Consider the following 72,089-nt stretch of genomic DNA (forward strand, 5'->3'; position numbering starts at 1 on the left):
AGATCTTTCAGATGCCCACTGATGATGGTTCTGGGCTACATTTTCTATTATGTCTTCGGCTTCATCTAACCTTTTGTTCATTAACGACCCTCCTGTTGCAGAATCGAGGGACACCTTCGTGTGATAATTAATGACATTATAGAATGTATGTAGCACCAACCACTTCTCAAGCCCATGATGGGAACACTGTTGGGGCATACTCTTGAATTTGTCCTATGCTTCAAATAACGACTCTAAGTTTCTCATGTGAGTTGTTTTGCTTGGTGGGTAAAATTTATCTAGAAATCGCTGCTCACACTATTCCCAGGATGCAATACTATTCATTGGCAAGGAATTAAGCCACTTCTTGACTCTGTCCCTCAGAGAAGATCCAAAGAGAAGTAGTCTCATCATTTCTGGTGGAACTCCATTCACCTTCATTGTACTACAGATCTTATAAAAGTGTTCCAAGTATTGGTTCGGGTCATCATGTGGTCCTCCTCCAAATTGACTTTGCTGAACCATGTGGATTACTGCAGGCTTTATTTCAAAGTTGTTAGCTTCAATTGGTGGTCTAGTGATGCTAGACCGAAGCCCGCGTGCATAGGGTGCTATGTAGTCTTTCAAATGTTTGTCAGCCATCTCAGATGCTTCTTATTATACTATCTGCTTTCAAATGTGCTATGTATTCTTCTCCTCAGGAAAGTTCTATCAATCTCTGGGTCGAACGACAAAAGTTCTCCTGTAAGATTAGCTCTTCGCATGCAAGAACAAGGTATTGAATATTCTATGTGCAATAAGAAAATGAAGGTTATTTTTTTTTCAAAACAGATAGTATAATGTAGAAATAAAATTACAGAAATTGAAAAAAAAACAAAAAGTAAAATGCAGAGAAAAACAAAGAAAATAAGATTTAGTATAACTCAATATGATTATCGCTAATGTATAAGCGTAGTTCCTGGCAACGACGCCAAAAACTTATTATGTACCGTAAGTGCACAGTTACGTCGTCAGTAATACAAAAGATATCGAACCTACAGGAACTGGTTATAAGCACTAGCTATCACTCACATAGAATTAGATAAACTATCAATGGTCGGTTGTTATCTATTGAGAAGGAAAGATGAAACCTAAAAGGAAGATAAAAGAGCTAGAGGTAAAGTTGTTATCTCGGTTTGGGGAGTATTCTAGGAGTTCTTTTTTGTTGTGGTATGTACTAATGTGTCACGATCTACTATTTTCCTATCTTCAATTAATGTGCCCTTATAGGAAGTTAGAGTCATGATCTATAAGTATTGAATAGAGATGATCCCTATAAAATCTAGTAACGGTTAACCCTTGTCACGAGGGCATCTCGGTCATAGATCACAGGAACACATGACTTGTTAATAACAATAAAGATAAAGATATGAGTTCAGCACGGTTTCCTACTTCCTTATGAAGGAGTTGCTTCTCCTTTCAAGGGAATATCCTAGACATCTGTGAACAGGTTACCCCTGTCACTAGGGCCCCTCAGGTATAAAGTACTCTCTCTACAAGATTTACAATTCCTACACAAACATTCAATCTACATGGTAATCAAACATGAGGAATTCTCATGCATGTCAAATAGAATAAATACAAGAGCAAGTCAATATCACATAATAGGTAAAAGGTATAAACATGAGTTGTTACATTGTACCCTTAACCATAACTACTCCCTAATCCTATAACAATGAATCTACTCCATAGACGAAAGAGGAGAACCTAAAGACATCATGATATACAACATTTAATTCCAAATTAAGAGAAGGAAGAGAAATGCTTATCCAATGACGTCGAGTGATCCTTGGATCCAACCCTTTGCTTCTGGAGTTGATGTGATTACGAAGACACCCTCGGATCGTCGAACGGATGTCCAAGATGGCATGGAAATGACACTAAGGTGATCTTTCTTCGAACGACCGCCTCCTCCCCTTGAGAAGAAGTTTAGAACCCCTTTTATAGGGTAAGGCACAGGCGCGACACGACCCGTGCCACGGCCGTGCGGGATCGCATGGCCAACTCCTTCTTGGCTGCGGGTTAAGTGACACGACTATGTGAGATCCACACAGTTGCGTTCTTCTCTAGATATGGATGCTTCACACGGCCGTGTAGGGTAACACGGTCGTGTTCTCCTTCTCCACTGGATGTGTTGCATGGTCGTATAGGATCACACGGCTAGTGTCAGTTAGCCTTCTGCTTTGCTCCCCGGTACGTCGATGATCACTATTTTTGCTCGAAAAGTTATCCCTGTCCATACAAATATACACAAAGAGTATATCTCTGAAATAGAAGAGTAATTATGATGTAAACATGATAAGGAGTGTAAGAATGCATAAATCCATCATGAATAAAATACGTGAATGTACGTCAAAACATACATAAAAGATTATAAGATCTACGCACATCATCAGTCTTGTAATGCCCCTTCTTGTTGCATCCGAAACAAGTCATGTTTTTGTTGTTAGAGTTGGAGGCGGAGTTGATCTTCTACAAGTCCTTGTTGGTGAAGTTTTTCTTTCTCCCAGTGAACATTTTTCTTACCAAGTTCATCAGGTGTTTTTCATCATCTGAGTCTGGGTCAGACTCGTCTTTAGGTTCTGGCTTGGATTTGGACTTGTCTTTTGATGATCCTGCAATAAAAGCAAAACCTTTCTCAGACTTGGCGTTAGTCAAATCCACGATGGAAGCCCACAGTGCATTTTGAGGAAATGCGTTTAAGGCATACCTTATCTGGTCCCGATTCTCTAATTAGTGGTCGATTGTGTGGAGTCCGTTGAGGATGTCCTTTATCCTTGCGTGCAGCTGACTAGCAGTCTTACCTTCCTATATTTTAACATTAAATAATTTATTTAAAAATAAATCTCTCTTTGTTACCTTGGCATCGCTAGTTCCCTCATGTAGTTCTATTAGCTTGTCCCAAAGTTCCTTTGTGTTTTCATGTGGGTCGACACAGTTCAACTCTTCTTTTGTTAGCTCGCACTGAATTGTGTTGAGAGCCTTGAAGTCGATCTACGCCTTTTTCTTCATTTCCGGATTCCAATGTTCCAGGTCCATTAGGATTCCGACGTTATTGACTGGATTCTTGTAACATCTGGTGATGTTGAACCACTGGTCGAAGTTGGTCTTCAGATATACTTCCATCCACTTCTTCTAGTACAAGAAGTTGTCACTGTTGAATAGGGGAGGACGAACAGTGTTGTACCCTTCAAGTTGTGTCATTTGACAGTTGTAGAAGCAAAACTGAAATAGGGTACCAAGACTTGGTCTTGAATTAGCAGTGTTTGAGATATATTTTAAACAATTCAAATGGAATGCGAAAAATAAAAAAAAAATCTAAAAATGATTCCCCCGGCTTGATTGGTGGTTGCACCAATTCAGAGCATAACCTGCTCTAATACCACTTGTTGGATCGATTACGCACATGAGAGGGGGGTGAATCACGTGATTTTCAAAAACTCATTTTTTCGTGTTTTGAAATCAAAGTAAAGTACGTAGCGGAAAAATTAAAAATGAAAATCCAATCACCAAAAAACGCAGGCGGTTTTACTTGCTTCAGAGCCTTCAGTGACTCCTACTCCAAGTCCCAAGTCCCGCGGACCTACGATGGGTAATCCACTAAAAGCTTCTTTCAGTACCTTCGGAAGAGGGAATCGAGTACAGAGAGAGTTCGGAGAAGTGTAATAGACTAAACATTATGTTTGCAGAATTTAAGTACAAATGGAAATCTCGTTATCGACACTTTAAGAATTTATGTGAAGGCACTCGTGTGTCAGAGTCAGTCTGCTGGTCATAATCAGAAGTCCTCAGAGCAGTCGTCAAACACAACAGCTTTGTAGCAGAGTCATAGCAGGAGCCCGGAGCAGTTGGAACCTCAAATGGATGCATAGTAGTTCGTATGTGTGTTGTTGTTGAATGCCTTCTCGAGATAGTCTTATAAAGGGCATGGAAAACGACTTCTATAGCCATGGAAGGCATCTCCAATGAGGCAAGTTTGATCCCAGATAGCCCGGTGCTTATCTACAACTTCGACCAACTTTATCCCGCGGAAGACACCTTCCATAGTCATAGAAGGCGCCTTCTATGAACAATACGAAGGTGCCTTCTATAAACAATACGAAGGCGCCTTCCATCAAGCTTGAAGGTGCTTTCGGACACTATTCATCCGAAGGTAATTTTCTTCTCTTAGCTCTACAAAATAATGTTAGTCCAAAATACCCTGCAAAATAAGTATTAGGATAATTTAATAATATAGAGTAGTAATTAGTTCCTATCCTCCCAGAACCAGGAACTTGTCAAGGTTTCAACTTAGGGATCCCAAATGGACCTAAACTAGACCGACACCTACTGTCCCTTCAACTGGGACTTGTCCTCATTTGGTCACTCTCTTCCAGTGACTTACCTTAACTTACCAGTTTGTCAGACATCTGGTCAGCCCATCGACCTATCTGGACCTCATTGCCAGCTATCCGGTCGGCTCGTTGACCTAGCTGGACTTCATACGAGCTATCCGGTCGGCCCATTGACCTAGCTGGATTTTGTACCAGCTATCTAGTCAGTTTGTCGACCTAGCTGGATTTCGTACGAGCTATCCAGTCGGTCTGTCGACCTAGTTGTATTTCGTACCAGTCATCCATTCGGCCCATCAACCTAGCTGAATTTCCTGCACACTCAATCAAGTGGTTAGATCACGATGGAACTTAACTTAACTTACTTGTCATTCATCAAAATTCGAGTTAGACCGTTAGTGTGAACCACACCAACAAATCTAATTGAATGTTAGTTCTTTATCATTGGCATTAGGAGATTCATTTAAACTTGCCAAAAAGTGACATTGTTTCTCCATCCCGGGACGCTACCCATGATTAATATCTTGTGTTGCGTAATAATTTTCATGACCTTGTGCCCATATTATACTTGTGTCATGTTGATCATCTTGATGACTTTGATGAACATGATGTTCACCATGACTTTGTTGAACATGATGTTCACCATGACTTTGTTGATTATTTTCATCATTTGAATCATCACTTTCATCACTATTGTCATTATCATCTCTTGATAAAACTTCTTTTCCTTTCAATTGTGTTGACTTTTCTACATTATTCTTCTTTCTTGAATGACTTTGAACTCTTATAGTTGTGTTGTGTTCTTCAGCATTTGATGCTCGAAGTGCTTGATCTAACCATGCCAAATCATCATCTTCTAAAACTAGCGGTTCATTATCTCTTGTTCATTCATTTAAGATGTCATCATCATGAAAATTGTGATTGAGGTCTATCCGATTATAAAAATCGTTATCTTCTTTTTTACACATCATGTTTTGTACCCCAAGCCATATATTGTAGTGAACATAAACTAATTTGTGCAACTTTTGGATAGTTAAGAGATTATGGAGCTTTGTGTGTATAAGAGATCATGTACAATTTCTTTCACATCCTGAAGGTGAGAATGTTTGACTTGGCACTTTTATTGTAATTTTTCGAAGGAGTGGGATATCTTCATCATAGTCGCTCCACCATTAAGCTGATACTAAAAAAAATCAATAACATATATATTTTTAATTATAAATATTTGTAAAACTTAAATTACAAACTTGGGAGACTTTTTTAATTGCCATTTTTACTAGTGGAGACCCAAATTCACCTATTTGGTCTATGAATAATTTAATCTAAAAATTATAAGAAAAGCAAAAAAATATTGTTAATGTTTGGAAAAAAATATATAAGAACATAAAAAAAATCCCTTACTGACGACTGAAGCTTGTACATTTAAGTTTGGCTCCAAACTCTTAATTACAACCTTTAATCCTATTTTAACTTCATCATTATAAAACACAAGTTCCAGAATATTGAAATAACGAATTTAGGAAATATGATGAAATATTAATATGATAATAAGAAATTAGAAATGATAAATTTCTAAATGATTTTGATAACATACTTTGTACTCTACAATTTAGACAAATAATTATATAGTTACTTGTAGTATGTAGATGTTGGTGTAATTGATTGTATCATCAAATATCAATAATATCCAATGTGCTTGCTAATCTCTAGTATTATCTTTTATTACCATTTTTGCTCTATTCATAGTTTCATAGATAATTGACGTTGTTGGTTTTTTTTTATCTTGGTCAACGAATTTCAAAACTTTTACTAATGGTTTGATTGCAGTACAAATATCACGAACCCTCTTCAAAAATCTTCCATCCATTGTGATACTTGCAATTTTTTGTTGCTTCTTTCCTTCTTTTGTTTGTGTTATTGTATGCTTCCCAATCACAGAAGTGTACATTCTTTTTAAATCTGAAGAATGTTGAACAAGACTTTCAATTAAAATAAATTCTGTCGCAAATCATATTATTTCCAGTCTCAATAATTCATGGTCATTTATAAATGTTTTCACCAGAATCACAACTTTATTGCTCTATATATGAAGCTCGTTATTTGCTTAACTTTCTTAGCACACTTTTTTTTTTTTTACTTTTGTTGTCTTGCCAATATCTTCTAGCATGAGATTGATACAATGTGTTGCACAAGGAGACTAAACAATTGTTGTCTTTCTATCATCAATTTTGCACCAACCTTATTTGCATCTTCATTGTTAGTGACCACATGCACAACATTTTCTTCCCCAATTTCCTCAATAATATTATTTAACAAAGAAAAAATAAAATAAACTATTTTGACTTTATTGTTGCAATCAAAGAAACTATAAAATATCATGATGCAGTCACAATATATCATAAAATTTATGATTGAATGATTATTGTACGTGCTCTAACCATCGCACATTATTGTGCATCCATACTTATTGTTTTGATTTTAAAGTGGTCAAATATCCATTTATCTCATCCACCTCCTCTTGTAAATAAATATCACCCAATTTGGCATCTTGTGGGACCTTTTATTCTTATTCCAACTTCAACAATGGTGTTTATCATCGATTGATAGTATGGACCACTATTTGCTGCATTAAATAAAATATCATTATATATAAACCATTTTGGTATTGGCTTACCAACATCTTTTACTTTTTCAATACCAAATCAGTTTTTGAGATTCTTATGTTTAGTGGGAAACATAAAATGGCCAATTCCTTTTGAAGGTAATCAAGAATCTTCTCTTACACTAGAGCTTTGAGACACCCCTTTTTTTTACATTGGGATCTAACCCAAATGAAGAACCAAAAAATCCTATAATTATAAAATTTAGAGTAGTTAAGTATATTAAATTGATAAGATATATACACACAAATTTAAAATATTATTAATATATTTTATCTTAACCATAGTGATTACACATCTCCTCTTCAATGGCTCTTATTTGCCATCAGGGCGTAGCATATACGGTGGACGCATGACATCTTTGGCGTAATGACCAAGCGTCAATTATGAGGAACTGACGACCTGGGGTTTACTCCACCATGCACCTAACGCTTGTACCCACATTTATCTCCCTTCATATCCGTGGGACTGACACTACGGGGTCGTTAATGTAGCGGATCTACATTTCAATGGCTCTTATTTTATGAATTTTTATGGTTTTTTTGTAATTCTAGATTTTCTATATTTTCGATATCATCTCCACCACTACTTCCACTTTATGATACAAGTATATTTTGTGTAATTGAACCTAAGGTTATTTATTTTTTTCTTGGCATTGAACTTTTACTTGCCTTAGAGTCTTGAAGATGTTTTCTTAACATTGATGATATTTCCTTAGTAGCTTTGTGACATGTTTCAACATTTCTCGTAACATGTACAATATGTTGTTTTAATCTCGTAATTCCTTCGATTATAACTTTTCCATAAAAATTACATCGTATTATTTTACGATTATCACCCATCATTTGACCAAACTGCCAACCAATAGTGGTTTGGTGTCATTCTAAACAAATAAATACTAATGAGTAATTTTGACTTAATGATAATAATAAAAATTATGATAATGAGAATGAAGCACATAAAAATAAATAATTCTTAATAACCTAATATATTAAACTAAAAAAATTAGAAAATGTACTATTTGTGAATATAATGGAAATAATAGAAGGAATTAATTAATATGAAGAAGTTGATAACCATGAGGCAAAAGATGCATATGCTCAAATTTATAGTAGATGCTCAATTAATAGAATCGGTAAAAGAAATAGAAAACTTGCCTTGCTTGTGAATATGATGGAAATGAAAGAATAAATCAATTAATCAAAAGAATGAGTCGATGACAATAGCCAAGATGTGAATACTCAAATTAATGATAGATGCTCAATTGATAGAACTAGAGGGTACTCATGCAGTCATGCATTATTAGCAAAGGCCTAGAAAAAAACGTTATGTGAATAATTTAGTATATTAAACTAAAAAATTAGAAAACTCACCTGTTTGCGAATATAATAAAAATGATAGAAAAAAATTGATTAATCAATTAAAGGAGTTGATGACCATAAGTAAAAAGATGCATTGCACAAATTTAAGGTAGATGCTTAATTAATAGAATTGGATGAAAAATTAGAAAACTTACTTTCTTTGCGAATATGATGGAAATGATAAAAAATCAATTAATTAAACAAAAAAATGATTAATTAGGTTGGGTAACGTCGAGTCTGGTTTGACCGGTCCGGTCCCACGAAAGTTTTCCACCGGCCACTAGGGTAAATCGAGAAGCGCTCGCAGCAGGCAGCCTAGGAGCCCAACAACCTTTAGTTGGATGCCTTTGCAGCGGGTAAATCGAGAACCGTGGGTGTCTGGGTGACAACCTGGATGCCCTCCCGCTGCACCATAGCCCCAGGGGCTAATTAAACAAAAGGAGCTTATAATAGTAGCCAAAAGATGAAAATGCTTAAATTAATGATAGATACTCAATTAATATAACTGGAAGGTACTCCTGCAGTCATGCATTTTTGGTAAAGGGGCTGAAAAAAACATGATGTGAATAACTTAGTATATTAAACTAAAGAATTAGAAAACTTACATGTTTGATAATATAATAGAAATGAAAGAAGAAATCAATTAATCAAATGAAGGAATTGATCACTGTAAGTAAAATGATACATATGCTTAAATTTAAGGTATGATACGGCGATAAAGGAGAACCCACCTATCACTGGTCAATTGACATGGTGTCTGTCTAGGTCAAGGCGGTCAACACCGGGGCTTACGAAAAGAGCCTCGGCCAAAGGTGGCTATCTGGTTATCCCGGTCGGCAAAATAGTGGCCGAGCGAATCACCCGGCAGGTTAGACGAATGGACATCATGGGTCGGTCGGACGAATGGACAAACCTGTAGACGGTTGTTTCGATCAGTAGGAAAATGAGTCACTCGGACCGCCCGTCCGACGCAAGGAATGACATTACACAGGAGGGGACAAGAAAACAAAAGAGAACACTTCGTCTATCATTAAACATGAAAAAGTCAAGATAAAGAAGAACACTCCATCTATCATTAATGCACGAAAGTCAAGATAAAGAAGCCTTCCTTTAGCAATTAATATCGTTAAATAAGGGCAGATGAACGATCACAAAGAAAGGTATAAAAGGGCACGCCAGGTATGAGGAAAGGCAAGATTTATCTATTTCTGGATTACTCATTCTCTTTTCTTGATTCTAACTTGAGCATCGGAGGACCAACGCCAGGGACCCATTCTCTACTTTGGTTTTTTTTTACAGGATTGAGGTCATCCTCCCGTCAGTAGTCACCCCATCCTTGGCTTTCCAACTTCCCTCATTCGGACAGGATCATTTTGGCGCCATCTATGGGAACATAGCTTGCATCAGAATAAGAAGATGGAAGACGCTGGATGACTCACAACAGTGACGTTGATGCAAGAGGATCTCGATGCACTAATACAAGCTCGAGTGACAAAGATATTGGAGCAACAGCAACAAGCATTGACCGATCGGCCAACGTACGAGCTTGCTGCCTTTGCAGTAGGTCGACAGGATGAAAGAGGAGATCGAGTGGATCAACTTTTCACTCAGAAGCCAAATAGGAGATCAATCGACTCCTATGGGGGCGCCCGTAATACACCAGTCCCCTTCAACCGAGCGCTATCATGGGCTCCCCTAGAAGAAAGGGGTAAAGCAGATAGAGACCGGAGATCTTCCTCAGATAAGGTGCCCGTACAGGATGCACGAAAGGGAAAAGTGCCGAGGGAAGACAACTCGCCCGAGTGAGTCAATCAATAATTTTCGGAGGGGATCCTAAATGACCCTCCGTTGACGATCGGGGAGTACAATGGAGCAACCGATCCAGATGATCATTTGGCCAAGTTTGACAACGCGCCCACCCTTCACCAGTACACCGACGGGGTGAAATGCCGAGTCTTCCTTACCATTCTATTTGGATCGACACAATGATGGCTCAAACAGTTGCGGAACATCTCAATCCATAGCTTCAAAGACTTCTGAGTGACATTCCTACATCACTTTGTTAGTAGTCTCCGCCACCAGTAGATGAGAGTGAATATGTTCTCACTGAAGCAAGGGCCCCGAGAGGCCCTGAGGGTCTATATCCAGCGCTTCAATCAGGTGATGATGGACATTCCAGCAATCTCCTCAGATGTGTTGGTGAACGCCTTCATCCAAGGGCTCACCGAGGGAGAGTTCTTCCGATCGCTCATTCGGCGGCCGCCCAAGGACTTTGGTCATCTCCAAAAGAAGGCCAATGAATACATTAATGTGGAAGAAGTCTAGGCGGCAAGGAAGAAGGAGACGACCACCGAGCCCGCTGGAGCATCTAAGCAGCGTCAACTGAGCAGTCATCAACCACCTAAAGGGCCTCGGTCGAGAGTCCCTTCACACCAGGAGACTATGCTACATGTCGTACAGCAAGTAGCGGTAGCTCGTCCAAGAGGCAAGAGGTGGGCACCGATATTTTGCACCTTCCACCAGTCAACAACCCACAACACCAGGGGCTGCTATGATCTGGTAGCTAGTAGGTCGGTTCCGTGTGGATTTCATCGTTGATCACCACTTCTAGACCGGCATCACCTAAGTCAATCTGCAGAACAAAGGAAAGAGGAAAGGACGACCAAGCCACGCCACCACCAACTACAAAGGGACTGAATCCCTGCCTGAGCCTCTTCTGAATGGACCATACCATCTACAAGGGAAGAAGAGAACCAGAGTAACGCCGCTCGGGGGGAGATAGGAATGATATTCGACGGGATGACCGGCGGAGATTCTAACCGAGCAAGGAAGTTGCATGCGTGGCGGCTCAAGATCCACGTGATTGGCTGCAGCAAGGAGAAAGTTCAGGGACCCGAGATTAACTTTGGTCCTAAGGATTTGGAGGGAGTGGATGCCCCCCATGATGATGTATTAATCATCTGAGCGGTAATTGCCAATTATACAGTCCATCGAACTTTTATTGACACAGGAAGCTTGGTAAATATTATATACAGGAAGACATTCGATCAATTGTAAATTGACCGGAGTGAACTGTTGCCAATGATGACTCTGCTCTATGGCTTCACGGGCAATGAAGTGTTGTCGATTGGCTAGATCAAGTTGGTCATCTCACTCAGAGAAGAACCCTTGAAGCGGACAAGGACCACAAATTTCATATTGGTAGATGCACCCTCGTCCTATGATGTCATTCTGGGCCGACCGACACTCAACGAGTTCCGAGCGGTGGTGTCCACCTACTGCTAGAAGATCAAATTCCCGGTGGACGGTAAGGTAGGAGAAGTCAAAGAAGACCAGTTAGCCTCTCGGCGATGCTACGTCGATATGGTCAAGTCTAAAGCAAGAGTCACTCGGAAAAACCCGCGTTTGGAGGTAAATGCCATCATTGAAACCCCCACCCCCACACTAGTTTATGAAGAAAAAGAAGAAGTTTAGATCCACCCTAATCGCCCAGAAGCAACTACCTTCATCATTGTCGATCTAGAGGGCGAGAAAAACGCGGAGCTAGTAGCCTGCCTCAGACAAAATCATGATGTGTTCGCTTGGGAGACACATGAGCTTTCCGACATTTCGCCAAGTGTGGCTTAGCATGAGCTACATGTCCGATCAGAAGCTCGACTAGTAAAGCAAAAGAAAAGAGACTTTAGCACGGAACAAAACTTGGTCATCGGAGCGGAGATAGAGAAATTGTTAGAGGCCGGCCACATACGAGAGGTACAATTTCTGAGATGGCTTACTAACATTGTACTGGTCCCTAAGTCGGGCAACAAATAGAGGGTCTTCATAGATTTCCGTGACCTGAATAAAGCGTGCCCGAAGGATTTCTATTCACTGCCCCGGATAGACTAGATGGTGGACTCTACGGCAGGCTGCGAATTGATCTGCATGCTTGACGCATATCAAGGTTATCACCAAGTGTCGCTCGCCCGAGAAGATCAAGAAAAAGTCAACTTTATCACGATCGACAGAACATTCTACTACAACGTCATGTCGTTCGGACTAAAGAACGTCAGCGTCACCTACCAGAGGCTCATGAATAGGGTGTTCCGACGGTAGATTAGCCACAACATAGAGGTATATGTCGACGACATATTAATAAAATCTCCAAGAGCTATTGATCTTTACACAGACATCAAGGAGACCTGCTAAACTCTGAGGGCTTATGGAATAAAGCTGAACCCGAACAAGTGCCTATTCGGCACCAAGAGCGATCGATTCTTGGGATATATCATCACTGAGCGGGGGATCGAGATGAATCCGAGCAAGGTCAAGACTCTACAAGATATGCCACCGTCACACAACTTAAAGGAAGCCCAACAGCTGACTGGGCTTATTACCGCTCTGTCTAGATTCATATCCAAATCATTCGATTGGAGCCTACCGTTCTTCAAGGTGTTGCGTCGAGCGACAAAATTCCAGTGGGATGCGGATTGCGACCGGATATTTGAAGAACTCAAAGACTATCTCAACTCCTTGCCTATATTAGCTAAGTCGAGCACAGGAGAGCCGCTCTGGATCTATCTATTATCCACCAAAAATACGGTCGGTTCGGAATTAGTTAAGAAGAATGGACAAGAGCAACAACACGTGTATTTTTTAAGTCATATATTGAAAGACATTGAATCCCACTACACTGGTCAGGAAAAGTTAGCTTACGCTTTGGTACTAGCCGCTCGAAGACTCCACCCGTACTTCCTCTCCCATCCAATCATCATTATGACTAACAGTACCTTGGGAAGAGTCCTGCTCAATCCAGAAGTATCCGGTAGGCTGATCAAGTGGACAACTGAACTAAGTAAGTTCGACATCCAATACTAGCCCTAAACAGCTATAAAAGCTTAGGCCTTAGCTAATTTTGTCACAGAAATCTAGAATGACGAGCTAGAAGCAACATAGAGAATATATGTTGATAGCTCTTCCACCCGATAAGGCAGCGAGATCGACATCCTGCTCATTTCCCCAAGGGAAGACCGAATGCAATTTTCTGTTCAGCTGGATTATCGCGCCACTAACAATGAGGCTGAGTATGCAACCTTGATAGTCAGCTTGCAAGCAGCGCAGCGTGTTGGAGCTACAAAGGTCCTCATTCACTCGGACTCCCAGTTGGCCACCCAGCAGCTGGCGGGGGCATTTGAGATTAGTAGCCCCCGACTCAGGTTATATGCAGAATCCTTCGAGAAGCTAAAGATAAATTTTCAAGAAGTCATTGTAAAAAGATCCCTCGATCGGACAATCAAGCAGTAGATGAACTGGCTAAATTAGCTAGTTCATTATCACCGGTCATGATCAGCCAGCCGATTGAACATGTTTCTTTGGTGGCACATATTGACCGGATGGAGGGAGTTGCCTTTCCAAACGACTGGAGAACACCATTAATCAAATTTCTCCGATTGGGTAATACGCCGGTAGACCAGGAGGCGGCGTGTCTATTAAAAAAGAGGGGCGGATGGTTCACCTTGGTTAGAGATCAGCTATACAAAAGAGCCTTCTCTATACCCTTGCTCAAGTGTGTTGAACTAGAGGACGCATCGTACATCTTGCAAGAAGTGCACCAAGACTCCTGTGGAAGCCATCTAGGCGGTCGTTCACTAGCTTGAAAGATTCTCCTGGCCGGATACTTCTGGTCAACTCTCCAAGAGGATGCTGCTCGGACGATAATCACTTGCTTATCCTACCAAAAGTACCACAATATTTCGCACCGATAGACCGAAGAGATGAAGTCATCCACGGTATCTTGCCCACTCGACTAGGGCATGGATATCGTGGGACCATTTCCATGGCGACTGGTCGGCGAAAGTTCTTGCTCGTTGCTATGGACTACTTTTCAAAATGGGTAGAGGTTGAACCCCTAACAAAGATAAGTGAGTAGATGATCATCAAGTTCATCTGGCAGAACATCCTCTGTTAGTTCGGCATCCCCCGTCGGTTTGTCTAGGATAACGGGAGGCAGTTCGCGGGTCAGAAGCTCAGGGAGTGGTGCGAAGGCTATGACATCCAGCAGGCCTTCACCTCAGTCGCCTACCCCCATAGCAACGGCCATACGGAGGTTACAAATTAGGAGATCCTCAGAGGCTTACGAACTCGGCTCGACCATGCAGGAGGTAGTTGGGTCGACGAGCTCTCAAGTGTTTTGTGGGCACTTCACATGACTCCAAAGGAGGTGACCAGCGTAAAACCATTCCAGCTAGTGTACGGAGGAGAAACGGTGGTTCCTGTAGAGGTTAGAGTATAATCCGATCGGGTGTGACTCTACGACGAGGGAAATGGTGAGCGAAGGTTAATGAAGCTCAACTTGGTGGATGAAGTGCGGGATAAAGCGACCATTCGGCTAATGACTTACAGACAGTGGATGAGGCAGGACTACAATAGGAGGGTAATCCCAAGGTCCTTCCAGGTAGGTGATCTGGTGTGGAAGAAAATCAAGCCGGTCGGTGATGTCACCAAACTCGAGGCACCATGGGTGGGACCTTATAAGGTCGTACAGAAACTCCGCTCAGGGGTCTATTACTTGGAAGACGAAAATAGGAGACAACTCGAGCGATCATGGAGAGCGAATCATCTCTAATCCTACAGGCCTGGGTGAGAGGTGCATGAGCAAATATAAATATACTTGTGTATATGTCTTCTGGATGCAGGGCCAATATGAATAAAAACCAAAACTTTCCAGACTCTTGGGTCGACTAGGCCAAGTTAAAAGTCGAGCGACGACTATAAACTCCTATATTCGTCAGCGGTCAAGCGACGACCTTAAACCCTTGTCTCTATCAACGGTCGAGCGGCGACCTTAAACCCTTGTCTCCATCAACGGTCAAGCGGTAACCTTAAACCCTTGTCTCCATCAGCAGTTGAGCAGCGACCTTAAACCCTTGTCTCCATTAGCGGTCGAGCGGAGACCTTAAACCCTTGTCTCCATCAGCGGTCGAGCGGAGACCTTAAACCCTTGTCTCCATCAGCGGTCAAGCAGTGACCTTAAACCCTTGTCTCGATAAGCAGTCGAGCGTTGATCTTAAACGCAGGCTCGACAAAGAACAGTATCAACTAAAAACGGCTGACCGAGAACACACACTACTTAAAAGCTCCAAGTTTTCAAAATATGGTGTCCGTTTAGTAATCAGGAGTACATAAATCTGCTATGACTGCTCATCACCGATCGGAGGGTTATAAAGCCACACTTAAAAGGTATAAACAACTTGTAGTCTCGCTCGGGTTTGCACGGAAATACGTGAACAACTAAAATGTAAGTCAAACCGAAAAATGTTGAATGGCAATGAGGGGATGAACGAACAAGAAAAGGTCGTCGAATGAGCGATCATTCATTAACACATTGAGGATTACAAATATGTATGAAGGGCAATACAAAATCATTCGCTCAAGCAAGATCACTCCAGATAAATCCAAGGCATCATCAGGCAGCGACTCAGTTAGCTTGTCCTGATTGATAACCTTACTTGTCAGAGTGGTAGGAAGGTAGTCGCCTTCCTTGAGTTGGCCGAGCGTTCCGTCGATCGCAAGGTCGAACAGACGAAGTGCCCGATCAGCAACCATTTCATTAAAAGCATTTGAGCGGATGTAGGATCGCTTTATGAGCTTAACCCTACTTGACTCAGCCTCCTGATAAATCTCTAAGGACGTTCGGGAGGCTTCCAACTTTGCCTTCAGTGCCGCCAGCTCCTCATCTTTTGCAGCGAGCTGGGTTTTCACGGTAGTTTGCTCGGCCGACTGTCTGTCCCGCTCTGCCTTCAGGGAGGCTCAGCTTCCTTCAAGTTCTGGGCCAACACCCGGAACTCTTTATTTTTTATCTGCAGATCTTCAATAGCATGAAGTTTCCTAATGTTGGCCGAATGGATTTTGGATTCAAAGGTGCTAGCCTATTTATTAAGCCGAGCTAATTGGGTGGCCTGCTCAGCATTTTTTCCCTTCTCCGCCTCCAGCTGCTCGACGCTCTTAGCTAGATCGGCTCTTAGTTGAGCAATATCAGCATTCATCTGCTCCAGCTATGCCTAAGAAGCATATGATTGGCCGTTCGGCTCTCTCAGCTACTTAACTTCTTGCTTCAAAAAGTAAGCCTTTGACACATGGTCAGGCTCTCCACCCAATAATGCGAAGAACCAGGAAATTATAAGAGTCAATCAGAGATAAATTAAGAACATACAAAAACTCACCCCAATGGACATCTGAGTATGGTTGTCCAGGAGCGCCCCAGGAGGCATGACCGCTTCACAAGTTCGGATGTCAGCCCATATCTGTGAGAGCGGCCCCTAAATGATTATTTGGTGCTCGGGAGCTCGGGATTCAGCGTCGTTCGACTCACGTCATTCCTCAGTCGGAAGATGGATAACCGCTGTTATGTGACGTCGGCCGCTCGGGGATGATTGGGCCGAGGTCACTTTGCTGGATGACTAAGACATTGACGCCTGCCGGATGCAAGACTTTTGAATCTTCGGTGGAGGCGGCATGAAAGCAACTGGCGTTGCGTAAATAGTTCCCTATGGTAGACCGGATAGGGATGGTGTCCGATCAGATGATGTAGGGGGAACGGTCGTCGTGGCAGGAGCTGGCATCGAGGTTTTAACCCGCTCGGCAAAAGGAAGGCGCGAGCTAGTTCTGGTGGGGGTCCGCACCATGAAGGAAGCGGATCGCGATGTAGTCTCCACCCGGCGCCTCTTGTGGCTTATCAATGGTTCCCTAGAAGAGGCTGAGTATGATGCCCCCTCAACCAGAATCACCGGCAGTCGTGCGGAGGGAGGATTCGATGCACTAATCGCTCCACTGATGGGCGTCCAGTTGGCTATCCCTTCGCTCACTAGAGCTGGCGCTCCCTCACTCTCTAAGCGGGTCTTCTTGTGAGCCGATCGACTGCAAACCACGGCTCTCCTACTCAGCCACGACCACAGTATTGATCTCTGCGTCACAAGTTTGGCTTTGCCAGCCAAACGTACCCTTAGCATTATGTGAGCTGCAAAAATGGAGAAACAATCAGTTAGATTCAATGAGAAGGATGACAAAGAGCATACCTAAGCTAGTCGGGAGCTTCGTGCGGATCGGGTTCAAGCCGAACACGTAGGGGACTCCCTCATGCAACAATTTGTGGATATGGTATTTTTACCGGACCAATTGTGAAACTGCATGGAGGTAGTCCGATCGGCTCTTGTATTTCTTGAGCTCTGGAGGGTTCGGCGCCTCTAATTGCCATCTGGTCGGGAAATCCGACCGCTTGGGAAAGCGAACGAAAAAGTAGTAGTCCTTCCAATGTGTGTTGGAGGACGACATCTTGTCAAAGAAAACTAGGCCCACTCGGGCTTGGAAGAGAAAAGTCCCCGGCTCGGACAGTTTGGGATAATAGAAATAGTAAAAGAACCGAGGAGTGAGGGGAATGAGGTGTAGGCAGAATAGAACGACGACCTCGCACAGCAGCCGAAAGGAGTTCAACACTAGTTGGTGGAGAAACATAAGGAAATATTTACAAACAGCAGAAAAGTAAAGGTGGATCGGAAATTGCGGACCAGCTGTAAATTGGTCCCTAAAAAATGTTATGAAACCGGGCGACGGTTTATTCGTACGTCTAAAGGCAGAGGGAAGACCAATTTGATAGTTAGGCGGAATTTCATATGCAGCTCTCAAACTCTCCGCATTGTCTGCGTCGAACCTAGACTCAATGGAGGTGTACCAGAGTCTAGGGACGACGACGGGAGGTTGAGATGAGCTTGCCATCGAGAGAACGAAAGAACAAGATCAAAGATGAACGATAAACAAACACTAAATTAAATTGATCGAAGAACCTTACAAGGAAGATCACACAAATATCGATCAAAGAAGCTTACAGGGAGACCACCGGAGTACAAGGAGACCACCAGCGAAGAAGCGGAATGCTACAGCGGCGAAGCTCGAAGATGAAGGCACGAAGAGGAGAAGATGACGACACACGCGAGGCTTATAAACCTCACGGCCGGTCGCTCAAAACCATCCGATCCAAGGTTTCGAAAACCTAGAAGAAGATCTGACCGTGGAATTCGAAAAAGCGCTAGTCACGTCAGTAGAGGATATCTGCCTGTCTTGTCAAGCGTGCGGCGGCAGAAAGAGGGGCATGTGGCATGCTGTTACCAGACAACATTTAATGAACTTAATTAAAAGGGATGGTTGCATGCTCGGCCATAATTGTCAAGGATTTGCACGAGCTTCGAGAAATATGGATGACATCGGCAATGATCGCACTCGCTTGAAGAAGCACATTTGGAGAATTCTCAAAGTATTGTCGTTCATCATCCCGCTCTGAGAACGAGTTACCGGACCGATCGTCCATTTGCCATGGTTAGACAATGACCAATCGACATTGGTTGATGCACCGATCATATACTAAGGATTGAACACTCCAATCAGACGTAGAAATCACCAAGAAAACCAGTTGTCTAATCAGTCAGACCTATAGCCTCCTTCGACTAGAGTTGAGGGGGAGGCTTGTGATGGGGCGATAAAGGAGAGCCCACATGTCATGAGTCAATTGACACGGTGTCAGTCAAAGTCAAGGCGGTCAATGTCGGGGCTTATGGAAAGAGCCTCGACCAAAGGTGACTGTTTGGTTATCTCAGTCAGCAAAGGAGTGGTCGAGCGGATCACCCCGTCCAGTCAAACGAATGGACATCATGGGTCAGTTGGACGAATGGACAAACCCGTAGCCGGTTGTTTCGGTCGGCAGGAAAACGAGCCACTCGGACCGCCCGTCTGGCGCAAAGAATGACATTACACTGGAGGAGATGAGAAAACAAAAGAGAACACTTCGTCTATCATTAAACATGAAGAAGCCAAGACAAAGAAGAACACTTCATTTATCATTAATGCATGGAAGTCAAGACAAAGAAACCTTCCTCTGACAATTAATATCATTAAATAACGGCAGATGAATGATCATAAAGAAAGCTATAAAAGGATATGCCAGGTATGAGGAAAAGTAAGATTTATCTATTTCTGGATTACTCATTCTCTCTTCATGATTCTAACTTGAGCATCGAATGACCAACATTAGGGACCCCTTCTCTGATTTAATTTTGTTTGGCAGGAGTGAGATCTTCCTCCCGTTAGTAGTCATCCTATTCTCGGCTTTTCAGCTTGAGGATCAAGGTATATAGATGTTTATTTAATAGAATTTGATGAAAAATTAAAAATTTTATTTTATTTATTAATATGATGGAGATGATAGAAAAAATAAATTATTTACTAACATGATGGAGATGATCGAAGAAATAAATTAATCAAACGAAGACGTTGATGACAATAGCCAAATATTACAAATGCACAAATAATGAGAGATGCTCAATCAATACAACTCGTGCACATGTAGTATTGGCTAAGGGATTAAAAATATGATGTGATATCGCTTTTTTTTTTCTATCAATACAGATAAAATATTAAAAGATCGAATGAAAAAGCTTATCCATTAATCAAGAGGTTTGTAAAAAAATGGAATGGAAGGCTCTTTATTCAATCAATCAAGCATCTGTTGAAAACAAGCAAAGTCACATGGTAAAAAATTGAAATATAAAACTTCTTAATCATCGATGTTTGTTCCGTTCCAACCGTTATAACAAGAATGATGTCCCAAAGAAAATCATACTATATGCTAGAACTTTGGAACGGTATGAGGTGTTCCTGTGCCAGGACGCCCCTTCCGACCTTTCCACATTAGTTTTGACGAACCATGGTAGAGATTATCTAATTAACGCCCCTAACTTGTTAACAACCTACTAATATTAATAAACTGAATTATTAAATTTACATATTGAATTGACATCTAATAATCTAAATCCTCCTTTACTTTAAGTATTCCATCACTTAATTAAATTTTAATTTCTTAATAACAAAATCTATTATTAATATCATATTTATCCATCTATTGATAGACTTAATCCTTCCCTTCCATCCATTTAAATTTTAGATTTCACTCCATCGAAACTTGGGAGAGCTTACAGGGATTGATGTTGCATGCATAAAGTAACCCTAGGAATGATTACCCCACAACTCGTACAATTTTTTTGTTTCTAATATTGTTCGCTTGTAGTTTTATCGAGGAGTACTCCAAACCTCGTGGCACTCTCGAAACTATCATCCAAAATCTGCTCCACAGTGTGCTTGTACCTGAACCCCAAATCTGTCAGCTTAGTTGATTTGCCTGGTACATACACTTTGGCTGCCTCTTCATCTTCCCTGAAATCGAACACTTGGACTAAGAACAAAAAGAAGATGAAGATCTTCGCGATCAAACAAAAATTAATGTTCTCACTCTTTGGTGATCACTGGTAGCTGATCAGGGAACTTCTTGGCATAATAGTCTGCGATCTGTTGCAGTGCTGGGTACCCCGCCGCACAGAGAAACCTCCCGGCCATGGAAGGCGGCTCCATGCAGAATGCATGAGCCTCGCAAACGTCGTCGATGTGCACGACGGGCACCGAGCCCAGCAACGCGTGGAGAAACTTTAGCTGCCTGCGATGCACCGGATTGCCGGTCATCGGCGAGACGACGATTTGGGAGCTCAACGGTAAGTGTGACAGAATCGTGTCGCCTCCAAACAAGCCGGAAGTTAAGGTCACCGCTTCCATTGATGTCTCTCGCCGTTCGTCGTTGTACGATAGTATTTCCTTTTCAGATAGCGTCTTTGAACGAGTGTAATCCTAGATTTGCAGATCAGGATGAGGACTGCTGAAGCTGGTCGAATGCCTCAGATGATCATTTTAAAATGAATTGTTGTACCTTCTCGAAATCTTCACAGTAACGGAAGGGAAGATGGAGGGGAGTCCAACAAGACTCGTCCATGGCCTCCTTGAAGCCGGAGCCGTCTTCCTTCATGGCGGACGACGCGGTGACGGAGCCGGTGAAGATGACCCGCCTCACCGTCCTCGATCGCTCGCATAGCTGCAGAATGGTGCGAACGGAAGACACCGTTGCTTCGGCGATGTCCTTGAACTAAACCAGAACAGAGTAATTCAAGATACAGCCGTATTTCTGAAAAAAAAAAAATGGATGACGACGTAGGGGATCGGGAAGACCTGAGAGGAAGGGATGTGTTGAAAGGGGATGGCGACCAGGAAGACGAACTCGCAACCGTGGATGGCCGGCGCGAAGGTGTGGGCGTCGTAGAGGTCCGCGGAGAAGAGGGAGAGCCTCGTGCCGGCGCCGGCGCCGGCTAGGTTCCTTAAAAATCCCACCTTGAACTCATCCCCTGTGCCATTTGTGCTGTCTAATTAAGCTAAGAAATCAACGCAGAGTAATTAGCGGATCAGTGCTGCGGAGGAGACGAGAGGACCTGGATTCCGGACGGTGGCATGAACGACATGGCCTTTCTCCAGGAGCTTCTTGACGAGCAAAGATCCCATGAAGCCGGTGGCGCCGGTGACGCACACTCTGCAGCTTCTCCGTCCTTCTTCCATGGCAACGATGCTCTGATCTCTGTTGCTCTGGCTCTGATAGACGACGTCTCTGGTTCTGATAGACGACGTTGTCTGTTTTTAAGCGGAACCACCGCCTCACATATGACTTTGTTACCTTTTCCAAATTACTCCTGACAATTTTTAAAATTATCAAAGTCTCTCCATTTTTTCAAAGGTCAACCCGACCAATAGAGTTCCTATCATAGTCAATAAATATCTACGAATATTTGATGTGGTCCCCAAAATCATTTTATTTATTAAACATCCTCAAATTCTACAAAAATTTAATAAAAAACATCAATAAATATAAGCGTAGACAAGAAAGTTTTGGTTTTTTTGGGGAAAAGAAAGATAAGTTTATACGAGCCAAGTTCTCTTGGACCACTTTTGTGGTCTAGGGGATAGACCATTTATATTTATGATCGAATCATGATCATGATCAAATCGTAATTGATTGCGATCTTTTCTTGAGTTCATCGTGTCCATCAACTTATAGTTTGGTTCTGAGCGGACGATCGAAGGCCGCCCGTAGGAGACTCTCGCTCGGCGCCCAGCAACCTGGCCACTTATCCATCATCGGTATCCTCCAAGCAGCCTCCGCCCGCCCGCTCTAAATCAAATTATAATCTGATGATGACGATGAACCCAAAAAAAAATAGTAATCAATTACGATCGGATCGCGATCACGATCCGATCGTAAATATGAATGATCATAAAAAATGATCCAAGAGATCCCCTCTCAAATGTGTACCTCAATAATACATAATGATCCGGTATTAAGAACAGGGGACTCCGCCCGGTGGAGTTAACGCCACGTGGAAGTCACAGTGGCAGCTCATCCGGAGAGGGTCGGGTTCGACCGGACGGCCGGAGAGGGCCGGGTCCGACCGGACGGCCGGCCAACCGATGGAATCGAACGCCCGGAGAGGGATGGGTCCGATCGGCTTGCCGACCGGACGATATTCGACTAATGGTTAAAGGCGCCCTGTCGAAATCAGGATTCCGGCGCTCAGTGGAAAAGGTCGTGGGGCAGAGAGGACCTCACGCTCGGCCAAAGTCATAAGGTAACATTGCTAATAGTCCCCATAAAGCACGTGATGGGGGATCTCCCCAAGGAAACCACCGCATATGTCCGGCCGGATGTTGAGGGAGCTGTCCGCCCGGAAGCCAGATTTGGAGCAAAGGGGAAAGGGACAAGGAACGTCTTTTTCTGACAGCAGGTATGTTTCACGTGTGGGCCATGCTCCAAATCTTGTGACAGGGGATTCCGCTGTCCCATCGAGGACATGCTAAGACTGTAGCAGTATGAGTTAGGGAAGCTCACTGATAAGTCTTTACTGGAGTATGGGCTATGGACATGTGTACACCTCGGTAGGAGTACACTCACTTCTTCGCTACCCTATATAAAGGCCCTCATTCTTCGCCAGAGGTACGCAGTCTACAAGTTTTAAAGCCACTGTTTCTTTCTTGAGCTTCGCCTAACTTGAGCGTCGGAGGGTCGCCGCCGGGAATCCCTTCCCGGCCCGACTTCTGTGCAGGTTCGCCGGAGCTTTGTGCCGCCAGTTGAAGATCTACGCCAGCAGCCGGAAGCGCCACGTGTCCAGCGTCCGTTGATTCGGCATTCGGACAGGATCACGTAACACTTAATATAATAGTATTATAATATTATTCGAGTAGTTAGTTAGTGACTTTAATAATTATAGTAACTATAGAATAACTATACACCCTATGGAGTTAATCATAATTACTACAATAATTTTAAAAATAAGAAATAATGTTGTAATACTTATTTGAATAATTATTATATGTGGTAGGAGTTATGGATAACTGCTATAATAATGTTTGATAAAATACATTTTAGAGAAAAAAAATATCTAACAGAGCCTTCTTCGGATGATTTATATAATTTAGGAGGTATTTTTATTTTTTTATTTTACTTAAAAGAATACTAATAAAAATATAAAAGGATTTAATTATGAACAAACTAATGATACATTAACTTTTGAAATTTTAATTTATTATGATGTATGAATATTATATTTATATTTATTTAATTGTTATTATTTTTTCTATTTGCATGGCGAATTCTGTGTTGGTTTCTTCTCGCTTTAAAAATATAAACTGCTTTACCAAAAAAAAATTCTTTTATAATTCTATCGGTACAGATATTGAGCGACAAAATTATGATGAAATATATTTTATTAAGAGATAATTAGTTTGCAAATAATTTATGGGTAAAAAATAAACTTCGTCTGTGTTTTCCAATGAAAATTTATTTTCATAGGAAATGTTGCCGACGAAATAATATATTTCGTCAGTAATCCCTTTAGAATTTATCGACGTAATATATGATTTCGTTAGTAATTTCTTTATGAATATACCTATAGAATCAATGATTTCGTTGGTAAATCATTTTGATATTTACTGACGAAATCATTATTACGTCAGTATTCCGTCAATAATTTAATAAGAAATTAAATCAACAAATTTGAATAAGGTCCTGTCTGGTTTACAATTTTTATATACAAATAAAATCATCACAATAACATTCACAATGATCTAAACATATTTATTTACAATCTATAATAGAAATAATTACAATCATCTAAAATAAACAAAATCTAAACATAATCCAATAATTGAACATTCATACAAACAAACTAATAGAACGAACTATACTATTTATAATCCATAATCCGAATAGTACATCCATATATAAAATATTAATAGAAAATTTCTTGTAGAAAATCAAATATGATAGATTATTTCATATTTATGTATAAATAAAAATATTATATATATAACCAATTTTGATATCTACATAACAGAAATGATGAAATGATAATCTTTAATATAGGTCTGGACTTTTGGAACATATAGTCATATAATATTTATAAATTAGTTAATTTCTATAGGATATATATATATATATATATTATTTTGCATGATTTATATATGATTAAAAAATTTTAATTTTTGTTGAACAAATCTCAGAAAAATCTAATAAATAACATCTGATGAATCATAAGTCTCTTATGAATCAAAATCAAATGGAACTAGTGGCAGAGGAAAATTAGTTATGAACGGTTGTATATGAGCCATGAGAGCATCATGATTCTCATGTTGCTTTTGATCCTCCATAGCTCTCCTCTGTGTCTCAATAGTCATCCACTGTTCCATCTTCTTATTTATTGAGTGGATTTGAGTGCACAAATCTTGATTTTTCTATCTTAAAAACTACATCTTAGAAGAAGAAGAAGAAGAGCAATCATCACAACCCCTAGGACTCCTCAAACGATCAAATGAGACTTTGACCTGGGAGCCAAGGCCGTAGAGGGTGAATTTTTTTATCAGTCCACCGATAATATCATAATAAATCTCATTTAGGATCTCGGTGGATAAAGATTGTGACTCCCCCTTTGCTGGTGGCTGAGATGCCTGAGCTACTCTATTCTCATTTATAATATGAATATTATTCAATTTGATCACAATTACTAAAGTTAATCAAGATAGAAATAATTAAATATAATAAAGTAAATAATCTTACCTCTATGATTTTTTATCTAGTATCAACAAATACGACATCCTTTTTCTGGTGCGTCTTAAGAAATACCTCTATACATGTAGATTTGTGAGCCCATTCATGTTCCTGCATACACAAATAATTTAGGACAAATTTTATAAATACAATAATAAATTCCAAATATATTTATTTAACTTTAAATTAAACTCACCAGATCCATGACATGCTCAACAATAGATCTGGAACTTGACGTATGCTGAGTCGTTCCAATGCTCGGGCCACCTGACTCTGTATTTCTATTTGCTCTAGCCTCTTCAGCATTTGTTTGATACCTTTTTGCAACCAGGTGGGTCATTTATGCACTCCATATCTTGTTAGGCCTGGGTCGGTACAGTATACCATATCGAAAATTGAATATCGTATACCGTACCGAGAAAAATGTTATTCTAAGAAATGATACTGATATCGTACCGAGAAAATTGGTATTCTAAGAAATGATACTGATACCGTACCGATATTTCGGTATACCGAAATATCAATATGGTATCAATAAAATACCGTCATACCGAAATTATATATATATATATATATATATATATATATATATATATATATATATATATATAGAGAGAGAGAGAGAGAGAGAGAGAGAATTGATATCCTACGGACCTTTTTCTACGGAACTATACGGACCAACTCACGTGGCATATTTATCCCGTTATTTTTTATCGCGGCTTCCTAGTTTTCCTTATTTTCTTTTCCTCTCGTCGCCGAAGCAAGCCGCGATCCTCTCTCTCGCCGAAGCCGCGATCCTCTCCTTCTCGCCGAAGCCCCGATCCTCCTCGACGCCACACGCGGCGCCTGCTCTCATCTCGTCGAGGCCTCGCGATCCTCTCCTGCTTCTCCTGCTCTCCTCTCGCCGAGGCCACACGCCGCGCCTGCTCTCCTCTCGCCGACGCCACAAGCTAACGGAGTCGCCGATGAAGCTAGGGATCGCAGCCATCTGCCCACCGCCAGCGGCCTCCGGCCGCCTGGATCCACCCACACTATAGCCCAAGGGGTGAACTCGTCGGGGATCGCGGCCGGACTCCGGACGCTATCGCGACTGGACGCTCGCGATTTGACCCGATCGTGCCAGATTCCGGCAAGATCACGGTCGGAATCCGGCGCGGCCGCGATTGCGACCGGAATCCGGCTGCGATCGCGCCGGAATCCGGCTGCAATCGCACGTCGGATTCCGGTCGCGATCGTGTCCGAAATCTGGCGCGATCGCGGCCGGATTCTGGACGTGTCACGACCGAACGTGAGGCTGTCGAGCCAGCGGCGGGGGCGGTCGGTCGGCGGCGGGGCTGCCGGTCGGTGGCGGGCCGCGAGGGTGGAGGCGCGGTGAGCACGTTTGTTTCGGCGAGAACGAAGAGAATAAAAAGAGAAGAAGTTGTATTTAAAAAATAAACAAAATATTAAAAAAAAATCAAATTATGTGGTTGCGGACGAATCCGCATGCCAAGGTCCGTATTTTATCAAAACTATATATATATATATATATATATATATATATATATATATATATATATATATATATATATAATCATTTTCTTGTAATACAAGGGTAGCGTAACAAATCCCTCAAGATACTCAAAGAGACCAGCAGATATACAACAAAACAAATTCCTCAAAATAATAAACACCAATAATGAATAGAAATAAAAAAAAAAGGACAAAAGCTGATGTTTTCGACTCGAGAGCACGTCATATGGCAGCACGGATTCACTAGATCCTATACAATCAAATAATATGAAGTTTATACAGCCGTGGAGCAATTTGCTTGAGCAATAACAAAGAATTTAAAGCGTGGAGCAATCAAATAACATAAGAGATACTCTGGCCTATTCCTACATGTTATAGATTGGAGCAATTTGCTTAAGCATTTTTAGTTGCTTTAGGACATACAGATTGTCCTAATAAACATAAGTGCATTTTTACATGGAATTCAAGAAATCCAAAAGGCATGACCCTGCTCCTAAAGGAGCAATTTAGCACTTTTTCAAGAGCATAGGTTTCACGATGAACTACTATGCCAAATACAGAACCTCCATCTCATGAGTCTTGACTTCTTACCAAATGATTTAACAAAAGAAGATTAAACTATAAGAAAATGCATACCATATAAAATAATTTAAGAATTTTAGATGATATAAACTACCAAACCAGAAACCATCCCCTGCACTTATAGGAAACCTGTGGTTATATATCAAGAACTGACAACAGGTCATGTTCTTGAACAGTGGAAATGGTGTTATCAAAGGGAATAATATTCATAAACAACGTTTATTAAAAATACTCATGAATATAAATAATATTTTTTAATAAAATTCTTATCAACATGCTAAATAAATAAAAAAAATTAAAATTAAATAAATAAATTTATATTATTAAACTAAATAATCAATCAAACAAACTTAAAATGTAAACTTAAATAACTATTTCAATGACTTATTTATTTTAGGCACATTTTGATTTAACTTGATGACCTTATGAAATAAATTTGAAATTTGAACACCATAAAATTTGACTCGACTTATCTCGATGCTTATTTACTGTCCCACTTGGAGATATAATTCATTCAGCAAAGTGAATCTGTCATCCTAACGGCTCCTCATGATTATCCCACACCATAAGAAGAGAATAAATCAAAAAATTATAGATAGTCGCCACAAGAGAGAATATGATCACATGACTTTACCGAAATTCAACCCTTTCACCATTCAACAATTCTATCTGTGGTTATCATTTTAACAATGTCATGGGACTTGGAGGTATAATTCATGAAGTCATGATAGCTAGAGGAGACCTAGGGATGTAAACGAATCGAATTGAACCCAGAAAAATCTAAGGTTCGAATTCGGCTCGAAATAGATATATTTGAGTTCGAGCTCAATTCGAAGTTCGAAAAATTCAAAATTTTTTATTATATTCGGTTCGAATTAGGACTCGGGTTCGAATTTACGAACTATTCGAATTATTGTTCGAAAATAGCTACTCGAAAGGCTCAAAATATGTCACATTAATATTTTAAAACTTATTAGAATATCTTCAATAATTAGAACAATAAGAAAAATTTTTTATGATCTAATTCATGACTCCATACATATTATATCAATTTCATGATAAATAAGCATATTTTAATTTTCACTATTACTCTTAAATTATAAATCTCAAACTTTATTTGTTCAAATTTTTTTATTCAGCTTTTTTTTGATATTACAAATTTTTCACAAACCTTACGTTGAAGCCCTAATATCGATTGCTTGTAGTTTTGTCGAGGAGTACTCCAAACCTCTTGGCGCTCTCGAAACTATCATCCAAAATCTGCTCCACAGTGTGCTTGTACTTGAACCCCAAATCTGTCATCTTAGTTGATTTGCCTGGTACATACACTTTGGCTGCCTCTTCATCTTCCCTGAAATCGAACACTTGGACTAAGAACAAAATGAAGATGAAGATCTTCGCGATCAAACAAAAATTAATGTTCTCACTCTTTGGTGATCACTGGTAGCTGATCAGGGAACTTCTTGGCATAATAGTCTGCAATCTGTTGCAGTGCTGGGTACCCTGCTGCACAGAGAAACCTCCCGGCCATGGAAGGCGGCTCCATGCAGAATGCATGAGCCTCGCAAACGTCGTCGATGTGCACGACGGGCACCGAGCCCAGCAACGCGTGGAGAAACTTTAGCTGCCTTCGATGCACTGGATTGCCGGTCATCGGCGAGACGACGATTTGGGAGCTCAACGGTAAGTGTGACAGAATCGTGTCGCCTCCGAACAAGCCGGAAGTTAAGCTCACAACTTCCATTGATGTCTCTCGCCGTTCGTCGTTGTACGATAGTATTTCCTTTTCAGATAGCGTCTTTGAACGAGTGTAATCCTACATTCGCAGATCAGGATGAGGACTGCAGTAAAAGAGATCCAAATACTAATATGATTTAATTTGATAAATCCGGTCAATTTGGATAATTCTATTTTATCTCTTTTAGGTAAGCCGGTCGAATGCCTCAGATGATAGTATTACCTTCTCGGAATCTTCACAGTAACGGAAAGGAAGATGGAGCGGAGTCCAACAAGACTCGTCCATGGCCTCCTTGAAGCCGGAGCCGTCTTCCTTCATGGCGGACGACGCGGTGACAGAGCCGGTGAAGATGACCCGCCTCACCGTCCTCGATCGCTCGCATAGCTGCAGTATGGTGCGAACGGACGACACCGTCGCTTCGGCGATGTCCTTGAACTAAACCAGAACAGAGTAATTCAAGATACAGCCGTATTTCTGAAAAAAAAAAATGGATGACGACGTAGGGGATCGGGAAGACCTGAGAGGAAGGGATGTGTTGAAAGGGGGTGGCGACCAGGAAGACGAACTCGCAACCGTGGATGGCCTGCGCGAAGGTGTGGGCGTCGTAGAGGTCCGCGGAGAAGAGGGAGAGCCTCGTGCCGGCGCCGGCGCCGGCTAGGTTCCTTAAAAATCCCACCTTGAACTCATCCCCTGTGCCATTTGTGCTGTCTAATTAAGCTAAGAAATCAACGCAGAGTAATTAGCGGATCAGTGCTGCGGAGGAGACGAGAGGACCTGGATTCCGGACGGTGGCATGAACGACATGGCCTTTCTCCAGGAGCTTCTTGACGAGCAAAGATCCCATGAAGCCGGTGGCGCCGGTGACGCACACTCTGCAGCTTCTCCGTCCTTCTTCCATGGCAACGATGCTCTGATCTCTGTTGCTCTGGCTCTGATAGACGACGTCTCTGGTTCTGATAGACGACGTTGTCTGTTTTTAAGCGGAACCACCGCCTCACATATGACTTTGTTACCTTTTCCAAATTACTCCTGACAATTTTTAAAATTATCAAAGTCTCTCCATTTTTTCAAAGGTCAACCCGACCAATAGAGTTCCTATCATAGTCAATAAATATCTACGAATATTTGATGTGGTCCGCAAAATCATTTTATTTATTAAACATCCTCAAATTCTACAAAAATTTAATAAAAAACATCAATAAATATAAGCGTAGACAAGAAAGTTTTGGTTTTTTTCGAGAAAAGAAAGATAAGTTTGTGCGAGGCTGCGAGCCAAGTTCTCTTGGATCACTTTTGTGGTCTAGGGGATAGACTAATTATATTTACGATCGGATTATGATCATGATCAAATCATAATTGATTGCGATCTTTTCTTGAGTTCATTGTGTCCATCAAGTTATAGTTTGGTTCGGAGCGGACGGTCGGAGGCCGCCCGCAGGAGACTCTCGCTCGGCGCCCAGCAACCTGGCCACTTATCCATCATCGGTATCCTCCAAGCAGCCTCCGGCTGCCCACTGTGAATTAAATTATAATCTGATGGAGACAATGAACTAAAAAAGAAATTGTAATCAATTACGATCGGATCGCGATCACGATCCGATCGTAAATATGAATGATCATAAAAAATGATCCAAGAGATCTGCTCACAATGTGTACCTCAATAATACATAACACTTAATATAATAGTATTATAATATTATTCGAGTAGTTAGTTAGTGACTTTAATAATTATAGTAACTATAGAATAACTATACACCCTATGGAGTTAATCATAATTACTACAATAATTTTAAAATGAGAAATAATGTTGTAATAATTATTTGAATAATTATTATATGTGGTAGTAGTTATGGATAAATGCTATAATAATGTTTGATAAATGATACATTAACTTTTGATTTTTTAATTTTATACTGTGTTGGTTTTTCTCGCTGTAAAAATATAAACTGCTTTACCCAAAAAAAAAAAAAAAAATTCTTTTATAATTCTATCGGTACAGAGATTAAGCGACAAAATTATGGTGAAATATATTTTATTAAGAGATAATTAGTTTGCAAATAATTTATGGGTAAAAAATAAACTTCTTCTGTGTTTTCCAATGAAAATTTATTTTCATAGGAAATGTTGCCGACAAAATAATATATTTCGTCTGTAATTCCTTTATAATTTATCAACGTAATACATGATTTCTTTAGTAATTTCTTTATGAATATACTTGTAGAATCAGATTCCGTTGATAAATCATTTTGATATTTATCGACGAAATTATTATTCTATCGGTAATTTAACAAGAAATTAAATCAGCAAATTTGAATAAGATCCTGTCCTGTTTACAATTTTTATATACACAAATAAAATCATCACAAACGACAACATTCACAATCCACACAATGACATTTCATATTTATCCATGCAATCACATTTCACAATTAACACATACAAACATATTTTCACAACAAAAACATATTTATTTACAGTCCATAATAAAAACAATTACAATCATCTAAAATAAACAAAATCTAAATATAATCCAATAATTGAACATTCATACAAACAAACTAATAGAATGAACTACACTATTCATAATCCATAATTCGAATAGTATATCCATATATAAAATATTAATAGAAAATCTCTGGTAGAAAATCAAGTATGATAGATTATTTCATATTTATGTATAAATAAAAATATTATATATATATATATATATATATTTTGCATGATTTATATATGATTAAAATAATAATTTTTGTTGAACAAATCTCAGAAAAAATTAATAAACGGCATCAAAAATCCTAAGTCTCTTGTGAATCAAAATCAAATGGAATTGGTCTCTTGTGAATCAAAATCAAATGGAACTGGTGGCAAGGGGAAATTAGCTATGAACGGTTGCATATGAGCCATGAGAGCATCATGATTCTCACGTTGCTTTTGATCCTCCATAGCTCTCCTCCGTGTCTCAATAGTCATCCACTGTTCCATCTTCTTATTTATTGAGTGGTTTTGAGTGCATAAATCTTGAATTTCCTATCTTAAAAACTACATCTTAGAAGAAAAAGAGCAATTATCACGACCCCTAGGACTTCTCAAATGATCAAATGAAACTTTGACCTGGGAGCCAAGGCCATAGAGGGTGAATTTTTTTATCAGTTCACCGACAATATCATAATAAATCTCATTTAGTACCTCGGTGGATAAAGATTGTGACTCCCCCCTTTGCTGGTGGCTGAGATGCACTCTATCCTCATTTGATTTTGTTTGATAAAATATAATATGAATATTATTCAATTTGATCACAATTACTAAAGTTAATCAAGATAGAAATAATTAAATATAATAAAGTAAATAATCTTACGTCTATGATTTTTTATCTAGTATCAACAAATGCGACATCCTTTTTCTTGTGTGTCTTAAGAAATACCTCTATACATGTAGATTGTGAGCCAATTCATGTTCCTGCATACACAAATAATTTAGGACAAATTTTTATAAATATAATAATAAATTCAAAAATTTGTTTATTTAACTTTAAATTAAACTCACCAGATCCATGACATGCTCAATAATAGATTTGGAACTTGACGTATGCCAAGCCGTTCCAATGCTCGGGTCACCTGACTCTGTATTTCTATTTGCTTTAGCCTCTTCAACATTTGTTTGATATCTTTCTGCAACCAGGTGAGTCATTTATGCACTCAGTTAGGCCTGGGTCGGTACAGTATACCATATCGAAAATTGAATATACCGTATACTGTACCGAGAAAAATGTTATTCTAAGAAATGATACTGATATCGTACCGAGAAAGTTGATATTCTAAGAAATGATACTAATACCGTACCAATATTTCGGTATACCGAAATATCAATATGATATCAATAAAATACAGTCATACCGAAATTTTATATATATATATATAATCATTTTCTTGTAATACAAGGGTAGCGTAACAAATCCCTCAAGATGGGGGCGTTTGGTTAAATGATGGGAATGACTATGAGTATGAGTTTGATAGTAGAGTGGAATAAGAATAGGAATGACAATGAAACCCATCAAGTTATATGAGTTTGGTGATTCCTATAAATCTAGTAATCATTCCCAAAATGTCATTCTCAAACCCACAATCCAAATACTATTTTTTACATTCATTCCATTTCTTCATTCCCAAACCCATCAACCAAACACCCCCAAAGAGACGAGCAGATATATACAACAAAACAAATGATCCTCAAAACAATAAACACCAACAGTGAATATAAATTAAAAAAAAAAAAAGACAAAAACTCATGTTTTCGAGTCGAGAGCACGTCGTATGGCAGCACAGATTCACTAGATCATATACAATCGAAATTTATACAACCGTAGAGCAATTTGTTTGAGCAATAACAAAGAATTTAAACCGTGGAGCAATCAAATAACATAAGAGATACTCTGGCCTATTCCTACGTATTATAGATTGGAGCAATTTACTTAAGCATTTTTAGTTGCTTTAGGACATACAGATTGTCCTAATAAACATAAGTGCATTTTTACATGGAATTCAAGAAATCCAAAAGGCATGACCCTGCTCCTCAAAGGAGCAATTTAGCACTTTTTCAAGAGCATAGGTTTCACGATGAACTACTATACCAAATACAGAACCTCTATCTCACGAGTCTTGCCTTCTTACCAAATGATTTAACAAAAGAAGATTAAACTATAAGAAAATGCATACCATATAAAATAATTTAAGAATTTTAGATGATATAACCTACCAAACCAGAAACCATCCTATGCACTTATAGGAAACCTGTGGTTATATATCAAGAACTGACAACAGGTCATGTTCTTGAACAGAGGAAATGGTGCCATCAAAGGGAATAATATTCATGAGCAACATGAACAACGTTTATTAAAAACGCTCATGAACATGAATAATATTTTTTAATAAAATTCTTATCAACATGCTAAATAAATAAAGAAATTTAAAATTGAATAAATAAATTTATATTATCAAATTAAATAATCAATCAAACAAACTTAAAATATAAACTTAAATAATTATTTCAATGACTAATTTATTTTAGGCTCATTTTGATTTAACTTGATGACCTTATCAAATAAATTTGAAATTTGAACACCATAAAATTTGACTCGACTTACCTCGATGCTTATTTACCATCCCACTTGGAGATATAATTCATTCAGCAAAGTGAATCTGTCATCCTATCGGCTCCTCATGATTATCCCACACCATTAGAAGGGAGTAAATCAAAAAATTATAGATAATCCCCACAAGAGAGAATATGATCACATGACTTTACCGAAATTCAACCCTTTCACCATTCAACAATTCTATGTGTGGTTACCATTTTAACAATGCCATGGGACTTGGAGGTATAATTCATGAAGTCATGATAGCTAGAGGAGACCTAGGAATGTAAACAAACCGAATTGAATCCAGAAAAATCTAAGGCTCGAATTCAGCTCGAAATAGGTATATTTGAGTTCGAGCTCAATTTGAAGTTCGAAAAATTCAAAATTTTTTATTCTATTCGATTCAAATTAGGACTCGAGTTCGAGTTTACGAACTATTCGAATTATTGTTAGAAAATAACTACTCGAAAAGCTCAAAATATGTCACATTAATATTTTAAAAACTTATTAGAATATCTTCGATAATTAGTATAAGGAAATTTTTTATGGTCTAATTCATAATATATAGTTACATGACTCCATATATAGTATTTCAATTTCATGATAAATAATAAATAAGTATATTCTAATTTTCACTATTACTCTTAAATTATAAATCTCAAACTTTATTTATTCAAAATTTTTTATTCAGCTTTTTTTTCTTTGATATTACAAATTTTTCACAAACCTTACGTTGAAGCCCTAATATCGATTGCTTGTAGTTTTGTCGAGGAGTACTCCAAACCTCTTGGCACTCTCGAAACTATCATCCAAAATCTGCTCCACAGCGTGCTTGTACTTGAACCCCAAATCTGTCAGCTTAGTTGATATGCCTGCTACATACACTTTGGCTGCCTCTTCATCTTCCCTGAAATCGAACACTTGGACTAAGAACAAAAAGAAGATGAAGATCCTCGCGATCAAACAAAAATTAATGTTCTCACTCTTTGGTGATCACGGGTAGCTGATCAGGGAACTTCTTGGCATAATAGTCTGCAATCTGTTGCAGTGCTGGGTACCCTGCTGCACAGAGAAACCTCCCGGCCATGGAAGGCGGCTCCATGCAGAATGCATGAGCCTCGCAAACGTCGTCGATGTGCACGACGGGCACCGATCCCAGCAACGCGTGGAGAAACTTTAGCTGCCTTCGATGCTCCGGATTGCCGGTCATCGGCGAGACGACGATTTGGGAGCTCAACGGTAAGTGTGACAGAATCGTGTCGCCTCCGAACAAGCCGGAAGTTAAGCTCACAACTTCCATTGATGTCTCTCGCCGTTCGTCGTTGTACGATAGTATTTCCTTTTCAGATAGAGTCTTTGAACGAGTGTAATCCTAGATTTGCAGATCAGGATGAGGACTGCTGAAGCTGGTCGAATGCCTCAGATGATCATTTTAAAATGAATTGTTGTACCTTCTCGAAATCTTCACAGTGACGGAAGGGAAGATGGAGGGGAGTCCAACAAGACTCGTCCATGGCCTCCTTGAAGCCGGAGCCGTCTTCCTTCATGGCGGACGACGCGGTGACGGTGCCGGTGAAGATGACCCGCCTCACCGTCCTCGATCGCTCGCATAGCTGCAGTATGGTGCGAACGGACGACACCGTCGCTTCGGCGATGTCCTTGAACTAAACCAGAACAGAGTAATTCAAGATACAGCCGTATTTCTGAAAAAAGAAAATGGATGACGACGTAGGGGATCGGGAAGACCTGAGAGGAAGGAATGTGTTGAAAGGGGGTGGCGACCAGGAAGACGAACTCGCAACCGTGGATGGCCGGCGCGAAGGTGTGGGCGGCGTAGAGGTCCGCGGAGAAGAGGGAGAGCCTCGCGCCGGCGCCGGCGAGGTTCCTTAAAAATCCCACCTTGGACTCATCCCCTGTGCCATTTGTGCTGTCTAATTAAGCTAAGAAATCAACGCAGAGTCATTAGCGGATCAGTGCTGCGGAGGAGACGAGAGGACCTGGATTCCGGACGGTGGCATGAACGACATGGCCTTTCTCCAGGAGCTTCTTGACGAGCAAAGATCCCATGAAGCCGGTGGCGCCGGTGACGCACACTCTGCAGCTTCTCCGTCCTTCTTCCATGGCAACGATGCTCTGATCTCTGTTGCTCTGGCTCTGATAGACGACGTCTCTGGTTCTGATAGACGACGTTGTCTGTTTTTAAGCGGAACCACCGCCTCACATATGACTTTGTTACCTTTTCCAAATTACTCCTGACAATTTTTAAAATTATCAAAGTCTCTCCATTTTTTCAAAGGTCAACCCGACCAATAGAGTTCCTATCATAGTCAATAAATATCTACGAATATTTGATGTGGTCCTCAAAATCATTTTATTTATTAAACATCCTCAAATTCTACAAAAAAATTTAATAAAAAACATCAATAAATATAAGCGTAGACAAGAAAGTTTTGGCTTTTTTCGAGAAAAGAAAGATAAGTTTGTACGAGCTAGGTTTTTTTGGACCACAAAGTGGTCCAGGAGATGAGGAGATGGACCATTTATATTTATGATCAGATTGTGATCGTGATCCGATCGTAATTGATTGTGATCTTTTCTTAAGTTCATTATGTCCATCAGATTATAATTTGGTTCGGAGCGGACGGTCGGAGGCCGCCCGCAGGAGACTCTCGCTCGACACACAGCAACCTGGCCACTTATCCATTATCGGTATCCTCCAAGTAGCATCCGGCCGTCCACTCTAAATCAAATTATAATTTGATGGGGACGATGAACCCAGAAAGAAATCGTAATCAATTACGATCGGATCACGATTATGATCCGATCGTAAATATGAATGATCATAAAAAATGATCCAAGAGATCTGCTCTCAAATGTGTACCTCAATAATACATAACACTTAATATAATAGTATTATAATATTATTCGAGTAGTTAGTTAGTGACTTTAATAATTATAGTAACTATAGAATAACTATACACCCTATGGAGTTAATCATAATTACTACAATAATTTTAAAAATAAGAAATAATGTTGTAATAATTATTTGAATAATTATTATATGTGGTAGTAGTTATGGATAACTGCTATAATAATGTTTGATAAAAAAATATTTTAAAGAAAAAAATATCTAACAGAGCCTTCTTCGGATGATTTATATAATTTAGGAGGTATTTTTATTTTTTATTTTTTATTTTACTTAAAAGAATACTAATAAAAATATAAAAGGATTTAATTATGAATAAACTAATGATACATTAACTTTTGAATTTTTAATTTTATTATGATGTATGAATATTATATTTGTATTTATTTTATTGTTATTATTTGTTCTATTTGCATGCGAATTCTGTGTTGGTTTCTTCTCGCTGTAAAAATATAAACTGCTTTACCCAAAAAAAATTCTTTCATAATTCCATCGGTACAAGATTAAGTGACAAAATTATGATGAAATATATTTTATTAAGAGATAATTAGTTTGCAAATAATTTATGGGTAAAAAATAAACTTTGTCTGTGTTTTCCAATGAAAATTTATTTTCATATAAAATATTGACGACGAAATAATACAGTAATTCTATTAGAATTTATCAACGGAATACATGATTTTGTCAGTAATTTCTTTATAAATATACCTACAAAATCAGTGATCCATTGTTAAATCATTTTGATATTTACCGATGAAATCATTATTCTGTTGATATTCCATCGATAATTTAATAAGAAATTAAATCAGCAAATTGGAATAAGATCCTGCCCTGTTTACAATTTTTATATACAAATAAAATCATCACAAACGATAACATTCATAATCCACATAATGACATTTCATATTTATCCATACAATCACATTTCACAATCAACACATACAAACATATTTTCACGGCAAAAACACATTTATTTACAGTCCATAATAGAAACAATTACAATCATCTAAAATAAACAAAATCTAAACCTAATCAAATAATTGAACATTCATACAAACAAACTAATAGAACGAACTAGTATTCATAATCCATAATCCATAATCCATAATCCGAATAGTACATCCATCTATAAAATATTAGTAGAATTTTTTTTACAGAAAATCAAATATGATAGACTATTTCATATTTATATATATATATATATATAGCCAATTTTGATACTCCGTAACAGAAATGAAGAAATGATCATCTTCAATATCAATAGGTACTTTTAGTTAATTTCTATATATATATATATATATATATATATATATATATATATATATATATATATATATATATATATATATATATATATATATATTTGCATGATTTATATATGATTAAAAAAATTTTAATTTTTGTTGAATAAATCTTAGAAAAAACTAATAAACAGGATCTAATGGATCCTAAGTCTCTTGTGAATCAAAATCAAATGGAACTAGTGACAGGGGAAAATTAGCTATGAACGGTTGCATATGAGTCATGAGAGCATCATGATTCTCACGTTGCTTTTGATCCTCCATAGCTCTCCTCTGTGTCGTCTCAATAGTCATCCACTGTTTCATCTTCTTATTTATTGAGTGGATTTGAGTGCACAAATCTTGATTTTCCTATCTTAAAATCTACATCTTAGAAGAAGAAGTGGAAGAGGAATCATCACGACCCCTAGGACTCCTCAAATGATCGAATGAGACTTTGACCTGGGAGCCAAGGTCGTACAGGGTGAATTTTTTTTATCAGTCCACTAACAATATCATAATAAATCTCATTTAGTACCTCGATGGATAAAGATTGCGACTCCCCCCTTTGCTGGTGGCTGAGATGTCTGAGTCACTCTATCCTCATTTGATTTAATTTGACAAAATATAATATGAATATTATTCAATTTGATCATAATTACTAAAGTTAATTAAGATATAAATAATTAAATATAATAAAGTAAATAATCTTACGTCTATGATTTTTTTTTATCTAGTATCAACAAATGTGACATCCTTTTTCTTGTGTGTCTTAAGAAATACCTTTATACATGTAGGTTTGTGAGTCAATTCACGTTCTATTGTAACGACCTGGCCCCTCAGCCCCATTGGACGCACCAAGGCGGCCCCTCGGCCGTGCCGTTACTCACTAGATCTTCCCACCCCTGGCCAGTGGATTTTTGCCTTCCCCAGGATTCGAACTCTAGACTTCCAGGATAAGTACTAGAGTTTATTTAACTTTAAATTAAACTCACCAGTGATGGATCGAAAGTGCTAGAGGGGGGGGGGGGGGTGAATAGCGCTCGTGGCTATTTCGTTTTTTGAAATCGTAAAAGCTTGTTCAGAAATAACGCAGCGGAAAGTAAATAAAGTGGACACGAAGGATTTACTTCGTTCGGAGCCTGTGACGACTCCTACTCGAAGGCCTGCGATCCTTGATCGCTTCCGGTGGGCAACAACTATAATTCGTAAAAGCTATTACAAGCTAAGTACAATTTAAGCAGAAAAGAATATTGTACCGACAATAAAAAGACTAAAACTGAAGCTCCGGGTTGTCGTTGCAGCACTTCTGAGTCGAGACGTTAGCAGCTTGTCGCACGGAGAATGCTTAGAAGATTGTATATAAAGCTGCACCTCAACCCTCCTTTTATATGAGGTTCCGGGTGCCTGGGACCTTTCCGGACGCCTGGAGTGTGACGTGGCCAGCCAACCAGGTTGCTCCACGTCACGAAGTCGCGCAGGGGATAAAAGTTGGTCCCGGGCGCCTGGACCTCCTTTTTCCAAGAGTCGTTTCTCCTACAAAACAAGGTTAGTCCGAGCAATTGCATACCCTGCAAGACAATGTTAGAATCTGATAATTCATAAGTGAAAAAGAGCTGACAGTCTTCGGACTGTCCGAGTCTAACTTCGGATTTCCAACCGAAAACCCTAGGTCGACCCGACGCCTACTGTTCCCTCTTACGGGGAACGCGTCCTCACCTACTTCCCTCAGGAGAGATTACCTGATGCCAGTCTGGTCCTCCAGACCGACTGGACTTTCTGCCTAGGGTTACCACCCCCTAGGACCTAGGGTTACCGCCCCCTAGGGTTTTTCTCCACCTAGGGTTACCGCCCCCTAGGACCTAAGGTTACCGCCCCTTAGGGTTTTCCTCCACCTAGGGTTACCACCCCCTAGGACCTAAGGTTACCACGCCTTAGGGTCTTTCACCTGCCTAACCGCAGCTAGGACTTTCCTGAAACACTCATTGAAACATGTTAGATCACACACTAACTTAACTTTGAATCCTTTGTCATTATCAAAACTAAGGTTCGATCGTCAGATGCTTCCCGCACCAACAATCTCTCCCTTTTTGATAATGGCAACCGAAATTCAATGTTAAGTAAAAAATATGCAGTTATGTATAACCACAAGAAACAAGATAAGCGTGATAGCAAGATAAACATAGCTCCCCCTTAATATAAGTTATTCTCTTTGAATTTTTTACTAATAGTCATAGCTCCCCTTTAATACAAGCTCCCTTTAAAATATTTTCTTTGAATCTTTGAATTTCTCTACTCTCCCCCTTTGCCATATATAAAAAATGAGCTAGTTTTGAAAAACTTAAATTTTCAAGACAGAATTTTGCAGAAAACATTTTAACTTAGGCAAGGAGCAAGTGAAAGGCAACACCTTAGAATTGATTTTGCTTAAAGAGATATAGTAAAAAGGAGCTCTTTTTAACTTAGTGTATTTTGAGGAGTTTCCAAAAATTTTCACAGAGAAATTTTCAAGACACAGTTTTCAACTTCAGAAATTTTCTGGAAAAATATTCAGGTTTTTTAAAGAAAATTTCCAAGGAAAATTTTCAACTTAAAGAAGTTAATTGCAGCTTAACAAAATTTTTCAAACTTTAAAGAATTTTCTAACTTAAAAATTTTTTTTAACTTAACGAATTTTCGAAAAAGTTTCAGCTTAAATAATTTTCTAACAAAATTTCAAAAAAAGAATTTTCAAAATAGAGGACACTTGAGAGTTTTAAATTTTGAGAAGTTTTTGAAAAGTTGTTTAAGGTATATTTTTGAAATGAATTTCAAGAATACATAAGGCAAAGGAGAAGTGTTAACCTTAGTGTTTAATAGTTTACAAATTTTGTTTTAGTAAGGTATCAGAGCCCTAAGGTCCAAGCATGAGTTAAGATTTGTTTTGATCAGGTATCAGATCCCTTATGTACAGACATGCTTAAACTTATTATTTCCTTCACCAACTGTCTAACCGTTTAGCTACTTGCTGATTGCCTAGAGGGCAACAGTGTTCACTTGGTTAGTCAAGTCAAGTCAATTGATCCAGTTAGATTTGACTAAGGCTGGAAGACTTGATTTGATTACTGTTAATCATGTATTTAATGCCCAGACTCATATTGATGCACAAAAATAAGCATTCTTGAGTCCAGACTATACCCTATGCATCTCACACCGTTCTATGTTTTACAAACACAATCAAGGTAAACCTAGGTGCTTGTGAGATGCTCTGGCTGAGTCTTGAGGGAACATGATTTCTAGGGGAAATCCTAGGCTAAGTCCAATTTTTGAAAGTCTAGTAAAGTAGGGATTTTGAAAAATCAAGAGTTTGCCTAGAGTTTATAAAAATGAAAAAAACATTAAAAGGACTGAATTGAAAGTATCTATTCTACCCAGCGCATTCCTATTTGTCTTCTAAGTGTACTGAACTCAAGTTCAAGTAAGGGTTTTGTAAAGATGTCAGCTAGGTTTGATTTGGACTCAACATAGTTGAGTACAATATCACCCTTAGCTACATGATCCCTTACAAAGTGGTGTTTCACTTCTATATGTTTAGTCCTTGAGTGATGAATTGGGTTTTTTGTTAGATTTATTGTACTTATGTTATCAATTGAGATTTTTGTTTTTTGATATTCAAGTTGATAGTCTTTAAGGGTATGCATCATCCATAGTAACTGTGATGTGCATTCACCTAGTGCTATATATTCAGCTTCAGTGGTAGATAAGGCAACACAGTGTTGCTTTCTACTTGACCAACTTACCAGGCAGTGCCCTAAAAATTGACAACTGCCACTTGTGCTTTTTCTATCTAGCTTGCACCCGGCATAGTCAGAGTCAGAGTAGCTGGTTAGATCAAGGGTGCAGGATCTAGGGTACCAAAGTCCTACGTTTAGGGTTCCCTTAACATACCTAAGGATTCTTTTTACTAGTGTTAAGTGAGACTCTTTTGCACAAGATTGATATCTTGCACACATACCTACTGCGAAGATGATGTCTGGTCGACTTGCAGTTAGGTACAGTAGACTTCCTATCATACTTCGATAGTATTTCAAGTCTACTGGTTTTCCTTCTAAGTCTGAGTCAATTTTAACATTTGTAGCCATTGGTATATTAATGATTTTTGAATTTTCCATTCCAAATTTACTAATTAATTCTTTAGTATATTTGGTTTGATAAATATAACTTCCATCTTTGGTTTGCTTAATTTGTAAACCTAAAAAGAAATTGAGTTCACCTACTAGACTCATTTCAAATTCATTTTCCATTAGTTGGGTAAATTCTTTTAGAAACTTTGAGTTGGTTGATCCAAAAATAATATCGTTGACGTAAATTTGGGCTATAAAGATGTCGTTTTCAAAGATTTTTACAAAGAGGGTTGGGTCTATTTGACCTTGGTTGAACCCTTTTGATATTAGATAGTTGGATAGTCGTTCATACCAAGCCCTAGGTGCTTGTTTTAGTCCGTACAGGGCTTTTTTTAATCTGAAGACATAATTTGGATGTTCTATGTCCTCAAATCCTGGGGGTTGACCTACGTATACTTATTCTTTTATAAATCAGTTTAAGAATGTGGATTTTACATCCATTTGAAATAGCTTGAATCCTTTGTGTGCTGCATAGGCCAACAACATCCTGATGGATTCAAGTCTTGCTACAGGAGCATAGGTCTCATCATAGTCTAGCCCTTCTATTTGATTGAACCCTTTGGCTACTAATCTGGCTTTATTTCTTACTATTTCACCTTGATCATTTAATTTGTTTCTAAAAACCCATTTAGTGTCAATTATGGTTTTGTTAATGGGTTTAGGCACTAATTCTCATACCTGATTTCTTTCAAATTGGGCCAATTCTTCTTGCATTACTATAGTCCAATCTGGGTCTGGTAGGGCTTCTTCTATGGTTTTGGGTTCAATTTTTGAGATTAGGGCTATTTGACTCTGGTTTCTATAGGATGACCTAGTTCTTACTCCTACAGTTGGATTACCCAAGATTTGATCAGATGGGTGATTTGTGCTTGTTCTGGTTGGTCGTATGTCATTTGAATTAGTGATTTGTTCTTCAGATTCAATAGGTTCAGATTGAATTTCGTCGTCTTCTCTGTTTATTGGATTAGCATGTTCTGTATCTTCAGTTTCATCTATAGTGTCTTCATCAAATTTTATATTTGTTGTTTCTTCTACTTTTAGGGTATCCTTGTTATATACTCTATATGCTCTACTAGTGGTTGAGTATCCTAAAAATATTCCTGGGGTTGTTTTTGATGTAAATTTTCCTAAGTAGTCTTTAGTGTTTAAAATAAAAACTTTACACCCAAATACTTTTAAATAGTTTAAGTTAGGAATTTTATTATAATAAATTTCATAGGGGGTTTTATTTTGAAATTTGTTAATTAAGATCCTATTTTGAATGTAGCATGCTGTACTAACTGCTTCAGCCCAGAATTGATTAGATAGATTATATTCGTTTAACATGGTTCTAGCAGCTTCTTGTAAGGTTCTGTTTTTACGTTCTACTAAACCATTTTGTTGGGGGGTTCTAGGGCAGGAGTATTCATGTTTGTACCCATTTATCTCACAAAATTCAGTGAAGTTGTGATTCTCAAATTCTCCTCCATGATCACTCCTTATCCTTTTAATTTTAGTATCTTTTTCATTTTCTGTTAATTTGTAAAAATTACTAAATTTTTTAAAGGTTTCATCTTTTGTTTTTAGAAATTTTACCCAGGTGAACCTGGAGTAGTCATCAATTATAACTAAGCAATACTGGTTCTTGCTTAGTGACTTGGCTCCATGTGAATCAAATAGATCTAGGTGAAGGAGCTCAAGTAGATAGGTAGTTTTAACCGTATTGGTTGACTTGTGGGTGGACTTGGTTTGTTTTCCTTGTTGACATGCATTACAGATTGAGTTTTCAATAACTTTTAATTTGGGCAACCCTCTAACTAGTCCATTTTGACTCATTTTTGAAATGAGTCTTGTGTGAGTGTGACCGAGTCTTCTGTGCCATAACTCAGTTTCCTCTTGTTGTGTTAGAAAACACTTTATTGAGGATGATGCTAGATAAATGGTGTAGACCTTATCTTTCCTAGTGCCCTTAAGTATGATTTTTGGATTATCGACATGTTTGACTATACATTCAGACTTGGTAAAATTGACTGAATAACCAGTATCACATAGTTGACTTATACTTAATAAATTAAAATTAAAATTTTCAACTAACAGTACTTTTCGAATAATAAAATCAGAATTAAGTTCGATATTACCTTTTCCGATTACTTTCAGTTTTCCATCGTTGCCGAATGCAACTGATCCTAGGTTCTTTAGTTTTAGCTTAGTGAACTTCAACCTATCTATGTTTTCAATCAGGGGATCATATTTTTCTGTGAGATGAATTAGTTCAATTTTTAGGGCTTAGTTTAACTTTATGTTAGATTCGTGTTTAGCTTTGGGTTAAACAAGTAAGCATTTTTTGGATAAACTTCTGGGCTATGGTGAGTCACAAGGAGCTCATTAAAGTAACCATGCCTTCGAGGTTTCCCAAATAGTCCTACCCATTGAACTTAATACTAAACCTTGGTCTAACTAGTTAGGATCCATTTAAGGGTAGCTTCGGTTAGTTCCACTTGGCCAAATGCACCAGGTCGAAGTCATATCTTCCTAGACATGCGATGCCCAAGCTTCCCTAACTTACTATCATCCAAAAACTTCACTAGTACCGTGGGTCAAGTTAAACCTAGCCCATTTTTTCTACCCTTAATTACCCTGCCGGGTAGTTTACTCTTGTTTACCCATTTCGGGTAGATTAAGTTCAGTTACCCAGTCGGGTAGTTTAGTTTAGGGGTGCCAGCTATTCTGGATCCTCCTTCTAAATTTTTATTTGATTTAAATTGAATTTTTGAATTTTGAATAATTAATTTCGAATTTTGAATTTTGAATTTTAATAATTAATTTAGAATTTAGAATTTAGAATTTAGAATTTTAATAATTAATTTCAAATTTAGAATTTTGAATTTTGAATTTTAATAATTAATTTCGAATTTAGAATTTTGAATTTTGAATTAATTTCGAATTTTGAATTAATTTTGAATTTTGAATTTTGAATTTTAATAATTAATTTCGAATTTAGAATTTTGAATTTTAATAATTAATTTCGAATTTAGAATTTTGAATTTTAAATTAATTTTGAATTTTGAATTTTAATAATTAATTTCGAATTTAGAATTTTGAATTTTAATAATTAATTTCGAATTTAGAATTTTAAATTAATTTTTAATTTTGAATTTTGAATTTTAATAATTAATTTCGAATTTAGAATTTTGAATTAATTTCGAATTTTAAATTTTGAATTTTGAATTTTAATAATTAATTTCGAATTTAGAATTTAGAATTTTGAATTAATTTCGAATTTTTAAAATTTAAATTTAATTATTAATTTTAATTGTTTTTCTGCTAGCTCCCCCTGGATTATAGCCTCGATATGGCCTATCGAGGTAATGTATTTAATCCTTAGGAACCCAATAATGTCCAAGTCCTACTTGATTGATCAAGTTGGACTTGGCAACCCAAGCTTGGACCGATTTACTATTTGGTTTGTTTATTAAGGATAGGTAAGATTTATATTTCTTTTTATATCCTAGTCCAGTTCTATTATAGATTGCCCTTTGTGTTCCAAGAATCAAGTCAAGATTCTTGGATCCCAAGGAAAATCGTTCTAGGGTTGTTTTCAAATCCTTTACTTGACTTTTCAGATTGGAATTCTCTTCCTCAAGTTTTTGAACTTGAGTTGAGGTTCCAGTCTGAACTGGATCAGTCAAGGATTCGTTATTAGTCGTCTCTTTAAGGAGTGTTACCTCCTTTAGAAGCGACTTGATTCGAATTTTGGACTTAGCTACTTTATGCATTAAATAATTAATTATGCAATATAACCTATTTTGACTTACAGAGGGGTTTGGCCCTTCGGAAACGGATGCGGATCCGTGGCTTCTCTCGGACTCGGCTTCCGATTCGTCCTCGCTTCCGGATTCGTTGGTGTAGTCCCGGGCTGTCAATGCGAGAAAGTTAGTCTGCTCTAGTTCTTCGTCGTCGGATTCCTCGGAGGAAGACTCGTCCCATGTTGTCTTCAATGCTTTCTTCGTCTTGCTTGTTCCTGCAAATAACGCAACACCTTCCTCGGCCGGACTAGTATTAGTCTGCTCAAATAATTTATTTATTAAAACATGCTTACCTGTTTTTGTATCAGGAATACCTTTGTGTAACTCAATCAGATTCTCCCACAGCTCATTGGCACTTGAGAATGGGCCGGCGCGATTCAGCTCCTTATTCGTTAAGCCACACTGAAGTGTATACGTTGCTTTTGCGTTTGCTTCTACCTTTTTGATAAGGTTCGCGTCCCAGTCGCCGTTAATTGGCAGTTGAAGCCCGGTTTTGACGATCATCCAGACTTCAAAGTGAGTCTGGAGATACGCCTCCATCCGACCCTTCCAATCTCCAAAATCATCTCCGGAGAAGAGCGGTGGGCGAGCAGTGTTGTAGCCTTCTTGATGGGCATCTTAGAAAGACAATCTTGCAAAATAAACACAATAAAACTTGTTCCAAGACTTAGTCTTGGATTAGTAGTGCGGGAGAGAAATAAAAATAGTAATTCAGGAATTTTGAGAAAAAATAATAAAATATTATTAAAATAATATTAAAAAAATATTACTACAAAATTTTGAAAATGTAATATTTCGCTAATTCCAACCAATGGTGAAAAGATGGAAATTAATTTTTCAAAAATAGTTTTGGAGGGAAAAAACGAAAGGTGCTAGAGGGGGGGGGGGGGGGTGAATAGCGCTCGTGGCTATTTCATTTTTCGAAATCATAAAAGCTTGTTCAGAAATAACGCAGCGGAAAGTAAATAAAGTGGACACGAAGGATTTACTTCGTTCGGAGCCTGTGACGACTCCTACTCGAAGGCCCGCGATCCTTGATCGCTTCCGGTGGGCAACAACTATAATTCGTAAAAGCTATTACAAGCTAAGTACAATTTAAGCAGAAAAGAATATTGTACCGACAATAAAAAGACTAAAACTAAAGCTCCGGGTTGTCGTTGCAGCACTTCTGAGTCGAGACGTTAGCAGCTTGTCGCACGGAGAATGCTTAGAAGATTGTATATAAAGCTGCACCTCAACCCTCCTTTTATATGAGGTTCCGGGCACCTGGGACCTTTCCGGGCGCCTGGAGTGTGACGTGGCCAGCCAACCAGGTTGCTCCACGTCACGAAGTCGCGCAGGGGATAAAAGTTGGTCTCGGGCGCCCGGACCTCCAGGCGCCCGGATCCATCCCGGGCGCCCGGACCTCCTTTTCCAGGAGCCGCTTCTCCTGCAAAACAAGGTTAGTCCGAGCAATTGCATACCCTGCAAGACAATGTTAGAAACTGATAATTCATAAGTGAAAAAGAGATGACAGTCTTCGGACTGTCCGAGTCTGACTTCGGATTTCCAATCGGAAACCCTAGGTCGACCCGACGCCTACTGTTCCCTCTTACGAGGAACACGTCCTCACCTACTCCCCTCAGGAGAGATTACCTGATGCTAGTCCGGTCCTCCAGACCGACTGGACTTTCTGCCTAGGGTTACCACCCCCTAGGACCCAGGGTTACCGCCCCCTAGGGTTTTTCTCCACCTAGGGTTACCGCCCCCTAGGACCTAAGGTTACCGCCCCTTAGGGTTTTCCTCCACCTAGGGTTACCGCCCCCTAGGACCTAAGGCTACCACGCCTTAGGGTCTTTCACCTGCCTAATCGCAGCTAGGACTTTCCTGAAACACTCATTGAAACATGTTAGATCACACACTAACTTAACTTTGAATCCTTTGCCATTATCAAAACTAAGGTTCGATCGTCGGATGCTTTCCGCACCAATAACCAGATCCATGACATGCTCAACAATAGATATGGAACTTGACGTATGCCTAGCCGTTCCAATGCTCGGGCCACCTGACTCTGTATTTCTATTTGCTCTAGCCTCATCACCATTTGTTTGATACCTTTCTGCAACCAGGTGGGTCATTTATGCACTCCATATCTTGGTGAGGCCTGGGTCGGTACAGTATACCATATCAAAAATTGAGTACCGTATACCGTACCGAGAAAAATATTATTCTAAGAAATGATACTGATATCGTACCGAGAAAATTGGTATTCTAAGAAATGATACTGATACCGTACCGATATTTCGATATACCGAAATATCAATATGGTATCAGTAAAATACCGTCATATCGAAATTATATATATATATATATATATATCTAAAATCATTTTCTTGTAATACAAGGGTAGCGTAACAAATCCCTCAAGATACTCAAAGAGACTAGGCAGATATATATAACAAAACAAATTCCTTAAAACAATAAACACCAACAGTGAATAGAAATTAAAAAAAAAGACAAAAATTCATGTTTTCGAGTCGAGAGCGCATCGTATGGCAGCACGGATTCACTGGATCATATACAATCAAATAATATGAAGTTTATATAGTCGTGGAGCAATTTGCTTGAGCAATAACAGAAAATTTAAACCGTGGAGCAATCAAATAACATAAGAGATACTCTGGCCTATTCCTACGTATTATAGATTGGAGCAATTTGCTTAAGCATTTTTAGTTGCTTTAGGACATATAGATTGTCCTAATAAACATCAGTGCATTTTTACATGGAATTCAAGGAATCCAAAAGGCATGACCCTGCTCCTCAAAGGAGCAATTTAGCACTTTTTCAAGAGCATAGGTTTCACGATGAACTACTATACCAAATACAGAACCTCTATCTCATGAGTCTTGACTTCTTACCAAATGATTTTGTTATGATGTATACTAAAAGTCTAGCTTTTGGTATAAACATTTATCTAGAAATAAGAATCACATTGGTCAAATGCCTACATTTATGATAAATGTAATTGTTCAATTAATTTATATTGTAGATAACATGGTGTGTGGTGTCACACACAGAAGATCATGTTATCGGTTCCTTATAAATTATAAACAGTAGATCACGACCAAGATGGAAAGGAACAAACCATTGGAAGGTCGTAGTGTAATTAGGTATTAGTTTATCTTAACTATATAATTACACTAGTACACTTAGAGTATATTGAGTAGGACCATTTGAGGTCGTTTCTTTTATACTGACTTTATAAAGGAACAAAGATCTCAGTTATTATGGAAGTGTATGCTCTTAATCCTAATATAATAACAAACACATATATTTGATATTTATTTCTTTAATTTATCAATGGGTGAGATTTAGTTCGATAAATCAATAAGCCCGATAAGTTGGGAAATGATATCATTTATAGTGTGTGTTGTTGATTAAAGAAGGAAACTGTGTCCTAGTGATCTAGGTTGAGAATGTCCCCAAGAGGAGCTCATAAGGATTGTCATGTTAAACCCTGCAGGTGGACTTAGTCCGACATGATGATGAAGTTGAGTGGTACTACTCTTAGAGCTAGATATTAATTAAGTGAGTTGTCAGTAACTTACTTAATTAGTGGACATTTGTTATCTTAAACACAGGGAGACTAACACACTCATAATAAGAAGGAGCCCAAAATGTAATTTGGGATTGGTGCGGTAGTTCAATAATAGTTCTCTAGTGGAATGAATTATTATTGATAAAATTAAGTTGTGTGTTCGGGGCGAACACGGGATACTTAATTTTATCGGAAGACCAAAACCAATTCCTCCTCTCGGTCCCTATCGTAGCCTCTTAATTATAGAGTACTATACCCACCTATACCCACCTTCTTACCCATCACATAGGGGCCGGCCAAGCTAGCTTGGAGACCAAGCTAGGGCCGGCCAAAGTTTGGTTCATGGGTGCTTCAAGGTGGCCGGCCCTAGCTTGGGTTCAAGCTTTGTGTGGCTGGCCCAAATTAAAATAAAAGGATTTTTATTTTTTTAAAATTTTTCTTATGTGGATAACATGATTTAAAAGAGAGTTTAAAATTTTAAATATTTCCTTTTATAAGATTCTACAAAAGATTAAGAGAAGAGCTAAATCTCTTTCCTTATTTGTAGATTAAAAGGTTGATTTTAATTTTGGTAAAAACTTTCCTTTTAACCATGTTTATGATTTAAAAGAAAATTTAAAAATTAATAATTCTCTTTTATTAGTTTCTACAAAAGATTAAGAAAAGATTTAATATCTTTCCTTATTTGTAGATTAAAAGAGATTTTAATTTTTAGAGATAACTTTCTTTTTATCAACATGTTAAAAGAAAGATTTTAATTTATAAAATTTCTTTTTTATTAACCAATCATGAAGGGAAAAATTATTGGAGAAATTTTTTATAAATTTCCGGAAGCAAATAAGGAAGTATTAATTTGTGTTTAAAATTTTATTTGCTTGGAAATTTTATGGTGTGGCCGGCCATTGTAAATTGAAAAGAAAAATTGTTTTTTAATTAAATAAATTTTCCTTTTCAATGGCAAAAGAATTAAGAAAGTTTTTATTAAATTTTCCTTATTTGCCAAGACCAAGGATTATAAAGAGGGGGTAGAGGTGCCTTCATGACAAGAACTCTATTCTATTTTTCTCCCTCTTTTTCTTCCTTGGTGTGGCCGACCATCCTCTCCTCCTCTCTTCTCTTTGATGGCCAAACCTCATCCTTCTTGTGGAGATTTATATGGTGGCCGGATCAAGTTTAGAGAAGAAGAAGAAGAAGGAGAGAAAGAAAGCTTTGTTTCTAGCATCCCTTGGAGCATGGTGGTGGTGGCCGAACCTCTTCATCCTAGGAGAAGTTTTGATGGCCGAAACTTACATGGAAGAAGAAGGTGCTTGGTGGTTCTCGTCTCGGAAGATCGTTGCCCACACAACGTTCGGGATTAGAAGAGGAATACGGTAGAAGATCAAGAGGTCATTAAAAGTTCACAAAGGAAGGTATAACTAATATAGTTTTCCGCATCATGTTAGTTTTATCTCCATGTAAAAATACCAAATACAAGAGGCATGCGATTCTAGTATTTCGAATTAGTTTTCGATATTGTGTTCTTTGTTTTTCTTTTCCTTGTGATTTGATTGTTCTTTTCGGTTGACCTAAAGTTATTTAAGGAAATTAAATATTAGTTTTCTTTAAAAGGCTTTGTCTAGTCGGTGGTGGTTGCTCCCATATCCAAGAAGGTCATGTGCCTCGCCACGTCAGTACTGGAAGCCAATTTTGGAAATTAATATTTAACAGAATTAATAACCTAGGTGATTTGGATCGAAAGTGTTAAGTTCCGCAGGAGATCCAAGTCTAAACCTAAAAGAACAAATAAATTAAACTTTGGATCAAACGTGTTAAGTTCCGCAAGCGATCCAAGTTTAATTTAAGAGAACACATGGTAGCTAGGAAAAAGGTTCAGACCTTTGTACAAAATTTTTGTACAGTGGAAGCATTAGGTTTTCCGAGTAGCAACCAACAATTGGTATCAGAGCTAGGGTTTTGCCTCTGTGTATTTGGTATTAGTTTAATTATGCACATGTCATACATAATTTAGTAGGCTAATTTAGTCATCCAACTATTATGGCTTATAGTTATTATGTGTGTGATTGGACCCTTGGACATGTCAAAGGCATTTTATTCTGTGTGCATGATTGTATTATAAAATACAGCAGGAGCTGTATTTAGTTTTATTAGGATTTTATTTTTTGATCTAGTTACATGTACATTCCTTTTATGGAATATAGGATCGATGAATGTAAATTTTATTTTATGTTCGATCTAGTTTACATGTACATTCCTTCGAGGAATATATGATCGAAAAATGTAAAATTCTATTTATGTCGCGGATCGAATTTTGCAAAGCGTGGAACCTTTTGAGGACCAGAGGCGCAGCGGAACAAGGAGCAAGATGGATGCGACAACTAGACCCAGTGGCGGTGGCCAAAGATAGCAGTAGCTAGGGTTGGCGACACACGGAGGACAGCAATAGATAAAAGTCATAATAGTTGAAAATTAGTTTTTTCTATTTATTGCTTTTTATGCTGTGTTGTGTGTGCTAGTTAGTATGCATGCTAAGTAGGCTAGCATAGTCAAAATTCCTCACTTTAAATAACTAAGTGGGAGAGGGATTTATTTTTAAATAAATTCCACGGTCTCCATTACTGGTTTATAAGTGATGCACGTTGGCTCTGAGTGCCTTCCTCCATATCGGATGAGCTTGTTTGCAGATCACTAGCTTAAACTTCCATTTTGGATGACTATAGGAAGTTAATTAAGAGCGTGTGATCTTCCCCATCGGAAGGGACACAATCTTATTAATGGACTCAGTGTCAAGTAATGGTATACACTTAGGCACGACTAATAGTATCCTCCCCATCGGAGTCACTGCTATTGTTTGTGTGACTGAAGAAAATCAACTATTAATTTGTCAAATAAATAGGTTGACAAGATAATAAAATTAAAAATTCCTCTTACAAATGTTTGATTTTGTATACGTTCACACTATCGTGGCATACAAAATTCACGGTGTTTGAGGTAATTTTATTTTGTCATAAAGATTTATTGACAAGATAATTAATGGGTAAAACCCTCCTCTTACAAATGTTTAAATTTTGTATACGTCCACACTATCATGGCATGCAAAATTCACGGTGTTTGAGGTGTTGGTGAATTTAAATAATATTGTTTGAGGAATCAATGTTATTTTAAATTCAAAAAGATTTGACCAAATATTTGATCAAAGACAGATTAACTATTAATTTTATTCGTCATAAAGTAAAGTTGACGAGATAATAAAATTAATGGATAAAATCTCCTCTTTGATTTTGTATACGTCCACACTATCGTGGCATACAAAATTCATGGGGATTTTAAGGAGTTGATCTTGACCAAATATTTTTGTGATTCTTAGGATTTAAAATATTTGTCAATCCCCTAGTTGTTATACTATAGAAAAGACTTAGTAGTCCAAATTGTAATGATTGGAAATAGGACTTGGACATTAAGGTAGACTGTCTTCTTAGAACTAAGAACAATATAGGTGTATTTAATTCATTAGTTGAAACATGTTTAGTGTTGTTATCTACCAGAACCTGGAGTGTAGATACATATGTCATTAATCATGTCCGCAATTCTTTGCAGGGTTCCAGGAAACCCGACAACTAAATGAAAATAAAAACACCGTCCACATGGGCACTGCTGTAAAAGTGGCAGTTGTTGCAGTGGGAGATGTTTATCTTTTGATAAGAATAAAATATGGATTTTAAGTAATTGTCTTTACGTACCAAGTTTAGAAAGAACTAGTTTTCAATTTCTAAACTATTCAAAGAACTTGATATTCTGCCTCTTTTAATAAAAAAGTTGTTATTAAGAAAAAGAGAGAAATTATCTATTCTGGTACGTTGGTTGACAATTTATAAATCCAATAACTTTCACGATGCAACAAATGAAAATTAGTAACACATCTTCTAAATTTAAGAGAAAGCAACCTTCGGAAATGAACCAATTATATCCTTGGCATCTAAGGCTAGGTTATATTAACTTGAGTAGGATTCATTGGTAGCTGATGAACTTTTGGGTTCATTAGTAGTGAAAATCTTTCCAACCTGCGAGTCTTACTTGGAAGGAAAAATAATCAAGAAGCTTTTAAGTCTAAGGGGTATGGAGCCAAAGATATGTTGGAATTGGTTCATTCTGATTTGTGTGATCCAATGACTATCCAGACAAGAGGTAGTATCGAATATTTCGTCTATTTTATAGACAACTATTCAAGATACAAATACATTTACTTGATGTGCCGCAAGACTAAGTGTTTTTGATTAGTTCAAAAAGTACAAGGCTGATGCGAAGAAACGTCAAAGTAAAAGTATCAAGACACTACGGTGAGATCGTAGTGGCAAGTACCTCTTTGGGAGAATTTAGGAGTCACTTATCAGAAGTAGGGATTCAATCCCAACTAACTGCACCTGGTACACCCCAACAGAATGGTGTAGAAAAAGGAAGGTATAGGACTCTTATGGAAATAAGTAGATTGATGATGAGCTATTTGAAAAATTACCAAATTCATTTTAAGGATATACTCTGGAAGCGGAAGTGAACATAGTACCTTCCAAAGTCAGAACTTCTACTCATATAGAATTGCTAAATAGGCATAAGCCTATTTTGAAGCATATTCGGATTCAGGTAGACCAGCACATATGCTGAAGAGAGACAATGATAAGTTGGACAGGAATTCACTTGTTTGTAAGTTATCCTAGAGAAATGAAAGTAGGTTTATAGTCTTAAAAATCAGAAGGTTATTGTTAGTATCAATGACCGATTTTTAGAAAAGGACTATGTAATAAACCACAAGCCCATAAGTAAATTTGTTCTTAAAGAAATTATAAAGGACATGTCTAATCTAGTACCAACTGTACAAGATGAAATATCACAAGAAACTGCAACACATATCACAATTAATACACAATTATAGATAGTGAATCATCGTAGTGGGAGGGTTGTCAAACAACCAAAAGGATTCATGTTTTGGGAGAGTTTTTTGGACTTGATCCCACATGAACATGAGTCTGATCCCGGAAATATGATGAAGCACTCCAAGATAAAGATGCAGCATCTTGGCAAAGAGCAATGAATACAGAATTAGAATATATATATTCTAATCAAATCTGGAAGCTTGTAGAACCACCAGATGGTGTAAAAGCCATTGGGTGAAAATATGTCTACAATAGGAAAAGATGGATAAACAGGAAGGTGGAAACTTTCAAAGCAAGGCTTGATGAAAAAGGAAACTTTTTCACTGGTAGTCATGCTTAAGTCTATCCGGATTCTTTTATCTATTTAGCAAGTGGATGTCAAGACAGCATTCCTTAATGGAAGTCTTGAAAAAAGCATCCATACAAAGCAACCAGAAGGGTTCATTGCAAAGGGCAAAGAGCATTTTGTGTGCAAGCTCAATCAGTCTATGGACTGAGGCAAAGCTTCAAGGTCTTGGAACATCCGGTTTATCAAAGGAATCCAGACCTATGGATTTATTTAGTAACCGGATAAGTCTTGTGTATACAAAAGGTGTGATGGAAACGTGGTGATATTTCTTGTACTATACGTAGATAACATTTTTGGTAGTTGGAAACAATATCAAAATGTTGTCAGAAGTAAGGGTATGATTGTCCAAACAATTTGATATGAAGGACTTGGGAGAATGAATATATTCTTGATATCAAAGTAATAAGGGATCGCGAGAAAAGAATATTTTAATTATCCCAAGCTTCATATATCGAAAAAAAAATCCTTGCTCGTTTTAAGCATGCAAAACTTCAAGAAAGGTTTCTTACCTTTTTAGCATGGAGTAACTTTATCTAAAGAAATGTCTCCGTAGACATCAAAGGAGATAAAGGACATGAAGGCAATTCCTTATGCTTCGGCTGTGGGAAGCCTAATGTATGCAATGCTGTGTACGAGACTGGATATCTATTTTGCCGTGGGCATAGTTAGTAGATATCAAAGCAACTCTGGACAAGGACATTGATCTGCGGTAAAGCATATATTGAAGTACCTTAGAGGCACTAGAGATTGTTGGTGCAACCTTAGGTCAAGGTTGACCTGGTTGACCCGACTCGAGTTGACCTGACTCGAGTTGTATTTTGATGTTTGACGAGAATAGAAAAGTTGTATTTTGATGTTTGACAAGAATACAAACTTGGGAGATTGTGGGTGCAACCTTCGGTCAAGGTTGACCTGGTTGACCCGACTTGAGTTGACTTGATTCGGAAAAGTCCAAGCATGGAGACTTGGCACAGAAAAGTCCAAGCAGGGAGCTTGGCATGGGAAAAGTCCAAGCAGGGAGCTTGGCACGGGAAAAGTCCAAAGTATGGAAGCTGGACCAGATGAGGAAGTCGGAGAGGGCTCGGTAGCTCGTTCTCCAGACTAGGTCAGAGAGGGCTCGGTAGCTCGTTCTCTGGACTGGACGAAGTCGGAGAGGGCTCGGTAGCTCGTTCTCCGGACTAGGTCAGAGAGGGCTCGGTAGCTCGTTCTCTGGACCGGACGAAGTCGGAGAGGGCTCTGTAGCTCGTTCTTCGGACTAGGTCAGAGAGGGCTCGGTAGCTCGTTCTCTGGACCAGACGAAGTCGGAGAGGGCTCGGTAGCTCGTTCTCCGGACTAGGTCAGAGAGGGCTCGGTAGCTCGTTCTCTAGACTGGATGAAGTCGGAGAGGGCTCGGTAGCTCGTTATCCAGACTAGGTCAGAGAGGGCTCGGTAGCTCGTTTTCTGGACCGGACATGGGAAGTCGGAGAGGGCTCGGTAGCTCGTTCTCCGGACTAGGTCTGAGAGGGCTCGGTAGCTCGCTCGGGACCGGTAGGGTTTAGGGTGAGGCTTTAAACCGGATCGGTCCGTGACCGATCCGGTTGTTGATCGATCGGTCCGGTGACCGATCAAGAATAAGCAACGTGGTTACAGAACCATCAATCCGGTGACCGATCAGTAATCATACAGAAGCAAAGAAGATCGGGAGAAGAAAGAGGGGGATCGATCTGTGGACCGATCCACCTGAGTCCTGATTGGTCCACAGACCGATCAGAGAGTTCGGCAACTCTCTGTGAAGCGTGCTGATCGGTCTGGGGACCGATCAGCATAGGTCCTGATCGGTCCCCAAGACCGATCAGATAAGGTCTGGACCGATCAGGGTGGAGCCTGATCGGTCCAGGTCTAGCCGTTGAGACACAACGACTAGATTTCTCTCTGTGTCTTCTTTGTCTTCTTCGCAGGTTCATATAAGAAGGTTTCTACAGGGAAGGGTTCAGTTAACTGGCTGCTACAGTGCTTCTTCTTCTTCCTTCTCACTGCGATTTGAGCTTTGCTAAGCTCCTCTTTGCTGAAGCTTCGTGTGAGCTTCCCTCGACTGGTTGATCAGCTGTTGCTGGCATCATCCGTGAAGTTGCTGCTTCATCAACGGACTCCAGTCGACGAGAAGAAGGCAAGCAAACTTGGTAGAGTGTGGTTACATTCATATTATCCATTGTTTCTTGTTTTATTTCTTGTACTCCTTTATTGTTGTTGCAAAAGGGATTGTGGCGAGGTTTCTCCACCCAGAAGGAGTTTCTATTAGCCGATTTTCTGGGGTCTCATCCACCGACGGATTGATAGGCTTCATCCACCTTACGGACACGCCGAGGAGTAGGAGTTTCATCTCCAAACCTCGTTACATCGTCGAGTTTAAGGTTTGCTATTCTTTGTTTCATTTCTACATTGTATTTCCGCTGCGCTAACTTGATTTGTAGAAAGAAACGCGAATTTGGGGTCGGCTATTCACACCCCCCCTCTCTAGCCTCGACCGTCGATCCTAACAGAGATTATATGCTAGCTTATAAGGCAGATAATTTGTTCCCTGTGGGTTGCATGGATTTTAACATCCAATCGGAATGGGACAATAGTAAGTCAACCTTGGGGTTTTTGTGTTTACTTTAGGAGGTAAAGTCATAACTATGGAAGAGTGATAAGCATAGGTGTTTTTCTGGACTCCACCATAGAAGCTTAGTATATGGCAAGCCTCTGAGGTAGCCATAAAAGCTGAATGACTCAATAACCTCAAGATAGACTTAGATATGATTTCTGGTTTGTCCAAAGATTATTACAATTTATTGTAATGATATTGGTGCAGTAACAAACTCGAAGAAACCATAAGTCTATAAGGCAGGTAAACACAATAGAGCGCAAGTACCACCCAATACGAGAAATCGTATAAACGAGGAGAAGTTGTTGCTGCCTAAATTACATGATGACCTATAGATCTTTTCACTAAGGCCTTTAAGGCAAGAGCTTTTGATGAGCATGTTGAAGAGTTGGGAATCAGATGTATGGCAGCAGATATAGTAGCTTAGTCTTTTAGTATAAGTGGGAGATTGTTAGGATGTATACTAAAAGCCTAGCTTTTGGTATAAACATTTATCTAGAAATAAGAATCACATTGGTCAAATGCCTACATTTATGATAAATGTAATTGTTCAATTAATTTATATTGTAGATAACATGGTGTGTGGTGTCACACACAGAAGATCATGTTATCGGTTCCTTATAAATTATAAACAGTATATCACGACCAAGATGGAAAGGAACAAACCATTGGAAGGTCGTAGTGTAATTAGGTATTAGTTTATCTTAACTATATAATTACACTAGTACACATAGAGTGTATTGAGTAGGACCATTTGAGGTCGTTTCTTTTATACTGACTTTATAAAGGAACAAAGATCTCAGTTATTATGGAAGTGTGTGCTCTTAATCTTAATATAATAACAAGCACATATATTTGATATTTATTTCTTTAATTTATCAATGGGTGAGATTTAGTTCGATAAATCAATAAGTCCGATAAGTTGGGAAATGATATCACTTATAGTGTCGTAGCCTCTTAATTATAGAGTACTATACCCACCTATACCCACCTTCTTACCCATCCTATAGGGGCCGGCCAAGCTAGCTTGGAGACCAAGCTAGGGCCGGCCAAAGTTTGGTTCATGGGTGCTTCAAGGTGGCCGGCCCTAGCTTGGGTTCAAGCTTTGTGTGGCCGGCCCAAATTAAAATAAAAGGATTTTTATTTTTTTTAAATTTTTCTTATGTGGATAACATGATTTAAAAGAGAGTTTAAAAATTTAAATCTTTCCTTTTATAAGATTCTACAAAAGATTAAGAGAAGAGCTAAATCTCTTTCCTTATTTGTAGATTAAAAGGTTGATTTTAATTTTGATAAAAACTTTTCTTTTAAACATGTTCATGATTTAAAAGAAAGTTTAAAAATTAATAATTCTCTTTTATTAGTTTCTACAAAAGATTAAGAAAAGATTTAATATCTTTCCTTATTTGTAGATTAAAATTTTTTTAAATTTTTAGAGATAACTTTCTTTTTATCCACATGTTAAAAGAAAGATTTTAATTTATAAAATTTCTTTTTTATTAACCAATCATGAAGGGAAAAATTATTGGAGAAATTTTTTATAAATTTCCGGAAGCAAATAAGGAAGTATTAATTTGTGTTTAAAATTTTATTTGCTTGGAAATTTTATGGTGTGGCCGGCCATTGTAAATTGAAAAGAAAAATTGTTTTTTAATTAAATAAATTTTCCTTTTCAATGGCAAAAGAATTAAGGAAGTTTTTATTAAATTTTCCTTATTTGCTAAGACCAAGGATTATAAAGAGGGGGTAGAGGTGCCTTCATGACAAGAACTCTATTCTATTTTTCTCCCATTTTTTCTTCCTTGGTGTGGCCGGCCATCCTCTCCTCCTCTCTTCTCTTTGATGGCCAAACCTCATCCTTCTTGTGGAGATTTATATGGTGGCCGGATCAAGTTTAGAGAAGAAGAAGAAGAAGGAGAGAAAGAAAGCTTTGTTTCTAGCATCCCTTGGAGCATGGTGGTGGTGGCCGAACCTCTTCATCCTAGGAGAAGTTTTGATGTCCGAAACTTGCAAGGAAGAAGAAGGTGCTTGGTGGTTCTCGTTTTGGAAGATCGTTGCCCACACAACGTCCGGGATTAGAAAAGGAATACGGTAGAAGATCAAGAGGTCATTAAAAGTTCACAAAGGAAGGTATAACTAATATAGTTTTCCGCATCATGTTAGTTTTATCTCCATGTAAAAATACCAAATACAAGAGGCATGTGATTCTAATATTTCGAATTAGTTTTCGATATTGTGTTCTTTGTTTTTCTTTTCCTTGTGATTTGATTGTTTTTTTCGGTTGACCTAAAGTTATTTAAGGAAATTAAATATTAGTTTTCCTTAAAAGGCTTTGTCTAGTCGGTGGTGGTTGCTCCCATATCCAAGAAGGCCATGTGCCTCGCCATGTCAGTACTAGAAGCCAATTTTGAAAATTAATATTTAATAGAATTAATAACCTAGGTGATTTGGATCGAAAGTGTTAAGTTCCGCAGGAGATCCAAGTCTAAACCTAAAAGAATAAATAAATTAAACTTTGGATCAAACGTGTTAAGTTCCGCAAGCGATCCAAGTTTAATTTAAAAGAACACATGGTAGCTAGGAAAAAGGTTCAGACCTTTGTACAAAATTTTTGTACAGTGGAACCATTAGGTTTTCCGAGTAGCAACCAACAGATTTAACAAAAGAAGATTAAACTATAAGAAAATGCATACCATATAAAATAATTTAAGAATTTTAGATGATATAACCTACCAAACTAGAAACCATCCTCTGCACTTATAGGAAACCTGTGGTTATATATCAAGAACTGACAACAGGTCATGTTCTTAAACAGAGGAAATGGTTGTTGGTGCAGCGGGGACCGGTAAGAGGGGGTGAATTGCCTGCAAATAAAAATAACCCTCTTCAAAGCTTTTCAACTCTTAAAATAAAGCAACAATAAGAAATTAACTGCAGAAATAAAAGGAGACAAAAATTAACCTGGTTACAACCAAGTGGGTTGTTACTCCAGGGCAGTAAGAAAAGCGCAGTAAGAAAACTCCTTCTATGAAGGCGGAGAAGCCTTTTACACTTTAACAGCATAGTAGTTGCTAAGAGAATGAGAGTACAAGAGTTGTTATTTCGTTCGTATTCGTTGTTGTCTAAAGCTGCCCGAGACCCTCTTTATATAGGGGTTCTCGAGCTTATCAGATCACCTGATCCTTCGGGATCAGGTTTGACTCGAGAGGGATCGGTCAACCGAACTTGCTGTATGATAACTAGCATTTTTGTGCATTATTTTGGCTCTTAGACTTAGCATTTTTACCTTCTCACATGCTTAATTTGGTGTTTATATTATATTTTGTGAGTAGGAATTCATTTTGGACTTAAATGTAAATTTCCTATAATTATGGAATTTAATCTCATGTTTTTATGTGGTTTTGTAGGAAATATAAAGAGTCATTGATGAGGGTCGAGGCGGATCGAATTTGGCTTGATTTGGAGGTCAAACGGAGAAGATCAAGCTGAGTCAGTGTGGACCGTTGATCCAGATCAGGAGAAATCTTGCCCTTCAGTCAGATCAAAAGATCCAACCTTTCATCCTGATTTAAAGAAATCTGGACCGTTGATCAGGATCAGGGCATCCAAGGGTTCATTAAAGCTCCAATTCAATTTGGATAGAGAGGAGCCCAATTTCAAATACCTAATCCAATACTCAAGCCCACTCTTAAAGCCCAATTCCAAAAGTCCAATTTCACCCTTAATGAATCCAGATATAAGCTAATGGATCTCTCCTCTTCTCTAGGCGCGATTCTTCTTTCTCGCGGGTTAGGGCACGCGACATCCCCACACCAGCACCTTCCTTCTTTCTTTCTCCGGCCGGCGGCCTCTATTCCTTTGCTTGCACTGCCGCCGGCCGGCCAACCACAGCCCATATTCCTCTTCTAGATTTCAATCGGCGAGCGACAGTGGCAGTCTTCTCGGCGGGCAGCAGGTTTTCGACAGCGACTCCGATCATCTTCACCTCACCGGAGGGGTTCTCCGGTGTGATCTCCACTGTCCGACCTTCTTTTGGCAGCTCCGCTTCTTGGGGTTCAAGCGGTGGAGCAAGGAGGAGGCGGCAGCTGGTATTCCACCGTTTCCAGTCATTTCTAGCCGAGGGTTCTCTGTTGGAAGATCCGTTCATCCTCGTCGTTGTCGAAGCTAGCAGCAAGTCCATCAGAGTGCTACTGTTCACTGGTTCTTGGGGGTTCCGGAGTCGGGTCATTGTGTGACGGCAAGGGTAGTCATTGGATCGGAAGAAGAACTGTGAATGTGGTTGGATTAGTTTAGATTTTCTTAGTTTAATTCTGTTAATTTTGTTAATTTGTTTGTGTTAAAGTTCTATTGTTGAATGCTTGTAGCTAATTTGACCTTTCATGTTAAATTGCATTTACGATGCTTAATTAGTTACATGCATACAATGTGTTCGATGAAATGCTTCAACTAATAGTTAGGTTCAATTTAATGCATTTTAGTTTGTTTAATACTTGCTTTGTCTTGTTCTTGCAATTTAGTTGAGTTCTAGTTTCGATTGAATGCAATTAGGATAGATTAGTTTAGGTTTTGTTTCATGTTTTAGACTTCATTATATTCTTAGTTTCGTTAATGCTTTATTTCATGTTATGCCCATTGATAGATAATCTTGTATCGTAGCGTGACAATGCGATGTAGGAAAATCTTCAATGGTTAGTTAGGATAGATATAGTTTTCTTTACTTGCATTGTCTTTCATTATTTAGATTAGATTTCATTGAATGTTTTGTCATTTCATTCCTTAGATTAATCGTGTTGGTGATTAACCCATAGTGTAGAGTGACAATGCGTTGTGGATTAATTATTGACACCTAGTTAAATTTCATTCCGCATTAGAGTAGTTTCTTTCTTGTTATGCTTTTCATTTCTTAGATTTAGAATCAAAAACTCAAACCCCAACTTCATATTAAAAACCCCAAAAAAATAGAAATAATATACGATCCTAAGTTTACCATCCTATCGTTACTTTCGTTGGCGGACGACCCAAGTCATTCCTATGCTACATTAGCGTAGGAGGGGTTTGGTATTTCATCATTTGATGCTCAATTCGCGATAAAATTGGGCGTTATCAAATTGGCGCCGTTGCCGGGGAGAAGTAGCGGTGTTTGGTGATCTTAGGATTATTGTTTTTCTATTTTCTCTCTTTTCTTGTTTCTATTTTTTGTGTTTGCAAAAGTTCAAAAACATTGTTAGGGGCTTAATTATTTCATCTCTGGTATGCATGTGTGTTATCTTGTATATTTTCCTGTGTCTTTTGATAGTATTTGCATGAGTGTTACAGGTAAGACCAGGAAATCTGCGTGTTATCAGTAGTTTCAGAGTTTCAGTGTGATCAGACCTTCAGATTTGATGAGCAACATGGAGAAGAACACTGAAAAGACTCTTAAAGAGCTTTGGGCACCAGATTTGTCAGCTGATTCATTTTGCATCAGATATTCTGATTTAGATGCAGACTTCGAGTTATGGAATATAGTACATCTTTTACCGAAGTTTCATGGACTTTCTGGTGAAGATCCCAATAGACATCTACATGATTTGGAGATGATTTGTTCTTCATGGAACCCACTTGACATATCAGAAGAAGATGTTAGACTCAGAGCATTTCCATTCTCATTGGCAGATTTAGCAAAAGATTGGTTGTATTGTCTCCCACCCAACTCTTTCACCAGCTGGATCGAGATGAAGAAATTATTTCTGGCGAGGTTCTTTCATGCTTCTAGGATTGCAGCTATTTGGAGGAGTATTTGTGGAATCCAACAATTCACAGGAGAACCGTTTCAAGATTATTGGGAAAGATTTAAAAGACTTGTTGCTAGTTGCCCTCAGCACCAGATATGCGATCAACTTCTGATTGTATACTTCTATGAGGGATTGCTTCCCATGGACAGAAGTATGATTGATGCGGCTAGTGGAGGGGCTCTAGTTAACAAGACATCTACTCAGGCCAGAGAACTTATCGAGATTATGGCTTCAAATTATCAGCAATATGAGACTAGACCGACGATTACCGAGGATGTTCATTCCTTTGCCAGTGTACTCCCTACCAGGATCCAGTATTTTCAGCCTGATCCTCTGTATTATCAGACTCATCAGCAGGACAGGTATAATTTAATTGAAGGATTCAGGTATGGGAACACTCAACAAGGGAATTCTGAGTGGTCCAAGCATTACCAGTCATATTTTCAGCATCAGCCTGAGCAGCATTTTAGGGAGCAGTCACAACAATATTTGCAACAACAAGAAGCACAGTTCAAGCCAAGAACACATTCATCGACACAGTTACAATTGCATTCAGATCAACCTACCGCATCAATTCCTGAGGAGATGGATTGTAGAGTTTGTGATATTCCTAACTTTTATTCTGCTTCTCTACATGACGCTTCTAATTTTTTATATTGTGATGTTGTAGTTGATCCTGATAATGTTGTTGTCGATGATATTGTTGTTCCAAATATTCTTGATGTTGCAGGTGTTGTTTTTGATGATGGAAGTGTAGGGGAGACCCAAGAATCACTTCCTTCGATTATTCTACCACCAGTTGAGTCTACTGCTATTTTACTTAGTGATGATGGAAGTGTAGGGGAAACTCAAGAATCACTTCCATTAGTTGTACCTGATCCAGAGCCAGTTCTTTCACTTGACCAAGATAATGTCACATTTATTGTTTTAGAAGCTCTAGGTATCTTTCAGGATGGTAAGGTTGATAATTCTTCTGAATTTTTAGGAAATACCATGGAGGTAGTTCATTTTGATTGTAGTGGATGTGACATGTCTTTTGATTCATGCTCTGTTTATATTGATATTGTTTCTGATACATCTCACACAGCATGCGTGCAGGGAATGCATCCTTTTCTTTTTACTGTGCAGGAATTTTTTAGATATTTCATTTGCAGTCAATCATGCAATGATGCATTCTACCACTTGAAGAAAGCCCTAACATTTTATGCAATAATGAAGCTTCTGGAGTGGACACTCCAACTGAACCGTCTTCGGCCACCGGAGAAAATTTTTGAGGAGTTGAAGGTGGAGGGAGCATTCTTCACTTCACCTACATTCATTCCACTTCCAGATTGGCTTCTGGACCTGAACAGACTCCGACCGCCAGAATTTCAGGGGAGTTGGTTTCATCTCACTTTTTCTTTGTCTTTTTGCTTGTACATATTGCTTTGCTTTATTTGCTTATGCTTGATAGTTTATTTTTAGTTTGTCTTGTCGTGTTTTCATAATAAATTCCTAATGCATTCTTTTTATCATTTTAGAAATTGTGAAAATCAGTTAAATTTGATTGTCAAGTTTGATGATTTATTGTTATGATTGGATTCTTGGATTACATGTGATTACAACTTGATGATGGATTTCATGTTGGTAAATTGAGATGATAATTTTTGATATACCTAGTGAGGATATTTATTGAGCCTATTATTCCTATTGATGTGTGATGCACTTGTGGTTAATGCTACTCTAGAACTTGCTTAATTCTTTCGAGACCACATTATCATAGGTTTGCATGATTTTTATGAAGGTTATCTCACTTTCTTTCATTCATTCCTTTTGTTATCACATGTTTCTTGAATAAAATCTATATCATTTATCATATCATTCTTTTCTCTCTTCCATTTATTTCCATTTATTTCACTCTTACTCTCTTGGGATGTGGATATTTTGGATGTTACATGATGAGTGTTTTGCCCGAGATGGACAAAAATTTAAGTGTGGGGGGAGAGAAATAGCTTAGTAGAATTTAGGAAAAGCATGGTGAACCATGTTTGATCACCATAGGTAAGTCATGCTATTTATCTTTTTATTTGAGCTATTATTGATGATGTATAGGATGTTGCACAACATGTTGAAAAAAAAAGTGAAAAAAAAATAGAAAAGCAAATCAGGAACAAAAAAAAAACAAATTAGAAAAAAAAAACAGAAGTGAAAAAAAATGGGAAAAAAAGTGAAAAGAAAAAAAAATTGGAAAAAAAAAAAATTAACATGTTGTGCCCTTTTGTATTTGTGTGTGGTAGAACTTTTTAGAGAGACAATCTTTATTGTAGCAACATATAGATTGTTTGTCTATCATGAGTGGTATTTTTATTGAAAAGCTATAGTAGATGTTGTCTACATGCTTATTGGATTTATGAAAAATATTTTTGACATATTGTGTCATTTTTATTCATTTGTGGTAGAGTTTTTGTGAGTGACAATTTTTACTTTAGCAACATTTGGATTCTATTATATATCATCAGTGGATTTTTATTGAAATGCTAGAGTAGGAGTTGTTCACATTTTTATTGTATTGGTGAAAGATGGTAGAATTTTTTGTGAGTAACAATCTTTATGGTAGCAAAATTTGGATTTTATTGTAGATCATGAGTGATTGTTTATTGAAAAGCTATCGTAAAGATTGTTCACATTTTTATTGAGTTGTGAAAAGCTAGTTTGGGAGTTTGGATGAGATATATTTTTTGGGGCATTGTTCTCTTGTACTCATCTATGTTACATTTCATTATGTCCATGTCTTCCACCAATAACTTGCTTTATCTTCCTTATTTCTTTTCTTATACTATCATTTGCTTGATTCATGTTTCCCTTACATAAATAAGCCTTCATTATTTTATTGTGCACTCTTGTGTATATAGTGGTGGAGCTTAGAAGTAAAGCAAGCATATGGTAGTGCATGAATCCATGAGTAGCTTGAGTGAGCTCCACTATTGTATTTATATGAGAGGAGAGTCCACCATTACTTTCCTTGTGAGGTTATTTTATTATCATTTTCAGTTTATCTATTGTGGATTGAAGTTATCATGTTTGTTAATTAGTGTATGAATTGAATCCATGAATGCTTTGGTCATTTGAATTGGACAATCCTAGATAACTCTCTTTTCACTATTTTTCTAAGTATGATTGAGAATTGCTAGAGGAATGCATTTTTAGTTATCTTTTTTGTTTTGTTGATTTGCTCGAGACGAGCAAAAATAAGTGTGGGGGAGTTGATAACTAGCATTTTTGTGCATTATTTTGGCTCTTAGACTTAGCATTTTTACCTTCTCACATGCTTAATTTGGTGTTTATATTATATTTTGTGAGTAGGAATTCATTTTGGACTTAAATGTAAATTTCCTATAATTATGGAATTTAATCTCATGTTTTTATGTGGTTTTGTAGGAAATATAAAGAGTCATTGATGAGGGTCGAGGCGGATCGAATTTGGCTTGATTTGGAGGTCAAATGGAGAAGATCAAGCTGAGTCAGTGTGGACCGTTGATCCAGATCAGGAGAAATCTTGCCCTTCAGTCAGATCAAAAGATCCAACCTTTCATCCTGATTTAAAGGAATCTGGACCGTTGATCAGGATCAGGGCATCCAAGGGTTCATTAAAGCTCCAATTCAATTTGGATAGAGAGGAGCCCAATTTCAAATACCTAATCCAATACTCAAGCCCACTCTTAAAGCTCAATTCCAAAAGTCCAATTTCACCCTTAATGAATCCAGATCTAAGCTAATGGATCTCTCCTCTTCTCTAGGCGCGATTCTTCTTTCTCGCGGGTTAGGGCACGCGACATCCCCACACCAGCACCTTCCTTCTTTCTTTCTCCGGTCGGCGGCCTCTATTCCTTTGCTTGCACTGCCGCCGGCCGGCCAGCCACAGCCCATATTCCTCTTCTAGATTTCAATCGGCGAGCGACAGCGGCAGTCTTCTCGGCGGGCAGCAGGTTTTCGACAGCGACTCCGATCATCTTCACCTCACCGGAGGGGTTCTCCGGTGTGATCTCCACTGTCCGACCTTCTTTTGGCAGCTCCGCTTCTTGGGGTTCAAGCGGTGGAGCAAGGAGGAGGCGGCAGCTGGTATTCCACCGTTTCCAGTCATTTCTAGCCGAGGGTTCTCTGTTGGAAGATCCGTTCATCCTCGTCGTTGTCGAAGCTAGCAGCAAGTCCATCAGAGTGCTACTGTTCACTGGTTCTTGGGGGTTCCGGAGCCGGGTCCTTGTGTGACGGCAAGGGTAGTCATTGGATCGGAAGAAGAACTGTGAATGTGGTTGGATTAGTTTAGATTTTCTTAGTTTAATTCTGTTAATTTTGTTAATTTGTTTGTGTTAAAGTTCTATTGTTGAATGCTTGTAGCTAATTTGACCTTTCATGTTAAATTGCATTTACGATGCTTAATTAGTTACATGCATACAATGTGTTCGATGAAATGCTTCAACTAATAGTTAGGTTCAATTTAATGCATTTTAGTTTGTTTAATACTTGCTTTGTCTTGTTCTTGCAATTTAGTTGAGTTCTAGTTTCGATTGAATGCAATTAGGATAGATTAGTTTAGGTTTTGTTTCATGTTTTAGACTTCATTATATTCTTAGTTTCGTTAATGCTTTATTTCATGTTATGCCCATTGATAGATAATCTTGTATCGTAGCGTGACAATGCGATGTAGGAAAATCTTCAATGGTTAGTTAGGATAGATATAGTTTTCTTTACTTGCATTGTCTTTCATTATTTAGATTAGATTTCATTGAATGTTTTGTCATTTCATTCCTTAGATTAATCGTGTTGGTGATTAACCCATAGCGTAGAGTGACAATGCGTTGTGGATTAATTATTGACACCTAGTTAAATTTCATTCCGCATTAGAGTAGTTTCTTTCTTGTTATGCTTTTCATTTCTTAGATTTAGAATCAAAAACTCAAACCCCAATTTCATATTAAAAACCCCAAAAAAATAGAAATAATATACGATCCTAAGTTTACCATCCTATCGTTACTTTCGTTGGCGGACGACCCGAGTCATTCCTATGCTACATTAGCGTAGGAGGGGTTTGGTATTTCATCATTTGATGCTCAATTCGCGACAAAATTGGGCGTTATCACTGTACCTGTCCAGCTTTCCGTCCAGGTGCAGCTCTGTTGATCGAGCTCAGGTTCGGTCGACCGATCGGCCAACGATCTTCCTCTGCGCTGGCCCGATGAAAACGCTCGACTCAGTCTTTGGATAAACTTGGGTTCGGTCGACCGATCATGAGGTTCGGTCGACCGATCACTACACCGCTGGCAGATGTGTTGCTGACGTGTCACCAACGGCTGGCTTCGGTTAATGAAGGGTTCAGTCGACCGATCAATAGGTTCGATCGACCGAACCGTTGACATGTCAACTCCAGTTGACTTGCTCTGGTTCTACTCCTTGGGTGATTGCGGTCATCCGGAATAGGGCTCACCCGAACTCAGTTCCCGGCCTTCTCCTCGAGCAGGCTTCCGTCCGGCTTCTTGTCCCTCGAACGCTGCGCACGTTCTTCTCGCTCCACCGGAGTACTCTTCCGCAGCTCTCTCGTCCTTCGGACGGACCGAACTCGTCGGCTCCCTTCCCGTGCCGTCCTTCTCGCTAGCTGCGTCTTCCGCTCGACTTCCTGCGCTCCTAAGTTCCTGCACACTCAGACACACGGTTCAGACAAAACGCAAGACCTAACTAACTTGGTTGATCACATCAAAACTACCATGAGGTCCAACAATCTCCCCCTTTTTTATGTGCATCAACCCAAGTTCAAGTTAGGGTAAAACAGACACAAAAAGTAATTTTAAAGAAAAATTACTAAACTAGCATATTAAGCATAAGATTTGCAATGAATAAAATTATAATTAAAAATTTAAACTTTTAATTTTCCTAACTCCCCCTAAATTTATACTTTTCTCTCCCCCTTTAATCACAGCAAAAACGGGGTGCAAACAAATTTGAATTCAAGTATTTCCAAGAGAAAAAAAATCAAAGTTAAACAATTTCTAAGTAAAGATTATTTAATAAAAATTGAGTTAGGTTTAAAAAAAAATCTAAGTTTTGAAAGATTTTCCATGTTAAAATGAATTTTCAGAATTTTCCAAAAAAAATTTCTAAAAAAACTTTTCAAAATATTATTTAATTCTAATTTTAATGCTTTTATCAGAAAGTTAATTAAATATTTTTATTTCGATATTTCGGCTTCCAGGTCGTGGCGAGGCACTAGGCCTTCTTGGTTATTGGAGCAACAACCACTTCCTTAGACAAAGCTTCCATAAAGAAACTCAATATTTAATTTTCTCACTGTAAGCTTTTAACTAAAAGAGAAATTTAAACCAGTAAAGATTTTGGAACCCAATAAAGGTTCCTACCTACAGGGTTGGTCAAAAACTTAGGGGGTACATAGTTTCTTGGTATTTTCCTAAGTTGACCCTGATGTTTCCTTATGTATCAATTTAATTTTCCATATAACTTTATTTTTGAATGTGGAAAAACATTTTTAAAACATGCATCAGTTTTCAATTTTTTAATTTCTAATTTTAAAACTTCATTTTCTGATTTCAGATATTCATTTTCCTTTTCTACTTTATCTAATTCTTTAGAAAGAGCTTTAATAAAACGAAAGGACTGTTTAGAGTTTAGGGCACGTACCTTACTTACCTCATCTTGCGATGCTCCCCCTTCATCACAGCTTTCTTCTCCTTCTGTTGTTCCTCCCCCTTCATCTATGCTCATTTCTGAGCTAGACGTTTCTTCTAGCTGATGGTTGGCCATCAGTGTTAGTCCCGAGAATTCTTCGACTTCGGATTCGGAGGATGATGAATCATCCCACGTGGCTTTTAGGTTGTATTTGGGTCGAGCTAGCTTCTTACTCTTTTCTTTACTTTTGCTTTTCAACTTTGGGCAGTCATCTTTGATATGTCTTTTTCGTTGAAATTGTAGCAACGAACCACCCTTTTCTTTTGTTGTTGCCTCTTTGTCTGCAATCTAAATTTATTAGACTTAAAAAATTTATTGAAGCGTCTTACCAATAGTGTCGCTTCCGATTCGTCGATCGAGGCTTCGGAGTCAGAACCGTTTGTTCTTGCCTTCAAAGCGATGTTCTGACTAATCTTTTCTACTCCATTGGGCTCTGCAACTCGAGATTCGTGAAGTTCAAAAGTAGAAAACAAATGTTCTAGAGTACTTACCTCGAAATCCTTAGAGATATAGTACGCATCTACTAAGGAGGCCCACTCGGGAGTTCTCGGGAAGGCGTTGAGCGCGTACCTGATCGAGTCCCGATTCGTTACTTCTTCTCCAAGATTGGTTAGTTGCGTGATCAGCTCTTTTATCCTTGCTTGGAGTTGCGCTACCTTTTCGCCTTGGTTCATCCGGAGGTTCGTCAACTGGGTCCGAAGGATGTCGCACCTTGCTAGCTTCGCTTCGGAAGTACCTTCGTGAAGCTCTAGGAATTTTTTCCAGAGATCTTTCGCGGATTTGTAGCTTCCGATCCGATTTACCTCTTGAGGTGTCAGAACGCTGAGTAGGTGGAGCTCAGCCTTTCAGTTGGCGACAAAATCGGCTTGTTCCTTTTTGCTCCACGTGTTTTCTTCTTTATCTTTCGGTGTTGCATATCCATATTTCATTATTAAAAGTATATCAAATTCAGTTTTAAAGAATACCTCCATTTTTCACTTCCATGTAGCGAAATCTCCGTCGAACTTTGGGGGATGAATGTTCACGCCGGCCATTGTTCTGATCTTAGTGCTTCAGACGACGGTTAGTCCTTCTGAGGCTGTCAGACTCTGATACCACTTATTGGTGCAGCGGGGACCGGCAAGAGGGAGGTGAATTGCCTGCAAGTAAAAATAACCCTCCTCAAAGCTTTTCAACTCTTAAAATAAAGCAACAATAAGAAATTAACTGCAGAAATAAAAGGAGACAAAAATTAACCTGGTTACAACCAAGTGGGTTGTTAATCCAGGGCAGTAAGAAAAGCGCAGTAAGAAAACTCCTTCTATGAAGGCGGAGAAGCCTTTTACACTTTGACAGCACAGTAGTTGCTAAGAGAATGAGAGTACAAGAGTTGCTATTTCGTTCGTATTCGTTGTTCTCTAAAGCTGCCCGAGACCCTCTTTATATAGGGGTTCTCGAGCTTATCCAAGTGCAGTCTCTGTTGATCGAGCTCAGGTTCGGTCGACCGATCCTTGTGTTCAGTCGACCGATCGGCCAAAGGTCTTCCTCTGCGCTGGCCCGATGAAAACGCTCGACTCAGTCTCTGGATAAACTTGGGTTCGGTCGACCGATCATGAGGTTCGGTCGACCGATCACTTCACCGTTGGCAGATGTGTTGCTGAC

At 38.6% G+C, this 72,089-nt stretch overlaps 3 protein-coding genes across 4 annotated transcripts; all 3 read right to left on the bottom strand.

The window, feature by feature from the left end:
• Positions 1-20,300: 20,300 nt before the first annotated feature.
• LOC122013343 (putative anthocyanidin reductase) lies at positions 20,301-21,884 on the bottom strand. Its single transcript, XM_042569602.1, has 5 exons — positions 21,705-21,884; positions 21,448-21,620; positions 21,152-21,364; positions 20,684-21,072; positions 20,301-20,607 (listed from the first exon to the last, which is right to left on the bottom strand). The coding sequence occupies exons 1-5, from the start codon at positions 21,826-21,828 to the stop codon at positions 20,442-20,444; spliced, it is 1,065 nt and encodes a 354-aa protein (XP_042425536.1). The 5' UTR covers positions 21,829-21,884; the 3' UTR covers positions 20,301-20,441.
• A 6,668-nt stretch (positions 21,885-28,552) lies between these two features.
• On the bottom strand, positions 28,553-30,152 carry LOC122013354 (putative anthocyanidin reductase). The gene is made up of 5 exons (XM_042569612.1): positions 29,973-30,152; positions 29,716-29,888; positions 29,421-29,633; positions 28,888-29,276; positions 28,553-28,811 (listed from the first exon to the last, which is right to left on the bottom strand). The coding sequence occupies exons 1-5, from the start codon at positions 30,094-30,096 to the stop codon at positions 28,646-28,648; spliced, it is 1,065 nt and encodes a 354-aa protein (XP_042425546.1). The 5' UTR covers positions 30,097-30,152; the 3' UTR covers positions 28,553-28,645.
• Positions 30,153-31,887: 1,735 nt separating this feature from the next.
• Positions 31,888-36,509, bottom strand: LOC122038671 (putative anthocyanidin reductase). 2 transcript variants are annotated; one of them, XR_006127930.1, is made up of 7 exons: positions 36,330-36,509; positions 36,079-36,245; positions 35,784-35,996; positions 35,316-35,704; positions 35,060-35,239; positions 32,742-32,866; positions 31,888-32,654 (listed from the first exon to the last, which is right to left on the bottom strand). XR_006127930.1 is itself a non-coding variant. In XM_042598539.1 (5 exons), exons 1-5 carry the CDS (start codon positions 36,451-36,453, stop codon positions 35,074-35,076), a joined length of 1,059 nt encoding a protein of 352 aa, XP_042454473.1. In that variant the 5' UTR covers positions 36,454-36,509; the 3' UTR covers positions 35,024-35,073. The 2 variants fall into 2 exon arrangements, 1 of the variants encoding a protein (XP_042454473.1); XM_042598539.1 differs by lacking the exons at positions 31,888-32,654; positions 32,742-32,866 and having other exon boundaries at positions 35,024-35,239.
• Positions 36,510-72,089: the final 35,580 nt, after the last annotated feature.

The sequence above is a fragment of the Zingiber officinale genome, chromosome 1A, assembly GCF_018446385.1.
Source record: "Zingiber officinale cultivar Zhangliang chromosome 1A, Zo_v1.1, whole genome shotgun sequence".
Taxonomy (NCBI): Eukaryota; Viridiplantae; Streptophyta; class Magnoliopsida; order Zingiberales; family Zingiberaceae; genus Zingiber; species Zingiber officinale.

What these genes read in the sequence shown, in the direction of transcription:
- LOC122038671 (XM_042598539.1), bottom strand. Translation starts at nt 36,453, where the DNA reads ATGGAAGAAGGACGGAGAAGCTGCAGAGTGTGCGTCACCGGCGCCACC. An exon ending in TGCCACCGTCCGGAATCCAG is followed by an intron (nt 36,246 to 36,329) that starts GTCCTCTCGTCT and finishes CAAATGGCACAG; the next exon opens with GGGATGAGTCCAAGGTGGGA. An exon ending in AACACATTCCTTCCTCTCAG is followed by an intron (nt 35,997 to 36,078) that starts GTCTTCCCGATC and finishes GTTCTGGTTTAG; the next exon opens with TTCAAGGACATCGCCGAAGC.
- LOC122013354 (XM_042569612.1), bottom strand. Translation starts at nt 30,096, where the DNA reads ATGGAAGAAGGACGGAGAAGCTGCAGAGTGTGCGTCACCGGCGCCACC. An exon ending in AACACATCCCTTCCTCTCAG is followed by an intron (nt 29,634 to 29,715) that starts GTCTTCCCGATC and finishes GTTCTGGTTTAG; the next exon opens with TTCAAGGACATCGCCGAAGC. An exon ending in ACTGTGAAGATTCCGAGAAG is followed by an intron (nt 29,277 to 29,420) that starts GTAATACTATCA and finishes CTGCGAATGTAG; the next exon opens with GATTACACTCGTTCAAAGAC.
- LOC122013343 (XM_042569602.1), bottom strand. Translation starts at nt 21,828, where the DNA reads ATGGAAGAAGGACGGAGAAGCTGCAGAGTGTGCGTCACCGGCGCCACC. An exon ending in AACACATCCCTTCCTCTCAG is followed by an intron (nt 21,365 to 21,447) that starts GTCTTCCCGATC and finishes GTTCTGGTTTAG; the next exon opens with TTCAAGGACATCGCCGAAGC. An exon ending in CTACCAGTGATCACCAAAGA is followed by an intron (nt 20,608 to 20,683) that starts GTGAGAACATTA and finishes GTTCGATTTCAG; the next exon opens with GGAAGATGAAGAGGCAGCCA.